This window comes from Benincasa hispida, chromosome 8, assembly GCF_009727055.1.
Source record: "Benincasa hispida cultivar B227 chromosome 8, ASM972705v1, whole genome shotgun sequence".
Classification (NCBI taxonomy): domain Eukaryota; kingdom Viridiplantae; phylum Streptophyta; class Magnoliopsida; order Cucurbitales; family Cucurbitaceae; genus Benincasa; species Benincasa hispida.
Window position 1 is genome coordinate 18,778,421 of NC_052356.1, and position 72,089 is coordinate 18,850,509.

The 72,089-nt window shown below is 31.8% G+C and overlaps 4 protein-coding genes and 2 non-coding genes across 12 annotated transcripts; all 6 read right to left on the bottom strand.

The window, feature by feature from the left end:
* Nucleotides 1-7,878: 7,878 nt before the first annotated feature.
* Nucleotides 7,879-12,416, bottom strand: LOC120083160. Of its 3 annotated transcripts, none has more exons than XM_039038765.1 (7): nt 12,220-12,416; nt 11,924-12,087; nt 11,052-11,139; nt 10,645-10,748; nt 10,428-10,503; nt 10,283-10,349; nt 7,879-8,182 (listed from the first exon to the last, which is right to left on the bottom strand). In XM_039038765.1, the coding sequence occupies exons 2-6, from the start codon at nt 12,044-12,046 to the stop codon at nt 10,333-10,335; spliced, it is 408 nt and encodes a 135-aa protein (XP_038894693.1). In that variant the 5' UTR covers nt 12,047-12,087; nt 12,220-12,416; the 3' UTR covers nt 7,879-8,182; nt 10,283-10,332. The 3 variants fall into 3 exon arrangements, with proteins under 3 accessions (XP_038894693.1, XP_038894691.1, XP_038894692.1); XM_039038763.1 differs by having other exon boundaries at nt 12,178-12,415; XM_039038764.1 differs by having other exon boundaries at nt 11,924-12,415.
* A 3,003-nt stretch (nt 12,417-15,419) lies between these two features.
* Nucleotides 15,420-15,501, bottom strand: TRNAS-AGA. Its single transcript has one exon. It is a non-coding gene; the product is annotated as a tRNA-Ser (tRNA).
* A 25,473-nt stretch (nt 15,502-40,974) lies between these two features.
* On the bottom strand, nt 40,975-41,056 carry TRNAS-AGA. Its single transcript has one exon. It is a non-coding gene; the product is annotated as a tRNA-Ser (tRNA).
* Nucleotides 41,057-45,215: 4,159 nt separating this feature from the next.
* LOC120083792 (protein THYLAKOID ASSEMBLY 8-like, chloroplastic) lies at nt 45,216-48,447 on the bottom strand. Of its 3 annotated transcripts, none has more exons than XM_039039666.1 (3): nt 47,792-48,447; nt 46,669-47,059; nt 45,216-45,510 (listed from the first exon to the last, which is right to left on the bottom strand). In XM_039039666.1, exons 1-2 carry the CDS (start codon nt 48,167-48,169, stop codon nt 46,670-46,672), a joined length of 768 nt encoding a protein of 255 aa, XP_038895594.1. In that variant the 5' UTR covers nt 48,170-48,447; the 3' UTR covers nt 45,216-45,510; nt 46,669. The 3 variants fall into 3 exon arrangements, with proteins under 3 accessions (XP_038895594.1, XP_038895593.1, XP_038895595.1); XM_039039665.1 differs by having other exon boundaries at nt 45,216-45,575; nt 47,792-48,445; XM_039039667.1 differs by lacking the exon at nt 45,216-45,510 and adding an exon at nt 45,716-46,038.
* Nucleotides 48,448-50,849: 2,402 nt separating this feature from the next.
* On the bottom strand, nt 50,850-53,530 carry LOC120083869 (elongin-C). Of its 2 annotated transcripts, none has more exons than XM_039039772.1 (4): nt 53,262-53,530; nt 52,974-53,079; nt 51,499-51,582; nt 50,850-51,378 (listed from the first exon to the last, which is right to left on the bottom strand). In XM_039039772.1, the coding sequence occupies exons 1-3, from the start codon at nt 53,371-53,373 to the stop codon at nt 51,504-51,506; spliced, it is 297 nt and encodes a 98-aa protein (XP_038895700.1). In that variant the 5' UTR covers nt 53,374-53,530; the 3' UTR covers nt 50,850-51,378; nt 51,499-51,503. The 2 variants fall into 2 exon arrangements, with proteins under 2 accessions (XP_038895700.1, XP_038895699.1); XM_039039771.1 differs by having other exon boundaries at nt 51,466-51,582; nt 53,262-53,521.
* Nucleotides 53,531-57,127: 3,597 nt separating this feature from the next.
* LOC120082686 (metal tolerance protein B) lies at nt 57,128-59,088 on the bottom strand. 2 transcript variants are annotated; one of them, XM_039037959.1, is made up of 2 exons: nt 58,868-59,088; nt 57,128-58,477 (listed from the first exon to the last, which is right to left on the bottom strand). In XM_039037959.1, the coding sequence occupies exon 2, from the start codon at nt 58,444-58,446 to the stop codon at nt 57,280-57,282; it is 1,167 nt and encodes a 388-aa protein (XP_038893887.1). In that variant the 5' UTR covers nt 58,447-58,477; nt 58,868-59,088; the 3' UTR covers nt 57,128-57,279. The 2 variants fall into 2 exon arrangements, with proteins under 2 accessions (XP_038893887.1, XP_038893888.1); XM_039037960.1 differs by lacking the exon at nt 58,868-59,088 and adding an exon at nt 58,558-58,860.
* Nucleotides 59,089-72,089: the final 13,001 nt, after the last annotated feature.

The window sequence follows — 72,089 nt, forward strand, 5'->3', positions numbered from 1 at the left end:
TTGTATAGGATGCCTCCGCTTATATGTCTCCACATGAATGATCAGGATCAGATCATTTGTAGCACTTTACAACAATTGTAACATCTACAAAACAGGTCGTATCCGTAACACCTACAAAACAGGTTGTATCCGTAATGTCATCAGGATAAAGTACCCAGCCTTGTATGTTTTACTATGACTAAACCCCTCTCGGGTCAAGAAAGAATGTGGCGCTACATTGTTCAAGACTCGAAATCAGCCCTTAAGGGAGCAATTTATCTATTTACTCTTGCCTCGAGGAAGAATTGAATTCTATCTTGTGTTTCTATGTTCCCAGCTCCCCAATCAAATGAATCCCCAAAATGTAGGCTTGTTAAGTCGGTGATCTGACCACTCTCACCCATACAAATCAAAGGACCACCCTCATAGGTAGGAGTTCACAACTCACTCAGGAATCAGGTCATGTTACCTGTGGTCATCCTGGTGAAATGTAAGTCTCTATTATGAATGGCGTTATATAATGAGACAAACATTTCGTGGTCCGGTCTTATACAAACTCCTTTGTATAAAATATCCCCACTCGCATGTCTATACATGAATGATCAAGATCAAATCATTGTAGCACTTTACAACAATTGTAACACCTATAAAGCGGGCTATACTCGTAGTGTCACCAGGATAAGGTACCCAGCCTTATCCATCTACTACAGACCTTTTAGGTTATCACTTAAACATGATCTACTTGTAAGTCTCTATATACATGTTTAAGTTACAAAGACAACCATGGATGTTAGTTTATTGGTTTGTGGTCAATGCAACTAAAATATCATATATTTTATAGACAATGAATAAAAGACCAAATATTTTATTAAATACATAATAATTTGTTCAACAATGTTTACAAACTATAGGACCTTAAGAGATTTAGGGCATCAACCCCGACATTTACAACAATTGTAACATCTACAAAGCGGGTCATATTCGTAATATCACTAGGATAAGATATCCAGCCATATCCATCTACTACAGACCATTTAGGTTATCACTTAAACATGATTCACCTATATGTCTCTGAAAGAGCTCTTATACAAGAGTACCTATGAGCGGAAGTGGATCTTTCTAATTCATTGTGATAGAATTTCCCATATACATTCGAACATAATGATATGCATTGATAATGCTAAATTACTGGCATGCTTAAAAGATAAAAAGAAAAGACTGAGAGAACAGACTAGTTGAAGACTTTTCTTCACATGAACGAACACCTTTCGCTCTCACTAGTTCAGCAAGTAATCGCCCAACAACACCTCAGTTGTCTACACAAATAGCTTCGCACAAACAACAGGCAATAAGGACGACACCATCACTCGAAGCCCTCAATATTCTCAGAGTGAGAATCCAAAGATAAGACTATCGTATAGTCGGATGCTTGATTGTTTAGTGCGGGGTACACGATCGTGTAGTAAAAGCTAAGTGATCGTCTATATGATCATTTTGTTCAGCTCAAGCGCTAAGCGATCGTTTAGTAAACGTTAAGCGATCATTTAGGAAAGCGCAGGCGATCGTTTAGGAAAGTGTGTGTGCGATCGTTTAGTAAATGGGCGCTATCATATAGGCTCTCAAACACTAAGCGATAGAAGGCTTATCACACCATGAGCGATTATGCGTCTCTCTTTCGAAATGAAAACAATTTTCATTTTATTCTTCAATTACTAAAATTCAATTGAACTTCCAACCAACGCACTAATTCGAAGAAAACGTCGACCAATTATCTCATAATCGTCCAAATAATAAAATAATAAATATAATCATATTATATTCATAACCTATAGCTTGATATCATATATCAACTATAGTGTTTTCTCCTTTACATGATATAAATCATATTTATATCCAATTTCCTCCAAAATAATGTATCTCATACATTTAGTCAATCATATCATATATAATTAATCAGTTCAATTATATCATATATACTCGAACTCCCTCTTGTCAATTTGAACATTTCAAACTGACCCAAAAACTGATTCTCAACTTGTATCCAAGCTACAAAGGGAACCTTATGAACCTATGGCTCGAAGCTCCAACGGTACATGAATAGCTGACTAAACTCTTTAGCCATGAGATCCACCATCCGTTAACTGTCAGACATTCAGCTAAAGACTAAAAGCTGAACTCTTCTTACCACAGATATATTTTTGTGTCCATCGGATATAACCAATCATGAGTACGATAACCCTTCACAAATGCTCTAAGTACAGCTGGGCTAATTTATCGTTTTACTCCTGTAGTTACATCTCACTCCTTAAGTACTACTGATCCCTCTAATGAATAATCCAACATAGTCCAACTATGTGTGAACACCTCTCGGGTCATGAGAAGGTGTGTGGCACCACATCGTTCAAGTCCTGGAATCAGCCCTTAAGAGAGCTATCTATCTACTTACCCATACTTTAGGAAAAGAGTGAATTCCATCTTGTGTAGCTGAGTTCCCAACTCCCAAATCAGACGAATCCCCAAAGTGGTAGGTTTGAATCGGCGGCCTGCCACTCACACCCATACAAATCAAAGAACCACTCTCAATGGCAGGAGTTCCCAACTCACTCAGGATTGAGTTCATGTTACCTATGGTTATCCTAGTGAAATGAAGTCTCTGTGATGAACGGTGTTATATAACGAGACATTAACACTTCATGGTCAGATCTTATACAAACTCTTTGTATAGAATGGCCCCGCTCCCATGTCCCCTACACGAATGATCAGGACAGATCATTTGTGACAATTCATAACACTTATAACTATTCCACAAAGCAGGCCGCATCAGTAGCATTACCAGGATAAGGTTTCCCTCCTATATTCATATACTACAGACCATTTTGGTTATCATTTAAGACAAAATCCACTTGTATGTCACCATATACATGCTTAAATTACATAAAGACAACCAGGGATTTTAGTTTATTGGTTTGTGGTAAAGCAAATAAAACATCCAAATGAGCAAAATCAAGAAGTGAAGTAAATATCATATATTATACATCACAAGCGTTCGTACAAACTATTTACAAACTGCAAGACACGAGACTTTAAAGCATCAACCCCAATAGTCTTTACATACATGTTTAAGCTACAAATGGTACCCTTGGATGGTGGATATCATTTATTAATTTTGTGGGTTAATGCTACTAAATGATGTATAAAACATCTCATATTTAATTTAATAAATAAATTATTTATAAATTACAATTACAAACTTCAGGGCCCATAAGATTTAGGATAGTAACCTCAACAATGGCAAATGCAAGGAGAAGAAGATGCTCGTTTAAATCAACTGATGTAGCAATCAAGAACTTTTCTCGATATTTTCCATACAAGTGGGTACCGTCTATTTGAATCATTGGTTGACATCTATTAGAAGCTTCATACAAAGACCAAATGCCCAAAATACAGAAGGATGACATGTCATTCAGTTGGTGTTTCTTTCACTCTCCACTCTACATATGTTCCGGTATTGGTCCACTTAACCATATACAACCACCTAGGTAACAATTTGTATGACTCGTCACAGTCACCGAACACTTTAGCCAACACCTTTCTTTTGCCCTCCCACACCCTATGGTAAGGAACATAATATCTATTTTTTTTTATGTCGGACTGTAGTTGTGTCACGCTAATGGACGGTTTTTCTATTACGAATCACAAAAATCTAGTGTATTCATTGATGAATCTAACTACACATGACTTTGACTAAGTTTTGAGTAAAAACATGTATGTTGGTCAACATACTTATTGATCTCAAACAAGTCATGCGACTTTTTCTTTGTTGCACAAAATCTCCATTTGCAACCGTCTTCCCACTTCTTATACTGAATTGCCCAAATCGTCAGTGTCGATTCCATTTCATATGGTGTGTGACACTTAATAGTAAAACATTTGACCGCATGTTGTAGCATTTCTTTATGTTGACAAATCATCCCCTTTGGCTATTGTCAACATCCACAGGGGCTACAATTGAGTCGTGTTCTCGAATGTTATCTATTATATTCATGTTCAAATCGTTGAATGTATCTAAAGGTAACTCATGTTCACAACCATCAAAATCCTATTCTTCAAATTCATCATCGGTTTCTGTTCTAAAATCCTTGTATTGATTGTTAGCCACCATATCTTCATAATCACAGGGTGGTGCAATTGATTCAGGATCATGGTCAATACATTGAGTCGGATCTTCAAACTGATTAAAAGGTTGTGCATTCAAGTTTATATCTAATCCTACCCTACTCACATTAACATATAAATGAACTAAATTCGGGAGTGGCATCGCAATTAAGAACATCAAGTTCTTTGCTTGTTTATTAGGAATGGGAAATGACATAAACCTTACTGATCCTGATGGTGTTAGATTAGGATGTCTATATACTATTTCTAACTAATTTGCTCTCATATCTACACCAAGTGTCATCCCTATCATTTCAATGAATTGTTCAAATACAAACAAACTGTTCACATTTATGCTAAAACTCCCACGTGGTGGTTGGTCATAATCAACCTCATCAACATCATCAATCACATTACTATCTATAAACAATATAAATCTTAAATATTTGTTCGTCATTTTCTAAAAAAAAAAAAAAAAAAGAAAGACAAAAAAATACATTACTAATTATTTTACTAATTATCAAATTTAAATACAAACAAAAACAAATAAAAATATTAAAAAATATTTTTAAAAAATTAACTTAGATTTAACATCAAACTATTTAAAAACTAACAGAATCGAATATTATTTTTAAAAAACAAACAAGAATACTAAACTTTTTATAATAAAAAACTTTAAACATCAAATTAATAATTTTGTATTAAATATAAACTAAACTTTTTTATTAAAAAATCGTTAAATACTAAAAAAAATCAAATATCTAATGCCTAAAATCTAATGTCTTCAAAAAAAATACAGAAAACCGTAACACTACTATTATTTAAAATGCAAAAGAAAACATTAACATGGTAGATCTAACATAATATAAATAAAAACATTAAACTATAAAGAAAAATCTACTAACATAAATATATAAATATTATTGAATTCATACTATTAAAAAACTATTATTGAATTGAGACTAACATGGTAGATCTAAAATATTAACATGGTAGATCTAAAATATTATTGAATTCAGACTAATATCAATATATAACTAATATTAAAAAAACTATTAACATCAATATATAAGGAATTAAAATGATATATCTAGCATAAAATAAATATAAAAATTATTAAAAACAAAAAATTAGTAATAAATAAATGTTAAACTCAAAAATTCAATAGTGGTTCTACATTTTTTTTCAAAGTGACAACGATCTCCTTTTTTTTGTTATTTGTTATCCAGCAAAAAAAATTACGAAAAAAATAAAATAATATTATAATCTATAACTTATTTTTTAATTAGAATAATAGGAATTTAGTTAAGTGAACGTGTACCTCTTTTTGAATCTTTGTTTCTCGAACAACAATAAAAAATATATAAAAAAAAAAAAAATAATAATAATATGAGAATAGGAACAAAGTTTATTATTTTTAAAAAAAATAGAAATCTAGTAGAGTGTGAACAAACCTATATAATTTGTGATTCGAGAAGGGTGAAGTATGAGGAGAAAAGATTCACACGAAAGAGAAGAAGAGAGTAAGAGGCAGAGAGTAAGAGTGTTATTTATGAGAGTAAGAGGCTGAGTAAGATTGTGTATTATTTGTGATCTGAAAATGATTTAAAAGATAATAGGTCGAGTATTCAAAACTCGACTCACAGATTAAAAGGAGTAGGTAGGCAGGTGGAGCGGTAGAGGCTTTAAAGTTGAGGTCTGCAGAGGCGAGGTGACGATTTGGCATGCTAGTTCTCGAGATAGCAGACGCATGCAAGCAGCTGAACTCAACTAGCGCAACAGAATGTCGAGGGTTGAAGATTCGATCTATTTAGATCGAGTGTTCAAAACTTGACCCACAGATTAAAAGGAGCAAGTAGGCAAGTGGAGCGGCAGAGTCTTTAAAGTTGAGGTCTGCAGAGGCGAGGTGACGATTTGGCATGTAGGTTCTCGAGATAGTAGGTGCATGCAAGCAGCAGAATTCAACTGGCGCAACAAGATGTCGAGGGTTGGAGATTCGACCTATGTAGGTCAAGTTTTGAACCCTCGACTTTCTTTTTAAATTTTTTTAGGTTGAAATTCCAACCCTCAAATTACTTTAGGTCGAGATTTCAACATTCGACTTAATTTTTTATTTTTTTTAACGCTCGAACTTCTCAAAAAATTGTCACACTACCACAAATCTCTAAATACTTTTAAAACTATCTATTTCACTAATTATTTTTTTCAAACTACAATATTTAAATAAAATGTACAAAATGGTTGTGCTTCTCCAATATTTTTAAGAATGTTATTAAAATATATAATCTTAATCTTAAAAAATAAATAATAAATAAAATCCATTTAATCTTAGATTTCAAAGGTTGCATATTTAGTCTTTAAAAGTGAGATTTGTTTCATTTTAGTATTTGAGTTTTAAAATATTACAATTTTATTCTTGAAATTTGAGTTTTGTTTCAATTTGGTCCTTAAATTTCAAAATTTATATTTTTAACCTCAATTTTTTTTTTATAAATATCCACTTTCGTCTTTAGTGTTAAAATCTATTAAATTTATTTAACAAAATTATAATTAATTAAGTTTCACTATTTTTTATTGAATTTAATTGTAAATTTAACTTCATAGTTATTTTAATGTAATTTATAGAAATTAACGTTAATGATGGAAAGCTAGAGACTGATTTGAATCCGATCTCAAAATTTAAGTACTAAATTTATAATATTTCAAAACTTATGGATAAAAGGTAAACTAAACCTAACACCCAATGACCAAAAAGCACTAAATTTATAATATTTCAAAATTTAGGGATAAAATGTAAACTAAACCTAACACCCAGTGACCAAAAAGCTATTTTCCGTTATTATTATTAGAAGATGTTATAATTACAGCCTAATAAGCAAATTTGTATAATTAGTGTCATATCAACAAAAATATAAGTAGTATGTTAAAAAACTATAGATATAAAAGAGAATATAAGGGAATAATCTTTCCATTTTCATTTTATCTATCATTACAACTACTTGAGTTAAATTGGAGAAATGATGAAGGGATGTATCTTTTTTGTGATGGGTGTGATATAGACTATATAGACGTAAAATTTCACAATCTAATATTGGAGATGTGCTTGAATGGACATTAAAGTCTTTTATTGTGCTACAACATTTCTTGGTGAAGCTAAGTACACAACAAAGTTGTATATCTTTTCGTATATGAGTATGATCTAGACTGTAAATACGAAACATCACAATCTAGGAGTAGAAATATGTTTGAATAAAAAGTCACGTCATTTGCCCCATTATAATTGGGAGTTGAAGTGATTACATGACAAAATGGTGTATTTTTTCGTTTATAGGTGTGATCAAGGCCATAAATTTGAAACATCACAATCCAATCAAATAGACATACTTGAACAATCATGTCCTTTGCATTTTATAATTTCATTAATTTTTCTTTTGTCTCCTTCAAATAGTTACAACTATTCATGTTAAACAATATAAAAGGTTATTGAATTATTTAGGATCTTTTTTAACATTTATTCCACTAAAGTAAAACTAAATTCTCAACCATGCAACAATGGAAAAGAATTCCATCTACATCGCACATTTTGTGAGTTTTTTTAGTACAAATTGAGAATGGGAATATTTGAACTACAAACCTCTTGGTCCCCAGTACATTCAAATGCTCGTTCAACTAGGCTTTTGTTGGCTTAGAAACTAAATTAGTTGCAATAAATATTTTTTTTTCACTACTTGAAACATCAAGGAGTTCTATTCTCAGGCAAAGGACTTAATTTGCATTTATCCTTAAATATCATTATTAGGGAATTCTTTAGAAGGATTATTTATGTGGTATTTTCACCATAGACAGTAAATATAAGAAACAACAAAGCTTTTTATAAAACAGAGCTTTTTATAAAACAGATCAGAGAAATGAAAATACAGAAACTCCAAACCATTTTGAAATGTGAAAATAAAAACCAAACAAGAAATTTGAAATAGTATACACAATATGTAATGTAAAATGTAAATTCAACTTCAAAGCTTCATCTTCTCTGCTGCTTTATGAATTCCTGAACCCAAAAAGAGAGCATTTCAGGGTGAAAAAGCCTTATCCCTCTACCACATAAAAAAATGTGCTGAATTGAAATGTAAGTGATAGGGGACAAAGTAAAACCGACCAAACCGACCAAAACTAAAGTTGGTATCTGATACAAATTGTCCATCTCCCACACCGCCTCCCTTCACCCTCAAACCATCACGTCGCATTAGTAAGATTTTTAACTAGCGACGCTGGCCTACCTCAATCAAACCAATCGACCAAACCGACAAATAGGCTAACCCATGATTTCAAGATTTCAAGATTAATGAAACTATTAACTGCAATATAGCAATTAGGTTCAATGTATTTGCATATATAGCACAATGCAAAAGAATTTGCAAATATAGCAAAATTTAAATCCAATTCTCAAAGTGTATTAGTGATAGATCATATCACCGATAAGAATCTATCAGCGTAGTCTATCACTAATAGGAGTCGTTTAGCGATAGAGTCTATCACTGGTAAACTTTGTTATATTTGCAATTCTTTTACAATGTTGCTATACACTCAATTATTATCCCAAAAAGTGTTATCCATTGCAATTACCCTAAAACTAAAAGAGGAAAGTTTTACCACCATCTAAGCTTTTTTTCTTTTATCTTTTGTACATTTTGAAAGTTCTATGAAATGATATGATATATTTTATGTATCTAAGAATTGAAAAGCAGGAAAAGAATTCTACTTTTGTCCCTGAGATCTATATACAATTGTAGAAACATTTCTTAAAACATAAGAATTGAATCATCTCTTATTCCCTTTTTCTTCTAGCATGAAGAGTTAGGTCTCTCTCATAAATGTTTGGATTATTTCAGAGGGTCACTTCCCTTGGATGGAAATATGGTTCAAATGCTTTGCATCCATCCTTTAAAGTAGAAAGCAAAGATTCTATTGGTCAATGCTATTAAACCAAACACTAAAGAATATTTGGTTGGAAAGAAATGATTGATTTTTTTCCACAAGGCAAGAGATTGGTAGTGGGAGTAGGAGGAATGGGCAAAATTCAATGCTTCTCTTTGATATTGAGACAAATAAAGACCCTTTGTACTTATCTTTTTTTTTCTCTCTCTCTCTTCTCTAAGTTCAACTAGTGAAGACATGAGGGATCGAATCAACCTACAATAGTCATTAATGCCACATCCACTGAGCTATACTCGAATTGAGAAGAGTCTTGTAGTCATACCCTATTCTTTACAAATAAGGGAGGGACTTTTCTTTTTAGGACAATATATGGGACGGGGGATCAAATCTCAAACCTCGAGGTTGGTAGTACAAATCCATGCCAGTTGAGCTATACTCGTGTTGGCATCAAGAGGAACGTTTGAGGTATAGTTTTTGACAAATAGTTTTATATTTTATGTAACTATTCGAAATTTTTAAAATAGAGAGCTTTGTTTCACATTTAAAAGAAAAGGAAAAAAGAAAAACATGAAACATCATTAAATGCAAATATATTTAAAACGTCATAAATAAGAAACAACAACGTTACCAAACAACTTCTATATCTTCGCACTCCAGTGACATTGAAAAGTCATACGGGATTTAATAAATAAAAACAATAGCTTAAATGATAATTTGACTAAATGTTTGAAATTTTCCTATTGATTTGGAATATTAGTGGGTCCACAAGGAATCAGCTTCTAAGCTTCATAATATCGAGTGGGTGAAAACTGAAAAGACAGGCAATGGAAGTTTAACAAACTTGGTTCCAATTGAATTCTCTATGGTTCAAATAATTTTTATGCTCCCAGCTCATGGAATCATTTATTTAATATAAAGAAAATAATTGTGAATCAACTTCTAACTGAGAAAGATAATTTCCGTTCTTGGTCGAACTTATCCTAGTTGAATCAAACTCGGTTAGATATGTCACTTTCAAACAAGCAATGTCACTGATTGTGGATTCTAATATATCAAGGACATTTCAATCACGAGACGTAAGTAAACGTAACATCATCGAATAAACCTCTCAAATTCACTCGGAGTTATCGTAACTAACAAGAAGACTTTGAAATACATGTTCATGCAGGCAAAATGACATCATAAAATAAGTAATCAACGACATTCGACATACCTTAGAAAATAGGTGGGAATTCATGCGCCACCAAGGCAAGGCAGACGGTTCTAATAATAAAGAGAACCTACGAAAGAATTTGAAATCAGAGACAAACGGATGAGTCAACAGATTCCAACAACTTCGTCCATTATAGTATTAGTACCTTGCCACCAATTTCCCCTAGAAGCAGGTTGAGAGTTGTTTCCATTTGGATCATCTTCTCCCCCACTTTTCTTCATCTGGGTCATCAATGAATTGGCAACAAAAAGAACAATCAATTTTACTTTCAGTTTTTGATCGGTCTGATGAAATCATAAAAGTTACAACAGAGTGCACACATCTTTAACAATGATCCAAATTGATCAACAAAGTATACTCACAGTGGGGGGTGAGGGTGGGGATGGTCCAGCTGATGGGGCCTGGGAGTAGCCATCTTGTCCTCCATAGTATAGAGATGAACTCAGATGACACGGCTCCAAACTCCCTGCTTGAAATTATTAGATCTGGTTTTTGTTAGGTATACGTATAATAACTTGATTTCTTGTTTCTTCGGAACAGATTAAAATTGAGAACTATACTCCTGTGGTCTTCGAAGCTCTTTGCTCTTATCTTTTTTATTATTACAAATAGTTAATAAATTACATTCTTGCAGTTTAGGAATTTCATAAATGATAATACTCATTTTTTTTAAATGGTTTCGAAAGATCCATTCCTGTGGTTTGTGAATTTGCATATCATACCCTTCTGTCCATCAGTTTTAACGGGATTGATATTTCAATTCACACACCTGAATTTCCTTGTCTGGTGTGGCGTGGTTGATTTCCATTGGTTTGTTTTAGCCAATCCCCAGAGCTAGAAGAATTCCTGCCTCTCCCCTGAAAATTAGAAAATAATAGTGCTATAAAAGAAATTATGCTTTGATAATGGCTCTATGGCACCTGAACCGTCCAGGTCCATATTATTTTACTCTTTTCAAAATTGTAAAAGTAATTAAAGAAGAGTATGAAATGTAAGGAATAACATGTATAAATCTTTTTTTTTTTTTTGTTCTTATCAAATATATATATATAGTCTTCGCTTGGACCCTCCCTGTAGTTTGAACGTCCTATTTTCTTGTGTAGGTAAAAGTTCATTTTAGTCCTTAACAATAAATTTTCATATTATATTTGAGTAAAAATGTGGACTCAATTTCTGTGTCAGAGAAATCAAGTTTGATACCAAAAATGGAAACGGATGGTCAAAGATCTCTGCTAAATATAATTACGACAATTGATGAAGATTTATAAGTTTGAGGATCAGAACCACATAATTGGAAATATAAGAACTAAAATGAAATATATGTGAAGGTTTGCAATAATAACTTCACACTAGATTTTCTGAAACAAAACTTGCAATACTGGTCGAAGTAGGGAATTCTGGAAAAAAATATATCATTGTCCATAAATGAAAAAATAGGGGGACCTCAAGCAATGAACTTTAGAAAATGCTACATAAGTTTCAAAATTCATCCTTTTAACATTATGCAACAAAACTTTCAAATCCCATAACGCCTCGATGTCTTCCAAGTCATTTGGAATTCTATGACAAAATCTGAACCTATTGGGAAAGGAGGAAGAAAGTTCTACGTAGAAAGGAGCAGTTAAAAAACAGCAGCATTACCTTCTGTGGAGATGAAAAAATTGCTGCAAAGACTCCTGATGTGGATGACAATGGCGGCTCCTTGACATCAAAAAGATCGGCAACGAAAGAGGAGGCTTGATACCCTTTAGACTTTCCCTCCATGTTCTCTCAACCTTTCCTTCTTACCAAACAAAATTACTCTCCTTTTCCACCACACCCGATTGAAAGAAATCAGAAGAGTAAGAAATGAAAGCAAGAAACTATACTTGTAAAGATCTACTAAATCAGCTAACCTGCTAAGAATGAGATATGTCTAAATTGACTCCTCAACTCACTATTTATAAGAAGAATGCAGTGACTGCTGCTTTGTCATCCATGTGCCATCATCACAAGGTGGGAAAAAGAAGAATAGAAAAGAAATAAAGAAAGAGAAGCCGCCTCCTAATTAGTTTAACAAAGATCTTATTTGGGAATTTTCTTTTGGAAATTTCCTCATTCACTTTCTAGCCTCTGCATACAAAATAATAATATCATCCATGCTCTTCCTGTGAGAACATAGGAGGATAAGTGCAAAGTGTGGTCCACATGTGATCCTAATTGGACATATCTTGTTGTGCCACGTGTTCTTTAATGGATAATGCAAATTCACAAGCACAATTATATTCATTATATTATCTGACCCAGGTTCTCTTCTTCCCCACACAACCAATGGCAATCCCTAAGAGTGCTTTTCTTCAAGTCCAAGTTGAATATGACTTATGAGAGACAAGGATAGTAAAATAAAGAGAGAGAAAAACTAAAATGGGTTCAATCCCACATGTATATAGCAGGTGACAAGATAAGATTCATCTCTAAAATATGCCATTTCCCATGCCCAAAACAGAAGAAATCAACTATTTAAACTCCCTAAATCATCAATGTCCCAGTTGATTCCAATGCCATCAAACTATTTGATCTATCTAACTCAAGGAGACAAAAAAATTCCATGGGTTCAAACATATTCCATTACAGAACCCAGAAAAAAAAAAAAAAAGAAAAAGGTGGGCTCTCAAGAACAGGAAGATTCGTTCAAACCCCAATCATAAAAACAAAACAGTTCATTAATGAAGATATGATTAAAAAAAACTCCCAAAAGAAGTAAAATCAAAATACAAAACAGTACGAATTTTTGGATAAGGTAAATGAAATCGAGGGCCAGAGAGGTGGTACAAGTTGAACATCAAAGCAATTTGTTTAGGGGGAAAATGGGGTTGTGGGGATTTATTTGTTTGGTCGTTTCTCCATGATTACATTGAGAAAAGATTTCGATGAAGAATATTAAAAGAAAAAGAGTCATCAATCATAGTTGAGAGAGACGTGAAGCCATTCTACAACCACTCTAGTGCAATCGATGCGAAATAATATCTTGAAAATAAACTTTACAAACAAGAAAAAGAGGAATTGAAAAGGTCAAGTCCATGAATATCAGCCATTGATCGATCAATCAAAGCTAGCAAGCGTGATTTTACCTAAAGATGGTCCCCATTTTCTTCTGGGAAATCAAGGAACTAGGAAGGAATCGTTTCAATTTCATTTCCTTGTTTGTAAGAGGCGAAACCCCGCTGAAATTTTTGCCATGAATGATTGTGGGAGTGATGTTCAAAAATGGCACAAAAAAATTCAAACATACACATAAAATTTCTAGAAAAAAATCTAAAGAAAATAACATCAAAATACCACTAATATAAATATAATATAGAAAATTTGTTTTAAATATCAAAACTATTTTAAAAAAATATCAGCCTATCTACGATCAATCACGATAACTATTTTCTATGTCTATTATAACACAAATAAACACGAATGGTGATCTATCATCGTAAATTGCACATCAACAATAAAATATTATTATATTTATAAATATATTTTGATTTATTTTTTTATATTTGAAAATAGCTAGATATGTTATATTGTTTGAAAATTATAAAATATTTACTTATTAATTTAAATTTATTTTTTGAACTTTTGTTTTTATGATTTTTTCAAAAACATCCCTCGAAACAAGATCTTGCTTATCACAACAAACTTTTTTTAGTTTTCTACCGTTATTTGAATGAATCATCTTGATGCCATCTTGGTTGGATCCATATAAATTTGTAACTTGATCTATTTTTACTTTAGATAAGTGAGTTTGCCTTCAGATTTAAATGCATTTGTTTAGCATATTTTGCTTCTTTCTTTGTTTATTGAAGGAAATAAGGTCTTTTTATATAGTGTACAATTTTGAGGAAAAGTTTCTCCTCAAGATCATTATTGATTCAACATTTTGAAGATATTTGTTTAGTTTCATTTTCTCGAGAATCAAAATGGAGGAGTAAGATAAGTGTTCAATTTATAAAGTTTTGAGAAAAACAATCTAGTACGTTGTAGTTCATGAAGCAACTAAGAGAACTAGGAACAATATTAGTATTTGATATAATTACTTTTCCGTTTTGGGATGAAACGTAGGAGTGTACATCGGTCGATGTCAATTTTGGGAGAAAATCGGCATCGAAAACCGATCCAAAAAAGAGTTTGAAATTTACTCGATCATCAGTCGGTCAGTTTGGTCTTTTTTTTCATCTTTTTTTGTTTTAAAGAATGAAAAGGAAAGATGAATGGATAAAGTGTTATTGTTAGGTTAATAAATTAGCAATTTTTTAATTTTAAATCAATCATTTTTTTATAATAAAATTTAAATAAATCATGTAATGGGTTTGAAAATTAGGCAACATAAAAAGTAATAATAAATCAAAATTAAGGCTTGGGCTTAGATCGGTGGTAATGAGCTTGTTTTATATATATATATATATTATTGGTCGATCGGTCGGTTTCAAATTTTTTCAGAAAAATCGAAAATCAACCGACCCCTATCTCCGACCGACCGGCCTTCATTCGATCGATTTTGATCTACCAGATCGGTTTTTGGTGCTTTTATATACACCCCCATGAAATATTAGCAAAAATGATATCAATTCAACTAAAAAACAATCAGTATATAAACTCACATTTGTTCATTTCTAATTTATCTTGTCAGAATTGTCGTTAAGAAAGTACAAAACTTAAAGTTGAAACATGTGGAAAAGAAAAAGAAAAAAAAAAAAAAAAAAAAAAAAAAAAAAAAAAGAGAGTAAATTTTTTTAATGTAAAGACTTCAATATCGATCCCAACTAAAATTAAAATTTTAATATAAAGACTTCAATATCGATCCCGACTAAAATAACACTTGAACAATCCAACAAAGTAAGAAAAAGGTATTATTTGTGAAAAGCGGAAAATTATTAGAATTGATGGGTGAAAATAAAAGATAAATAAATGAAAAGAAATGAAAGGATGGGACTGATATTTGAAATTTGAGATGTCAATTCCATCAAATCAATATGTCCTATCCAAAGTTTTTCAAAACATTCAATACATGTAAAAATGATTATTGCTTTATGGGTGGAATAATTTAAATTGGTTGTGAATAATATGAATAATAAGCCAAAAATGAAATTTCCAAAATATAGAATGAAAACGTGAGCGGCAGGATTCGAACCTGCGCGGGCAGAGCCCACATGATTTCTAGTCATGCCCGATAACCACTCCGGCACGCCCACGACTCTGAAAATAGTTAGAAACTATTATATAACATATTTAATTTCTGTGGAAAATATTAATTCACATTAATTAGATTCAGAATAGTATTAATTTAAACTATAAACTATCAAAAGTGTTTCAATTTATAAACTCTTTTTACGTTTTCATTATAAATGTGATGTGAGATTTATAGTTTTATCATTTAAATAAACTTTTACAATTGAATTAATTTAGATAATCATTAATCGTCCATTTTATTAATTCTACGTTTGAAGAAGTCTGCACACGTGTAAGTGTTGGGTGTATAAATAATTTTCAAACACAATCTTAATAAGTGCTCTAAATTTATTCACTTCTGAAATTTTAAGAGTTTGATTGATAAAATTCAAACGAAATCTAGAAGAAGAGTGTAAATAAAAACACTTACAAAAGCTTATAATTTGAAGTTGATACAATTATTAGTTCAGTGTTTTGATTTATACAACTCTCGAAGTTTAGGGATATAAATTGATTTTTTTCTCCTAATTTTTCTAGAAATATTTAGGTTTAAATATTAATTTGATGTAGGGGTGTACATGGGTCGGATTGGGTTGGGTTGTCGGCTTAATATTATTTGTTCTTCTTAGTTTAAAATACTTAAATTTATCTACAACACATATCTAATAACTAAAATCTCATAAAACTAAATTCTTACGTACCAAATATCTATAATATCTATTACAAATTTAATGCAAAAACAAACATTCTTAAAAGAAAAACATAAAGAATTAAAAAATTCATCAATTATATATATATAATTCGGGATGGGTTGGATCAACCCAAATTTTTTTTAGGACTGACAAGAAAAATAACAAATTTTAAAGTTTCATTTGAAAAATGGCAAAAATATTTCAAAATTATAAAAATAGCAAAAACGAGTTTAAATAATAGAAAACACTAATTAGTGAATGACAAAACTACCCTAAAACAATAAAATTAAATACAAACGAGAATGCAAGGATAAACTGCTTCAAAAACAACTTGAATACCACAAATACACTCTATTTAAATACTTTAGAGCCACAAATACACAGTATCTAAACATTCCATAAGCAAAAATTAAAAATCACTCAATATAGTCCTTAACGCTTCTGGCTGCAAAGTTGATTGTAGCAGTAAAGTTGTTGGCAAATGAGTATTCGAAGGAATTGCAACTTTAGGACGATGTGATTATTGGAAATATGATTGCATTTGACACCAAACAAGTTGTAGGGACATGTGGCCATTTTGCTTATAGGATCTTGAAAACTAATTTTAAACACTATCAACCCAGAACATCATGGTTGAAAACGATGTTTAAAGTAGAAACAAAAGCAGGAAACATGTGTGCAAGCAAAAAAAGGTCGGCGATGGTGGTCATCAAAAGATAGCCAAGACGATGAAATTCAAGAAAAGATTGTTGAACCAACAATCTCAGACATGAAGAATATGAGATTTTGGGGGAAGGGGCGACTAAGTGAAGAAGATGAAGAATATGAGATTTAAGATTTTTTTTATCTTATTTTGATGACGACGACGATATNATTAAGTACAACAAACCATTTTTAAGTGTTTCTATGTGAAAAATTGAAAACCTAAAAAATATGAACAAAAAAAAATCAAATTAATTTGATAACAATATGTATAAAATAATGAAAAAATATTTAGACGCAATTGAATTTGTAACAAACATTTAAACAAGTCGAAACCTAATAAGATAAAATCAAATTTGATAATAAAAGATAAATTCAAATATAATTTGAGAGAAAAAAATCAGGAATGGAGCTCGTTTATTTACAATTACACTACATTCATAATTTTATTTTTGTTTAAGCTTCAACAATTACACTATATTTATAACTCCATCAACGACAAGGCCTACGAAAGAAACCTAACTTATTGTAGAGACATAGCAAAAACAATAAGATTGAAAAAGTGAATACTTATTTGTTTGTCAAAAAGAAATTAATGGTATAATAATGTAATAAGATGATAATGAATAAAAGGTGCTTAAAAAATACAAAAATGATTAAAAAATAAATTAATAAATGAAATATACAGTTTGTTAGATGATAATATGTATAAAATATAAAGTAAAATCCTAATCAAGATAAAAAAAAAATTAATCTGAATTTAAAATAATAATGAAAACGAATAAAATAATGTAAAATCTAAAGATATATTATAAATAAAAATAAAAATAGCGACAAACAAATTAAAGATTGATTAATTCTGAATATTTTCAAAAACTTGTTAAATCAAATCAAACAGATATGAAATCGTCAATTCAAATTTTAAAATGGGAGAAAAATTTGGCACCTTATCTTTTGAATTTTTTAGGTGAAGACTCATAACTGATGATTCCATTTACACTATATTTCTATTGGGAATTGATACACGGTCTCATAAAGATGATTCCATTTACCTTGTATTTCTATTGAGAATTTATACACGGTATAACAATTATACAATACATGAAAAAACTGGTCATCGACCATACCGGGGATAATTGGGGATTAAAAATATATATGATATGTGCACGGCACGCTTTTGCCAAAAATCTTATTATTTTATTTTTTCGATAAAAATCAAAACACAACCTCCGATTTTGCTATTTCCTCCAATTTCCTTTTTTTTATTCAACCCCATACCCAACTCAACCCAAGAAAAATAGAAAATATTCAACCCAACTCAACCCAAAAACAAAACTAACCCAACTCAACCCATATAGTTTGGGTTGGGTAGTCCAAGTTGTTGGGTCATTTGAACACCCCTAATTTGGTGTATGTACTTCTGACTTTAGTTTATTTTATGCTCATTATACTTTCAAAATGTTCATTTCAGTATTTCTATTTGCAACTTCAATTCATTTATGTTGGCGTTGATATCCTAAATCTCGTAGGTCCTGTAGTTTGTAATTTTATTATACAAATCGTTTATTTATTTAATAAAATCTGAGTAGTAGCATTAACCCACAAAACTAATAAACAAACATCAAAGGTTATCTTCTATAGCTTAAACATGTATGTGAGACAAACAGGTGGATCGTGTTTAAGTGAAACCTAAATGGTCTATAGTAGATGGATAAGGTTGGGTACCTTATCCTTGTGACACTATAAATACGACTCGCTTTATAGATGTTACAATTGTTGTAAAGTTCTACAAATGTCTGATCCTAATTATTCATGTAGAAACATGTGAGCTGGGGTATTCTATACAAAAGGTTTTGTATAAAACCGACCACAAAATGAATAGTCTCACTATCTAACACTGTTAATAGTAGAGACTTGCATTTCACCAGGATGACCATAGGTGATATGACCTGAATCTCGAGTGAGTTGTGAACTCCTACCTATGAAGATGGTCTTTTGATCTGTATGGGTGAGAGTGGCTAGTTCTTCGACTCAATATGTCTACCATTTTGGGGCTTCGTCTGACTGGGGAGCTGGGAACACAGCTACACAAGACGGAATTCACTCCTTCCCTAATGCTGGGGTAAGTAGATAAATTGCTCCCTTAAGGTTTGATTCTGGGTCTTAAACAATATGTCGCTACACCATCTCTTGCCCCAAGAGGGGCTCAGTCATAGTTGGACTATGACTTATTGTTCATTAGATGGATCAGTGGTACTTAAGGAGTTAGATGTAACTATATGGGTAAAACGGTAATTTTGACCCAACTGTACTTACAAGCAATTTGTGAAGGGTCATCGCACTGTTGACTGGTTATATTTAATAGACACAGAAATATAGTCGTAGTGCGAAGAGTGCGGTTTTTAGTAGAGTGACGGACGGTTAATGGATGTTGGATAATTTAATTAAAAGAGTTTAATTAATTAATTATTCAAGTACCATTGGAACTTCAATCTACAGGTCCACAAGATCCCCTCAATAGCTCAACTAGGGTTGTTGAGAATTAAATTATTTTTAGATTAATTTGAATTGTTCAAATTAATTGAAGGAATTAATTGTATGTGATATAATTAATTTAATTTTATTATATATGATATAATTACTATAATGTATATGATATATTATAATATAAAGTTTATTTAAGAGAGAATAAATATTTGAATATGATTCAAATATTAATTATATCAATTGGAGTCATATAATTAAATTTTAATATAAATTTGATTTATATTAAATACCATAGATTAATGAGAGAATTTCAAACTATAAGTATATTATATTTGATATAATATAAACTATAGGTTATATATATATATATTATTAGATATAATATATAGTACAATATATATTATATGATGAGTTGGTTAGATGTAATATATTAAATAATTTTTTTAAAAAAAATTTAAATTCAACTAAGGAATTCTCTCTTAATGGATACGTGGGAGGTAGGGGAGGTTATGCATGATTTATCATCTTCCCAAAAAGTTTGCAGAGAGTTTGTAATCTCAAGCGCTCCTAAGAATGATCTGTAAGAAAAAATTCCTCCTCAACTCTCTCTCCCAAAATCATTACAGAGCCCACAACTCCTATGAATTCTTAATCCCAAAAGAGAATACCTTGGTTTATTTGTGGTGGTGTCCATGTTGATTTGTTGGTTTTTTTGTTCATGATCCAAGGTGAGATCGTGAACTTGAAGAGGATTTGTGAAGATCTTGTCTTCGAGAGTTTAGTACAACTAAAAACCCTAATCCCTCTTCACTGTATTTGTTATAGCATGTTGTAATTTTATGTTAAAATGCATAATGTTGATCTCTGTATTGTTAATATTTTGTGAAATTAAAAATTAGGACCGGTCCCCGCTTCCGTATCGGATCTCACAATCCTTCAATTTGATATATGTATTTTTAAAAAGTGATAATTTTGATCCTTTCATTTTAAGAAGCTAATAAGATTACTTTTAAAAAATAAATGAACCATAGTAGTATCATAACCAAAATGAATCTTTTAAAAATAAGGACCAACGTAATATTTAAATCAAATATTTATATCTGACTTTTTTGTTATTATTTTCCTAAAGTGCATGCACAAACTCAAAAGTGAAATTTGCCTTTTATTTTTCCTTTATATCCACCTAGATCTCTGACTTTTAGACATTGTGTTCCCTTTCATTGTCAAATATGTTTGAGTTAAGTAGTGGACAAATGCGTTCAACTTAGGCTACAATAGGTAATTATTTGATTTTTTTTTTTTTAATTAAGTTTATAGACATTACTTCCACTTTCAAACTTCTTCTTATGTTATCTACTTTTTTATTAATAGTTTAAAAAATCCAAATTAAATAAAGTAGTTTTAAACACTTTTTTTAAAAAATTTAGCTAAGAATTCGACAATTGTTCTTAAGAAAGAATCATTGTAAGAAATAGAGAGAAATTAGACTTAATTTTAAAAAATAAAAAACAAAAAACGAAATCATTACCAGACGAGGTCTAAGTAATTGAATACTATGAAATCTCTCCCAAAATAAAAGAAATATCCACATGGCCTACATGATATTCCATAATTAATTTAACTAGCATAAAGTTTGTATTGTTGACTTTAATATCAGAGGTTCGATTCTACCCTTCCACATGTTATATAAAATCTCATTTTTTTAGAACTTTTAGGTTAAATTACTTTTTTCGTTCTAGATCTGGAATGACATCATCTAATTTTTTTTTTATTGTTATTTATATATCTATATGCTCTATTTCATTTGATATTGTTTATATTATTTGGAGCTCGAGGGGTTGGATTTGCGAAAGAAGAAGGTGGGGAGGAATGATTTTTACTTGTCATGACATTTGATGAAATTATAATATTTTAACCAATTGAGTTAAATTTATTATTCTCATTGCCCTTTTTACATAAAGATTAATAAAACTTGTCCGTTAGATAAATTATTTCTTTATATATATAATCTGAATATAGAGAGTTTAACAAATAAAAAATTTATTACTCTTCAAACTTAATTATCAGGAAGACCTCTAAACTTATGAAAAATGAGAATCAAATATTTAGATAATGAACATTTGGATTATTTATTTTTATTTTAAATTTTGACCCAATGAGCCACTCAATAAATATCTAGAAGGTTTCTCCAATTGAAATAAAAACTATTTAATTTTGTATCACTTAGGATATGAGATTTGAGGAAAAGATGCTTTTGCTTTGTTCCTAACCCCACTTGGTTACTATTCCATATTCTCACTATTATTCTCCATCCTCTATCTCTTGCAATTTACTAATAAAATCTATAATGTACATATATCTACCAATATTGTTTTACAATTTTAATTATTAATTTCATTAGGGTTCACTTTAATTTATTTTTAAAATTTTAATTACCACAATGCTATCTTTATCATCCTAATAAATACCAATTATTTTTCATTAATGCACATGGTATATTATATTAACCAAAAATTTTATAAGAGCGAGTAAATTATTTTTTTAATCTCTGAAGTTTGGACAATAATAGGTCTAACTAGTGTTGTAAAATTATACAATTAAATTCTCTAAATCTAAGAAATTGTTCAATTAAGTCTCTAAATTAACGATCTTCGTTAAAATATGAGTAATACTTTTAGCTTAGACAAAATTTGAGCCAATTTTCCAAGATTAGTGTTATATATATATTTTGTTATCAGGTTGGGTTAAGCAAAGTTTTTATTGTCGATGTTAACAAAAATTTCAATGTCTTTATCAGAATATTGATAAAAGTGTCCATGAATATTATTTATTAAAGTTTTATTAATACATAAAATTCATCTTTTAAAAATTACAATAACAAAATTACGGATACTTTTTCAAAATTAAAAAATGTGACGGAGAGATTTAAACATTTGACTTTTAAAAGATATATAATGTTTAGTCAATTAAGCAATTCGTTTTTCTTTAGTACATAAAAACCAATTAAACTATTATTAAGTTGGTACAACTATTCGCACGAGGTTTCTATGAAAACTTAATTCGTGAAATCTGAACGTTGTATTTGTATTGATTTCAATATAGCAAATACAATCTCTAATATAATAATTCTTTGATGAGTTCAAAATAAATTTTAATATTTAAACTAGTTGATCTTCTTAGATGATCGACTTTTGGGCTTGTCGATCTTCTTGGATGATCGGCCTTTGGGCTTGTCAATCTTCTTGGACGATCGACCTTTGGACTTGTCGATCTTCTTGGAGAATCAACCTTTGGGTTGTTGATCTTTTTGGATGATTAGTGTTCGCACGAGGCTTCCGAAAAAACTTGTTTCGTGGAGTTGAACTTGAGTTGGTGTTGGTATTGATGTCGATGTTGATGTGATGTGTGATTTATTTGAGCTACTTCATCCAAATCTAGCTTAATCTTCTTTTCACGAGTCAACTTCAGAATTAGCTCCTTTAACACGAAGCATTTTTTCACTGGGTGGCTAATGATCCGATGATACTTGTAGTAGTTAGGATCATCTACTTTTCCTACTTGTTCCAGTCGCTTGCATTCCCCTAACTAAATAAATTTCTTCTCTAGCAGTTACTCCAGTAGGTCCGCAACATCAGAATCAAGGAATGGATAAATCTTCTACTGTTTTTCTTTAAGAGTTAGGCGATGCTTCTGGCCACCGTCTGTTGGGATTGGTGTCCTAATTCTCCCAGTGGTCTCGTAGTTTGTATACTTTTTGTACACATTGTTACTAATAAAATAAGAGTTGTTTTATTTACATTTACTCATATCTAATAAACTAAGATCCGTGGTTATTTTATGTAAACTTAAGCATGTATGTGAGACATACAAGTGAATCATACCTTAAGTAATGACCTAAATGGTTTGTAGTATAAGAATAAAGGAGGGATACCTTATCCTGGTGACAATACGGATACGACCCGCTTTGTAGATATTTACAAGTGTTGTAAACTGCTACAAATGGTCTGATCATGACCATTATGTGGAGACATGCAATCAGGGGTGTCCTATACAAAGAGTTTGTATAAGACCGGGCCACGAGATGATTAGTCTCTTTATATAACGCCGTTGTTAATTGAGGCTTACATTTCACTAAAATGACCATAGGTGACATGACCTTAATCCTGAGTGTTTTGGGAACTCCTGCTTATGAGAGCGGTCTTTTGATTAATATGGGTAAGAGTGCCAGATTGCAAACTCAACAAGCCTACCTTTTTGGGGATTCATCTGATTGGGGAGCTAGGAACACAGTTACACAAGACGAAATTCACTCTTTTCCCGAAGCAGGGGTAAGTAGATAAATTACTCCCTTAAGGGCTGATTCCAGGTCTTGAACATAGTGGTCACACCATCTCTTTGGAAGAGAAAACTCAATCATAGTAGAACTATGCATTATTGTTCATTAGAGGAATTAATGGTACTTAAGAAGTTAGATGTAACTACAGGGGCAAAACGGTAAATTGGCCTAGTTGTACTTACAAGCGGTTTGTGAAGGGTTATCGCATTATTGATTGGTTATATGGACACATAAATATATCTGTAGTGCGAAGAGTGCAACTATCGGTCTTTAGTGGAGTGCCCGGCAGTTAACGGATGGTGGATCTCATGACTGAAAAGTTTAGTCAGCTATTCACTTATTGTTAGAACTTCAAGTTACAGGTCCATAAGGTCCCTTTGGTATCTCAATAGGTTCAAGTTGAGAATCAGATTTTGTGTTACTTTGAATTGTTCAAATTAACAAAGAGGAAATTCAATTATATGTGATATAATTGGTGTGATGTATGAGATACATTAAATGGAGAAATTAATATAAATATGATTTGTATTAAGTACCATAAAATAAAAAAAGAACTATGGTTTGAATGTTTCATATGATGAAATATTAAAACTATAGGTTATAAATATATTATGATAAGTTGGTTATCATATTTATTTATAATATATGAATTATATGATAATTAATTCTTTTTCTCTAATAACCGTTTGAGTGGGAGGTTATTGGAAGTTTTATGGTAACCGTGAGATAAAAGAAAAATTGTTTTTTTCCCTCAAAATTAGAGGTTAATCCATTCGAAAAATTCTCACGGAAAAGGGCTATCAAGTGTAAATTGTTTTTGCTAAGCGATAGCCGTTGAGAGTGTAAACGATCATTTAAGAGTTGACTATATGATAGTTACTCAAATGATTGTTGCTACACGATCAATTAGCAAAATCTATATGATATGCTTCATTTACTAAACGATCGAGTACATTGTCTATGCGATAGATAGTGTTCTTATCTCCCATTTACTCGATCGTCTACTCAATCATAGATCTCCTCTCTTCCTCAAGCCAAGATCATACAGAGCCCACAACTCCTAGATTCTCACACCAAGAATACCAAGGTAACACTTGTGGTGGTGTCCTTACTCTGTTTGTGAATCGAGTTGGACTCGATTGGGTTTGAGGAGCATCAAGTTGTTCGTGGTCATGATGTTCTGGTCATTGCGTTCGAGTGCATTGTTGGACGCATTGAAGACTGATCGAGGGATTTTTTAAGAATGGTTCTTCATAGGTACACATACTCTATCCCTTGAATCTTTTATAGCAAGTTGTAATTTATATTGATGCATAATCTGTATGTTTCCTTTAAGACTGTAATTATTTGTGTTCGTCCAAATGGAATTTGGAATGCACTTCTGCTGCTCATGGAAATCTCTGTTTGTGATTTTCTTCAATTGGTATTAGAGCCAGGTTGTTCTGATTCCAAATTCCTGTATTAAACTTCTTTTATAATCATGGTGGATTTTAAGTTTGTTCTGCAATGCGTTTAAGCGTTAAATGTGTTAATGAATGTTTACGGGATGGTTGCCTCTTTTTAAAGCTTTCTTTAAGTTTACAAAGTGTTAGTTTGTAAGGGCCCCTGCGGTTTTGGGCATAATTAACAAGCATTCGAGTTTGTATTCAAAGTGTTTGAAGTTGTTTGAGTCGTTCGTGATAAAGTTTCAAATCATAAAGATGTAGTTCTCATCGAGGAAGAAGACCAAAGGTCGGTCGTATCGTGTAGCCCAGGCTAAACAATTGTATAGAAAAGTTATGTGTGATCGTGTAGTATTTACTGAACGATCGTGGGGCAAAGAGTTTACTCTATCGCGTAGCGTTGATTGCTCGATTGTGTGGACGCTGGAGGTAAATGATCATATAGAGTTTTGACTCTCATCGTTTGATAAAAGACGCGCGCACTAAACGATCATGTAGTTCAACATGCTTCATCACATAGTCACTGACTACACGATCACCTGGTATACGATACCTTACGCTTGCTCGGGGATCGTTTAAACGATTATGTTTCACAGCATCGTTGTCGCATTGCACGATGCGCGATGCACGATCATGTAACCTCATGCTTCATCGCATAATCAAAGGTACACAATTGTTTATGCTCATACACTGTTGCTAAATGATTGAATAAAGTGTCTACTCTATCGTGTAGACGATCACAAGGATTTGGTACATTATCAAGGAGACACGAGCTTCGCCTGGACGGTCCAAAACCTGGTTCGCCTGTTTGAACCAGTTTACTCATTGCTCTTTGTAATAGTTAGCTTAGTTTCTTGAGGATTTTGAGGCTAATTATCCCGGTTCATCAACTTTTATTTAATATATATGAGATGTATGTTGGTTTATATGCCATAGTATATGACATATAGATTTAAAATCCACCTTAGGTTATGCATTATATTTATGCATCATATATTATAAGTGTTATAATATAGTTATTGACATGATGGAATTACAAGAAAGCATGTTCATGCATCAAGAAATATAAGAGTTATATTTATGCATGCATTAAGCATATTCATGCATCATCTTTATATTATAAGATTTATAGTATAAGGGTGTATGAGAGCATGTATGCTTGGTTCATTGCTTTGTTATATAAGTATTATATACTAGTAGTAATGAATGAACAATGCAAGGAACATGACTTAGGCTTATTTATAAGAGTTATGAATGCCTTGTATGTGTTGTTTTGTATTGTGGTTGGTTTTCGTTGTTTCCTGTTATAAGCGTTATAATGGAAATTAGAACTAAAATCAATAAGAAAGAGTTGCATGCGAACTTAGGCGAACTCATGTTTTAAAAGGATTTTAAAATTGGATTAAGATAGACTAAATTCATGGTTTTAATGAGATTAAATACCTAAGTTTAATCTTTTGAATTGGTTTAATAGGATTAAATTGATTGAAACAAAATATTAAAATTGTATTAAATCTATCTATAAAGGACCTTTTGTCTAAGGAGAGTTCTGTCTAGGCTGGGGTATTTAAGCTGACGGAAACGAAATACCCCTACCTGAGAACCTACCTGGAAAGATGAATTAGATAGATTTGCTACAAGCATGTGACAGTTAATCAAATACTTCATTAAAGAGTTTAATGAATGATGATCAAAAGTTGTTCAACTTTCCAAAGTAAGCGTTACTTTTGGGCAAACCTAAAAAGTCACTTAGTTAAAATTGTTAGTCGTGTTTTTCTAAGTAAACCAAACCTTAGGTTATAAAATACTCAGTGGGAGGAAAAGAGATATATAATATGTCAATTTCACTCATGTTTCTCCCTGAATGTTCACGCCGTGAGATTTATGCTTGGTCTCGTGGTGTCCTGGGAGCATCCCCCTTCGGATGGTGTTTGCATGAGCCAATATCAAGGTAGACGGAGAAAGTGTTTATAATAAGTGGGTGAAGGATGTGTGTCAACATGTCCTACGGTCTCATTCATTGGTTTGCACCATGAGATCTTCTTGCACGGCCTCGTGGCGCCCAGGGAGCGTCCCCATTCGGATGGTTTTTGTGCGGTTGGTCAATATCAAGGTGACTCTAGAAATGAATAGGGCCGCTTTAGTTTTTGCACCAATCGGATTTTTTCCTTTCGGATTGGCTGCTTGGGGCGGAACTCTAGGATCTAAAATGAAGGGTCACACTTATGGGAAATTATTAACTAAGTTAATTATTTCTTGACCAAATCAATGATGGTTAATCGTTATAGGAACAAGAGTTGTTCTGGTATTAATAACTGGTTGAGAGTGTCTCAATTCAGAGGAGGGATAAATTGACTATCATTCGGTGGCTTTTGTCCTAAACCACTGAAGCATCATTGCGAAACTAGATGTCACACAGGGTTCATTTAAGTTTTGCTAAACCATATAGGATGTTGTTTTTCAAGAGTATTTGCTAAAATCTAATGTAGATCAATGTGTTTGTTTTTTTCAGCAACATGTATGATTTTCCATTAGTTCCTCTTTTAATTTGACCGATTACATACATTGGAAAGAGTCTCTTAAAACATTTTTTCGTGGTAAACGACCTTGAGTTTGTCATGGTTGAGGAGTATCCTTAAGTCCCAACCCTTGATGCACCGCAAAATATTTGTAATGCATATGAGGTGTGGATAAAGGCTAATTCGATGGCCCGACTTCACATTTTGGCTAGCATACCTGATGCATTGACCAAAAGGGTTGAGAACATGGTCATTGTACGTGAGATCATGGACTCGTTGCAAGAATTATTTAAACGTAAGTTCTCACTTTTTTAGCACAAAAGGATGGATGACATAGAAACCAATAGTGTCAGTTCCTAAGATAACCTCCAGTCTTTCTTGAATGTGAAGAGACTAAAAGAGAAAGCTATTTTTTTTTTTACTCTAATGAAGTTCATCGACGAGAATTGTTCTCTGAAATGGAACTTGGAGCTTATTTAGATTATGATACTGATCCAACTACTCTTCAGAAGAGGAAGAAGTCTAAAGACAGTAAATGTGATTTATTGGTCTTGGAGACATGTTTGGTAGAGAATGATGATTCTGCCTGGATACATGATTCAGGTGCTACTAATCACGTAAGTTCTTCCTACCAAGGATTTAGTTCCTAGAAAGTGTTGGAAGAATGATAGTTGACTCTTCGAGTCGATACTGGTGAGGTTGTTTCAGTTGTTGCTGTAGGCAGGCTGAAGTTATTTTTAGACAAGAAACGTTATCTGTTACTGGATAATATTTTTGTAGTTCCTCATATCAAAAGAAACTTAATCTCGGTTTCTTGTCTGATTAAACATGGTCATACCATCTCTTTTTATGAGAGTAAAGTGTTTATTTTAAAGAATGGTATGGAGATTGGTTTTGGTTCAATGGAAAATAACTTATATATACTAAGTTAGTCATAAAATCCTTGCTTAATATTGAAATATTTAGAATGGCAACAACTGCAAAGAGACCAAGGGTTTCTCCTAAGGAAAACGTCCATCATTAGCATCTATGGTTAGGTCACATCAACCTCAATAGGATTGAGAAGTTGGTGAAATGTGGACGTCTAAAGAGTTTAGAAGAAAACTCCTTGTCGGTATATGAATCATGCCTTGAAGGCAAGATGACCAAATGACCTTTTACTGGAAAAGGTTATAGAGCCAAGGAAACCTTGGAGCTTATACATTCAGACCTCTGTGGTCCGATGAGTGTTAGAGCTTGAGGTGGGTATGAATATTGCATCTCTTTCATAGATGATTATTCAAGATACGGGTATCTATACCTAACGCAACGTAAATTTGAATCCCTTTATAAGTTCAAGGAGTATAAAGCTAAAATTGAAAACTTGTTAGGTAAGAAGATAAAAACACTACAATTTAATCGTGTTACAGAGTATATGGACCTCGAATTCTAGAACTATATGATAAAACATGGAATCACATCACAAATCTCAGCCCCATGTACATTTCAACAAAATGGTGTATCAGAAAGGAGAAACAGAACCCTGTTGGACATGGTTTGGTCTACGATGCGTTATGCTCATCTTCCAGACTTGTTTTGGGGATTTGCAGTGGAGACTGCATGTTACATTTTGAATAGCATTCCCTCGAAAAGTGTTTCTGAAACGTCTTTTGAGCTGTGAAAAGGCTGTAAAGGTAGTTTACGCCACTTCAGGATTTGGGGATATGTGTCCCACGTACTCGTGGCTAACCTTAAAAAGTTGGAACTGCGTTTGAAAGTTTTCCTCTTTATAGGCTACCCCAAAGAAACGATGGATGGATACTTCTATGATTCGAGTGTTGAGACTGCATCGACGTAGCGAGAGGGTTGAGACTATAAACGATAGGGTATCCACCATCTCAAGAGTGTTGAATAATCATCTATGAAAGAGCCTGTAAGTTTGCCTCTTTACAGGCTACCCCAAAGAAACGATGGGTGAAAGTTTGCCTCATTTATTAATGTCGGTACATCTAGTCAACCATCTCAAGAGTTGATACTGCATCGACGTAGCGGGAGGGTTGCGAACCCTCCGAAACGCTACATGGGTTTGACTGAAGTTCAAAACATCCTGTCTGATAATGGAGTTGAGGATCCATTGTCTTATAAGTAAGCAATGAAGGACGTTGACAAAGATGAATGGATTAAAGCCATGAACCAAGAAATTGAGTCTATGTACTTTAATTCTTTCTAGGAACTTGTGGATCAGCCTGATGGGGTAAAACCTACAGGGTGTAAGTGGATCTACAAGAGAAAACAAGGTGTTAATGGAAAGGTGCAAACCTTTAAGGCTAGACTCATGGCAAAGGGTTATACCCAGGTCGAGGGAATGGACTATGAGGAAACTTTCTCACATGTTATCATGTTAAAGTCTATCAGGATACTTCTGTCCATAGCCACATTTTATGATTATGAGATATGGAAAATGGATGTCAAGATCGCCTTTCTGAATAGTAATGTTGAGGAGACCAACTACATGGTTCAACCAGAGGGATACATTGTTCCAGATCAAGAGCAAAGGATTTGCAAGCTTAATAGGTCCATTTATGGGTTGAAACAGGTGTCTCAATCGTGGAACATTAGATTTGATAGTGTAATCAAATCGTTTGGCTTTGTTCAAAATGTTGATGTGCCTTGTGTTTACAAGAAAATCATCAACAACTTAGTAGCTTTCCTGATGCTGTATGTGGATGATATCCTACTCATTGGGAATTATGTAGGCTTTCTGACTGGCATTAAATCGTGGCTTGTCACCCAATTCCAAATGAAAGATTTGGGAGAGGCGTAGTATGTTCTAAGGATCCAGATCATTCGGGATCGTAAGAACAAGAGGTTGGTCGTGTCTCAAGCATTGTACATTAACCAAATATTGATCAGGTACGGGATGCAGAATTTCAAGAGGGGTTTATTATCTTTCAGACATGGAATTATTCTGTCTAAAGACCAGTGTCCTAAGACACCTCAAGAGGTACAGGAGATGAGATGGGTTCCCTATGCTTCAATTATTGGAAGCCTTATGTATGTAATGTTATGTACTAGACCTGACATTTGCTATGCAGTAGGGATTGTCAGTCGTTATCAGCCCAATCCAGGATTAGATCACTGAACAGTGGTCAAAACAATCCTCAAGTTTCTTCGGAGAACGAGGGACTATATGCTCGTCTATGGAAATAAGGATTTGATCCTTTCAGGATACACAAACTCTGACTTTTAGACTGATAGAGATTCTCAAAAATCGACATTAGGGTCAGCGTTCAATCTGAATGGAGGGGTTATACTTTGGCAAAGCACCAAGCAAGGATGCATCGCGGACTCCACTATGGAAGCCGAATACGTAGCCGCTTGTGAAACTGCTAAAGAGGCTATTTGGCTTAGAAAATTCCTTACATATTTGGAAGTTGTTCCAAATATGTCTTTGTCGATCACTCTCTATTGTGATAACAGTAGGGCTATGGCAAATTTAAAGGAACCTCGAGTCACCGAAGAAAAAAGCATATTGAATGGAAGTATCATTTGATCAGGGAAATTGGGCATCGCGATGATGTGATAGTCACGAAGATCGCGTTGGAGCACCAATGTTGCTAATCCATTTACTAAGGCTCTCACGGCTAAAGTGTTTGAGGGTCATCTGGAGAGTCTGGGTCTACAGGACATGCGGCACCTTATTTAGGGCAAATGGGAGATGATACTGGGGTATAGAGTATGCCCTAGTTTATTGTATATTGTACTTTTTTATTTATTGTATATTAGTCTCTCAAGGTATTAGGACAAGTGGGAGATTGTTGTGATTGGTGTCCTAATTCTCCTGGAGTCTCGTAGTATGTAAACAATTTGTACACACATTGTTATTAATAAAATAAGAGTTATTTTATGTGCATTTCCTCATATCCAATAAACTAAGATCTATGGTTATTTCATGTAAACTTAAGCATGTATGTGAGACATACAAGTGGATCATGCATTAAGTAATAACCTAAATGGTCTACAGTATAAGGATAAAGGAGGGATATCATATCCTGGTGACACTATGGATACGACCCACTTTGTAGATATTTACAAGTGTGGTAAAGTGCTACAAATGATCTGATCCTGACCATTCATGTGGAGACATGCGAGTGAAGGTCTCCTGTACAAAGAGTTTGCATAAGACTTGACTATGAGATGATTAGTCTCTTTATATAACGTCGTTGATAGTTGAGACTTACATTTCACTAAAACGACCATAGGTGACATAACCTTAATCCTGAGTGTTTTGGGAACTCCTGCCTATGAGAGTGGTCTTTTGATTAGTATGGGTAAGAGTGGCCAGATTGCGAACTCAACAAACCTACCTTTTTGGGAATTCGTCTAATTTGGGAACTAGGAACTCAGTTACATAAGACGAAATTCAATCTTTTCCCGAAGTAGGGATAAGTAGATAAATTTCTCCCTTAAGGGTTGATTCTGATTCTTGAACATAGTGGCCACACCCTCTCTTTGGAAGAGAGGACTTAGTCATAGTAGGACTATGACTTATTGTTCATTAGAGGAATCAATGGTACTTAAAGAGTTAGATGTAACTACAGGGGCAAAACGGTAAATTGGTTCAACTGTACTTAGAGCACTGTTGATTGGTAATATGGACACAAAAATACATCTGTAGTGCGAAGAGTGCTGCTGTCGATCTTTAGTGGAGTGATCGATAATTAACGGATGGTGGATCTCATGACTAAAGAGTTTAGTCAGCTATTCACGTACCGTTGGAGCTTCAAGCTACAGGTTCATAAGATCCCCTTGGTAGCCCAATGGGTTCAAGTTGAGAATAAGATTTTATGTTAGTTTGAAGTTTTCAAATTAACAAAGAGGAAATTCAATTATATGTGATATAATTGGTGTGATGTATGAGATATGGTAAATGGAGGAATTAATATAACTATGATTTGTATTAAGTACCATAAAATAGAAAAAGAATTATGGTTTGAATGTTTCATATGATGAAATATTAAAACTATAAGTTATAAATATATCATGATAAGTTGGTTATCATATTTAGGGAGGTTATTGGAAGTTTTATGGTAACCGTGAGATAAAAGAAAAATTGTTTTTTCCCAAAATTTAGAGGTTAATCCATTCGGAAAATTCTCACGGAAAAAGGCTATCAAGTGAAAATTGTTTTTGCTAAGTGATAGTCGTTGAAAGTCTAAACATGAAGATAATTAGACATGAGGATTTCTATGAGCAGCGGAATGATCGTTCCAAATTCCATTCATATTTAAACATACACAATTATAATCGTCTAACAGAAACTAATTGCTCATGTACAATACGAAATTACAGCATGCTTTTTAAGATACACAGGGGAAAGATTCAACATACCTTTGAAGACTCATCTTGAATCTCCCTTGATCACGAACGCTCGTTCAATCTCCAAGATTGCAACACACGAATGCTCGAACACAGCGACCGCAACACAACACGATCAATCAACAACCTCCACACGAACTCAACAAATGGCCTCAAAAACCTCGAACTATGTCGAGTTGAGTACGATACCACCACAATTGCTACCTTGGTATTCTCGGTGTGAGAATCCAGAAGTGTGGGCTATGTATGGACTTGGTTAGAGGAAAAGACCAAAAGAATAACAATCGTGTAAATGATTGAGCAAGTGGGAGATGACAAAGGTCTATCGTATAGACGATGCCCAATTATTTAACAAATGCTCTGTGATCGTTTAGCAAAAGCTCCACGATCGTTTAGCTAATGGCCAGCTGAGTGAACTATCGTGTAATGTCACTCCACAATCGTTTAGTCTCTCTTCAGCTATTGTTTAGTGAATCATATTCACTTGACAGCGATTCTGTGAGTTTTCTTTCCGAGAATAGAAAATCTCTTTTAAACAACAACAACTAAATTTAGAAGAAAAAAAATTCTTTTATCTCACGGATACCATGAAACCACCAATAACCTCTCACTCAATTGGCTATTAGAGAAAAGATATAATTATCCAATAATTAATATTATTATAAATATATATGATAACCAACTTACAATATTATATTTATAACCTATAGTTTTAATATTTCATCTCATGAAACATATACACCATAGTTATTTTTCTATTTCATGGTGCTTAATGTAAATTTCATTTATATTAATCATCTATGTATCTCATGCATCACACTGATCATATCATATATAATTGAATTTTCTCTTGTCAATTTGAACATTTCAAATCAACACCAAGAACTGATTTTCAACTTGAATCCATTGAGCTACTAAAGGGACCTTATGGACCTATAGCTCGAAGCTCCAACGGTACGTGAATAACTGATTAAACTCTTTAGTCATGAGATCCACCATCCGTTAATGGCCAGGCACTCCACTAAAGATCGATAGTTGAACTCTCCTTACCATAGATATATTATGTATCCATATCAACCAATCAATAGTGCAATAACTCTTCATAGATCACTCGTAAGTATAGTTGGGCCAATAACCCTTATGCCCCTGTAGTTATATCTAACTTCTTAAGTACCACTGATCCCTCTAATGAACATAAGTCATAGTCCTACTATGCCTAAGTCCTCTCTTCCAAAGAGAGGTTGTGGCCACTATGTTCAAGACCCAGAATCAGCCCTTAAGGGAGCAATCTATCTACTTACCCCTACTTCGGGGAAGGAATGAATTCCATCTTGTGTAATTGAATTCCCAGCTCCCAAATCGGACAAATCCCTAAAAAGGTAGGCATGTTGAGTTGGCAATCTGGACACTCTCACCCATACTAGTCAAATGACCCCCCTCAAAGGCAGGAGTTCCCAAAACACCCAGGATTGAGGTCATGTCACCTATGGTCGTTTAGGTGAGATGTAAGTCTCAAGTATCAACGGCGTTATATACAGAGACTAGTCATCTAATGGTCTAGTATTATACAAACTTTTTGTATAGGATACCCCCGCTCGCATGTCTCTACACGAATGGTCAGGATCTACCATCTGTAATAGTTCACAACAATTGCAAACCTCTACAAAATGGGTCGTATCCGTAGTATCACCAGGATCAGGTATCCCTTCTTAATCCTTATGCTACAAACCTTTTTTGGTTATCGCTTAAGGCATGATCTACTTGTATATCTCATATACATGCTTAAGTTTACATACAATAACCATGGAGCTTTGTTTATTGGATATGAGTAAATATCAAATAAAATAACTCTTATTTTATTCATAACAATGTGTATAGATTACAAACTATGAGATTCTGAAAAAATTAGGACACCAATTCCAACAAAACGATCGTTTAAGAGTTGACTATACGATAGTTACTTAGTTGATCGTTGCTACACAATCGAGTAGCAAAGTCTATGCAATAGGTTTCATTTACTAAATGATCGAGTACATCATTTATGCGATAGATAGTGTTCTTATCTCCCACTTACTTGATCGTCTACTCGATCGTAGACCTCCACTCTTCCTCAAGCCAAGATCATACAGAGCCCTTAACTTCTGGATTCTCACACCGAGAATACTAAGGTAACATTTATGGTGGTGTCCTTACTCTGTTCGTGAATCGAGTCGGGTTCGAGGAGCATCAAGTTGTTCGTGGTCATGTTGTTCTGGTCTTTGTATTCAAGTGCATTGTTGGATGCATTGGAGACTGATCGAGGGATTCTTGAAGAATGGTTCTTCAAAGGTACGTATACTCTATCCCTTGAATCTCTTATAGCATGCTATAATTTCTATTGATGCATAATTTGTATGTTTCTGTTTAAGACTATAATTGTTTATGTTCATTCGAATGGAATTTGGAATGTGATAACTTGTAGAAATGCAAGATATTGTGGCTCAAAAGTTGGAACAATTAAGATCTTTAATGATAAAATCTCATCATTTTTAGAGAAAACGCATGGAATTATTCGAACACTATCAAGCTCATGCAAAAGAATGTTTATTGCTAAAATACTGCGGCACTAACGCATGATATTGTAGGATCTCAACAAAAGGCTAACGCATGATTAGGAAAAGTGTCGCAGGCAAAGGCTAACGCATGGGGCATGCATCGGAGGGATTCAATGCAAGGAAGATTCATTGATTCAGGCTGTTTGTGTCAAATCACCACTTGCAAGCATGGGCATCTGCAGCAGGCGGCGTCTGAAAAGCATCTGAGTGTCAAGTGGCCGACCAGGGTATGGAATTTAATGTTGCTCATCATCAAGTTGGAAAGACCGACGCCTATAAATAAAAGAAATCCCACCAGATGAAACAGCTTAGCTTAGTTTTAGAATCTTAGATCTTTTAACACTACATAATTCTGAGACCGTAAAGCTGTGCTGTGGTGCCGAGAAGAACAAGAGGGAAGAGAACCACCACCATCGCCGATCAAGAAGCAGAGGAAGCTGAGCTCGAGAGAGACATTTCTTCCAATTCTTCTACAAGTGTTTGTACATGAATCAGAATTGAGCCAAAGAGGACGAGAGATTGTACTCTGCAGCTTGACTCCTTTCATTTCATCTTACTTATCGCTTTCATCTTCTCATTTGATTAAGTAATGGTTTTGTAAAGACAATCAGTTTCTTTATAAATTCACATATTTGATCTATCATACTTTGCCATTGTTTATTATTTGTTTATGTTGGATGCATCTATAACTTCATGCAAAAATTCCATTTCGAACGCTTAAGCCAACTAAATCAATTGGTAAAAGCAGCTTTAGCTTAAATTATTCGAGAGAATAAGTAAGCCAGCATCAAGTTAGAGACGCTTAGTACATCTAGAGATAGACGCAATGGTGTTTTATTGCATCCTGTGTTTGAGCATACATCCTAGATATAGGTATTGTATGATATTCGCATTGAGAAGTGATGAATAGAGTCTAACGCATAAACGGAGATAAACAAGTCATCTCATTCGCATCATATTCTTTTTCGTGTACATCTAGCTTAGATCGACGCATATCACTTGCATCAAACTCCATTTTCCACACGGCCTCTTATCCTCTACTTGACCCTTTTGTATCTTCTTGCACACACACACAACAACTTAGTGTAAATAACTCATTTCTACATACACTTAAAATATTTCTACAACAATTACAACACAAAGCCTGCATTATCTTTAATCTGAATCCCTGAGTTCGACCCTGGACTTACCAAGAACTTGAGTTGGATTTATACTTGGATCTGAGTTAGGAAAACTTGAACGTCTATAGAGGAGTGTCACGCATCCTGTTGCACATCACTAATGCATCAATGCATTACTAACGCATCATAAATGCATCGACGCATCATTCACATTTGCACATATTTTTCCAATTATTTTATACAATACACTCCTAAGCTCAAATCACGAAATCAACGAACAAAACGATCCACTTCCGCTACTCATGGAAATCTCTGTTTGTGATTTCCTTCACAAGCTACCGGTCCATGAGGTCCCCTTGGTAGCTCAATGGGTTCAAGTTGAGAATCAGATTTTGGGTTAATTTGAAGTGTTCAAATTAACAAGAGAAAATTCAATTATATGTGATATAATTGACGTGATGTATTAGACACATTAATTGGAAGAATTAATATAAATTTGATTTATATTAAGTACTATAAAATAGAAAAAAAAACTATGGTTTATATGTTTCATATGATCAAATATTAAAACTATAGGTTATAAATATAATATGATAAGTTAGTTATTATATTTATTTATAATATATTAATTATATGATAATTAATTCTTTTTCTCTAATAACCAATTGAGTGGAAGATTATTGGAAGTTTTATGGTAATGGTGAGATAAAGGAAAATTGTTTTAAAAAATTAGTAGTTGATTCACTCGAAAAAAAAAACTCAAAAGCTATTAAGTAAAAGGAGTTTTAATGAACGATAGCGTTGACAGAGTCTACACAATCAGTTAAAAGTTGACTATACATAGTTACTCTTTTGATCGTTGATACACGATCGAATAGCAAAATCTATGCGATAGGCTTATGTTTTCAAAACGATCGAGTACATCATCTATGCAATAGACAGTGTTCATATGTCCCACTTACTCGATCGTCTACTCGATCACATACCTCCTCTCTTCCTCAATTCAAGATCATACAGAGTCCACAACTCCTGGATTCTCACATAGAGAATACCAAGGTAACACTTGTGGTAGTGTTCTAACTCAGTTCGTGGATCGAGTTGGACTCGGTTGGGTTCGAGGAGCATTCAAGTTGTTTGTGTTGTTCGTGGTCCGTTCATTACATTCGAGTGTTGTTCTGGACACATTGGATATCGATTAAGGAATACTTGAAGAATGGTTCTTCAAAGGTACGCATACTCTATCCTTTGAATCTCTTGTAGCATGTTGTCATTTCTGTTTATGCATAATTTGTATGTTTCCGTTTGGACTGTAATCGTTGTGTTCATTCGAATTAGAATTTGGAACGATCCACTTCCACTACTCATGGAGATCTCTGTTTGTGATTCCCTTCACTATGATGCTTTCTTTCAAACTTTGTTTCTTTTCCTTTGGAGAAAAATTTCAGCGGGGTCGTATTTACGACCATAGATTCTGTTATGGCATTATTCATAACCTTTTCAGTGCATTTTATTTCTTTCTTATCCTTTCTCTCTTCAAGGAATAGGAAATATTTAGTTTCTCGATTGGTGATGCTCACCTCCATATCATGAGCGTGTGTTGCTAACTCCTCAAATGTACAAGGCTTTATCCCTTGTAGAATGTAGAAAAGTTCCTAGTACATGCCTTAGGTGCACATTTCCACTACAGATAATTCATCAAGTCTATCTTTGCAATCCAGACTCAAAACTCTCCATCAGTTGATGTAATCGATGACTGACTCTCCCTTCCACTTTTTGGTGTTCGTCGGCTCCATCATGCTAACAGTGCATCTTGTGTTGTAGAAGCGGTTCAAGAACTCCCTTTTTAGTTGTTCCCAACTATCAATCACTTCTGGCTCCAAATCAATGTACCAGTCAAAAGCGTTCCCTTTTAAGGTTCTGACAAATTGCTTGACTAGCAGGCCTCCTTTAGTTCCTATATTTTTGTAAGTTTCAATGAAATGAGCAACATGTTGTTTTGGATTGCCTTTTTTATCGAACTGCTGGAACTTTTGAGGTTGGTACCCAGCTGGCTTTCTCAAGTTATTGATTCTTTTGGTGTACAACTTGGAGTACAAAAAAGAAGTTTGCAACGGTCCTCTGTACTGAGCTCTTATAGAGTTTGTGATCATATCATGCTGCTGTTGAACAACAGGGAGGCGATAGAGGTGGATTGTGGTGGCTGACTTTCTTATAAGACAGTCTTTCCTTTATCATTGGCTTTGATAGCATGAGTTTGACTTGTCTCTGCAATTTCTCGAGCCTGCATTTGATCTCTTAAGGCGGCGATTTCTTGATCTCGCTCCTCAATAACTTTCATTAGGAGATTTATTTTCTTTTCCATCTCTGTCATGGCTGACTCAGCCGTTATGTCGGTCATCATGACAGACACTACATCAAAGTGTGATTCTTTCTCTGATGGATCAAAAGTAGAAGCATAGTTGTCAAACAAGAGATTTTCTTTGATGACGATCCCTCCTTTAGGAGATTCCATCAGCTGTTCCCAAATTTTCTCCGTGATGACAGAGCCTATGTAAGTGTCGCTTACGATGGTAACTTTGGATGCAGCTTTCTTTGAAGCCATTGATTTGTTTGGATGTTGAGAGAGAGATGAGAGGTAGAGAAGTCCGACCGGGTGTGCCAATTTGTTCACACGAGGTTTCTGGGGGCATTTAATTCGTAGAATTTGAACTTTGTATTTTTATTAATTTCAATATAGCGAGTATAATCTCTAATATAATAATTCTTTGATGCGTTCAAAATAAATTTTAATATTTAAACTAGTTGATCTTCTTATATGGTTGACTTCTGGGCTTGTTGATCTTCTTGGATAATCAGTCTTTGGACTTGTTGATCATCTTAGACGATCGACCTTTGGGCTTGTGGATTTTCTTGGACAATCGGCCTTTGGACTTGTTGATATTCTTGGATGATCGGCCTTTGGGCTTGTTGATCTTCTTGGATGATCGGTCTGAAGAAGCGGAGCACGTGATTTTCTTGAAGTTGAAGTCTTGGAAGAGTCCTTGTATTTTCATGAGACTTTAGTTGAAGTCTTGGAAGAATTCTTGTATCTTCATGAGACTTTTCAGGAGTCTAGGAGTCTTTTGATTGTTGGGAGAATTCTCTCTATAGGTCTTTTGGAGTGTAGAATGAGAGAATTCTCTATAGGTCCTTTGGAGTGTAGAATTATTCATCTCTACAAATGGAGAAAGCTCCTCTATTTATAGAGTTTTTTGGCGGGCTTTGTAGACTTAGGCTTTGTTGGTTCATATGTCTGCCCTCGAGCCAGATTAATTAGATTTGGGCCTAATTTAATATTTGGACCAAATGGACTCAGTTGGACTTTAGCCCAAATTATAATATCAAATTAGACCAAATTAATTTTATTTGATCCAACAGTCAAGACGAAAATACGTGACATCATCAAAATTCTCAAATTTATATTTTCAACTTCAAATTGGAACACATGGCGACTTCTAATTAGTCCAAAATTTAATTATGTGGAAGTTCATCATTAAATTAGTAAATGACGTGACAATTTTTTATTAGTCGAAAATTTCTCCTTCAACAACAACATATGAATAGACCTTTTTTTTTAACTTAAAAATTCTTATTACTAAATTTAGGTTGTCATTTTGGTCTTCGTACTTTAGAACTTGTTCAATTTAGGTATATGTACTTTCAAATATTCAATTTTAATTCTGGTGCTTTCAATGAAACTTAAATTTCTAGTTTTTAAGGTTAGTTTGTTGTTTTCTTTTTAAAAAAAATAATATCTATTGACATTATCACTACAAATTTTGAGAAGTATTCAATGTTATAGTATTTTTTTTGCATAAAAATTATCATCACTATTTAACTAATTTCGACAAAAATTAACGACTAATTTTAAGATTCCTTTAAAGTAACTTTTGATTTTTAGAAAATAAAATCATATTAATCATCGTTAAATTAAACTCACTTTGGAAGTACATGTATAAAAATTCAACATTTTAAAAATACATGAACTAAAATTAAACCAACAGAATAAAACAATATTTTAACCTTAAAATTATCTATAGTTTGGTGATATTATACTGATATATTTTTAAGAATTTGATCATTATTATTATTTTGAAAAGAGATTATTAGTATTATTTAAATGAAATAATGAAAATGGGAATATGTAAGGCCGAATCAATTTAATACCATGAGTAAAATGTTATTTCTAAAAATGTAAAATGAAAACGTGAGCGGCAGGATTCGAACCTGCGCGGGCAGAGCCCACATGATTTCTAGTCATGCCCGATAACCACTCCGGCACGCCCACGTTGTTGTTATTTGAAAGCGACAATAATTTCTTAATTTGTTTTCATGTATTTTTTTTTTAAATTATTAAAAGATTTCCAATTTATATAAAAAATAGGAATATTAACTTTTAGGTAGGTACCGATTAAATTTGGAGATTTTCAAAAATAAAAAAATTTTGGGTTTAATGTCTTATAAACTCATAGTTTGTAAATCATTAAATATATTCTATTTCCAATAAAGACATTGTTGAGGTTATTCAGTAAAAGATGTTATTGAATATGTAAGTTGCGAATATCTAATCTAAATCCAATAAACTAAGATCATTGGCTATAACATGAATACTCGAACTATATGTAGAGACATATCATAGGATCAAATTCAAGTATATAGCCAAAACTGTCTATAGTATAAGAATAGGGTTGGGTACCTTATCCTAGGGACACTATGGACGCGACCCACTTTGTATTAAGTACAAACGATGAGATCCTAAATCGTTTGTGTAGAGACATATGAGTGGAGGCGTCCTATGCAATGAGTTTGCATAAGACAAGACCGTGAAATTAGTCACTTTCTCTTTATAACGCCGTTTACTGAAGAAACTGACTATTTCACAAGATGACCTAAGTAACTCAATCTTAATCCTGAGCTAACTATGAACTCCTGTTTATACGAGATTATCCTTTAATCTACATGGGTGAGAGTGGCCAGACATCACCGACCCAACAAGCCTACCATTTTGGTGATAAGATCAGATAGATAGCTAGGAACATAGTCTTGCAAGACGGAATTCGCTCCTACCCATTTCACGAATAGTAGAGAGGTTGTTCCCTTAAGTACTAACTCCAGGACTTGAACAAGGGGCCCCACCCTCTCCTTGGCCCGAGAGGGACTTAGGTTTGATGGTTGGACCATTGTTCATTAGAGAATTAGTGGAACTTAAGGAACAAGAAGTACTATAGGGATAAAACGGACATTTGACCCGACTATAGCTACGAACAACTTGTGAAGGATCGACTTACTGAACATGGTTATATCAAGTGGACGAAAATATATCTACAATGAGGGGAGTGTAGCTACTGGGCTATAGTGGAGTGTCCCGGTAGTTAATGAATGTTGGTTAGCATGGTTAATGAGATTAGTCGGTTAACCTCGAATCGTTGGAGCCCATGATCTATAGGTCCATTAGGTCCCCCTACTAGCTCATATCGGAATAAAGCCTAGAACAATTAGATAGGAAACTTTGAATCGTTCAAAATGGGGAAAGGGTATTATCGTCAATCGTGTTTGACACAATAATTTAATTATGAATTAAATTATTAAATGAGAGATAAAGTATTTAAAAATGTTTTAAATACTATATACATAAATAAGGATTCATATATAATGGATTGCACAAGGTTAGAATGATTAATTGGATTAATCATATGAAATTAATTGGAAAAGTTTCAATTACCAAAAATTAATTTCAATTTAGAATTGAAATTAAAATTAAAATGCAAGCTAAAATAAGATTTTGGATCAAGGATAGTGGATTTTGTTGGAATCCCACTTATGCATGGTGATTCAAAGTGGAAAAACAACTCATCCATGCACTCTTGCATGTAATATTACATGAACACCTAGAATCCACTATTGCTTGCATCTCCACCATATGTCTTGCATCTTGAGGCTTCTTGATGCATGAATTCACTCTATAAGTAGAGGTAGAATTAGATTGAGAGCGGAAGACAACCATTTTCCATACTGTTATACTGTTGGAATTTGGTCTCAAACTCACCTACCTTCATATATCTCTCTAGAACTTGAACCTTCAAGTATTCCCTTCCAATTCCCTATCTCTATAGACTCCCACAAGTCGTTCTTGGCCCGAAAAATAGTAGGGAAGACACTAGAGGTGGTCCACACACTATTCGTGAGCAAGGGAATCAAAGGGAGTTGCTGAATCGGTCTCCAAAAAGGTTGGTACAAATTTTGCTCTCTGTTTACGGTATTTGGACAGCATGCTTTCATTTTCTAAAATTGATGTAGTTAAGTGCCTCTGATCCTAAAATTGCTTCCGCATGTGTTATATGAACACCTTCAAAAAAAAAAATTATTTATACAAACTATTAAAATTAAACATTTTAGACTTCTATCAGCTTCTATTACGGATAGACGTTAATAGAAGTCTATCAGTTTATCAATATTTTTTTTTTATTATTTCTGTAAATAGTTTGACATTCTTTTATGTATAAAAATTTTTCAATTAAATATTGATATCAACTTATATATATATATATATATATATATGTACTTTCAAACTAAGCTATAAACCTTGTTATTAGTATTACATTTTCATATTGGGTTCTATATATAGGTTAAAATCTTAGTTTTTATGATTTTAATTGTCCATTTGTAATATATGTACTTTTAATAAATCTTAAATTTAATCTACAGTATTAATTTACTGTTGATTTCTTTTAAAAAAAAAAATTGTTATCTATAGCATCTTTACTATAAATTTTGAAAACAATTCATATATTTTATTTTCTTACATGAAAATTATTATTAATTAATCAATTTCGATAAAAAAAAAATTGAGGAACTAAATTTAAAATTTATTAAAACTACGAGAACTAGAATTAGAAAATTGAAAATATAGGAACTAAAATTGAACGGACCTTAAAATATAGGAAATATTATATTTTAACCTATATATATATATAAAAGATTACCAAAGTTATATTTGATTATTGGTGAGTATTTTAATCCTTAATTTTCAATCTTGTCATCAACGTTGGTGAAGGTTAAAATTATCTAATGAAACACATACCTAACATAATAATTAATGAATTGACAGATAGTTTCTAATTCCTCTAATTTAACTTTTAATAAATAGGTCTCATTTTTTCTTCTAATTCTCTAAGTTGACTAATATATACCTAAGATGTCAAAATGAATATAATTCTACTGATATACAGCATGTGTTAACGATCAAGAAATCTATAACTCGAACATCTCGTCCCTATTAAATATATATCTAACACTACTTTAGGGGAAAAAAACTCTCATATCACACTTTCTTCCTACCTATATTATTTTCTTTATTTTCTATTCTATTTTTGAAGAGTTCAAGGATTTTTTTTCTTCTTTTTAAGTAAAGTTTGTTTGAAAGCAAAATGTTAAGAGATTTGTTTGACATGTTAAGAAATCTTTTTGAGAGAATTAAAAACTGTCAATTACAACATTTTATAAAGTCAACAATTCAATTTTTCACCATGCAATTATTGAGTTCTAACCAAAATTAAAAAATAAAGGTAAATAAAATCTAAGGAAATTTAGGCTAAATTATAGAAACCGTCAATTGTTTAAAAAATATGCTCATAGTTTTAAAAATTGCAAAATTATCCCTCAAATTTCATAAACATTTCAAAGTTATTTTTGGAGTAGAATTCCTTTAGAATATCAAATAGAAATTAGAAGTTAGAATTGTGTGGACTTAAAACATTATGGCGATCCAAATTTTCATTATAGGTCATTGTCACACCATTTGTCTGGTATCTTTAAAACGTGTATAAAAATTGAATAATTTTTATTCTTTGAAAATATCGAAATATTTTTTAAACAAATGATAAAATTCAAGTATTTTTTTATAGGTTAAGCTAATATTTATTGTGATGAAACATACTATTCATGAAGAGAGGGAAGATATAATTGATTTTATATTTTAATTTTAAGTGAGGATAAAGAAGAATGAGAATATATATATATGAGATATTTATCATGTGGGGGAACAGAGCATCTTCCCACAATCTCATCCCCACCAATTGTGTTTCAATGTTAAGAAGGAAAGTGATAACTCAATTGGTCAAAATATTACTAAAATAATGTTTTGATGAATTTATATGATCCATGAATTAACAAAATGTACCTTTTTCAACAAACATGAAACTTGTATTATTGATATAAGGTCAAAGATTCAATTCTTCAATTCTACACATAAAGTGTGTATGCCATTCAAAATACATCCATTTTAAAGAGAGAAATTCTCTGATGATTGAGGATAAAAAGGTTCAAATCTGATTTTGATTGTCCCTTTTTTCATCGATGATATATACCTAAACCAATTGAATTAAAATCAAATTAATTCCTTCAAACTTTCTAGCTTACTTTAATAATATGTGTTAAATTAATAACCCTTAAAAAGACTAATTAAGATTTTAAAATTTTGAAGGACAAGTTACACATTTGTATTTCTCTGTGGCATTCACATTCCTCAGTAAATAGAATTTTTTTGGACAATGATCCCTCAACAAACTGCACTCTCTTAAAAAGAAACAAACACCTACATTTGATTCAAGCTTTGGTATTTCACCATCTTCTTCCCTTCTCCTTTGAATCCCAAGTCACTGATCCGGAGAAATGCCATTAATATAGACTCCATCCCCTTGCAGATTCATATCATCACGCTTCGCACACTTGTTTTGCTTTCAGCTTGAGCAGGGAGAAGTATAAGGAAATCAGAGTAATGTTCATTGACAAACCGTCGTGTTGATTCGCTGAAATGATGCGTAATACGACATAATTAAAAAGGGAAAGATCAGATGTGTATATATTAGGATGAACTCAGGGTCAATGAAACAAGAACAGGCACCTGACCCTGATGAGGTTGATAGAAAGGAGAAAGTGGTTTCAAAGGTTTTCTAATAACAGTGTGCTTTTAAACACTTTCAACATTCAAGAATATTCTACAATGGTGTACTCTTCCAATGAATCTACTAACCCAGCAAAAGTGTGGACAACCAATGCATTCCACTTTTCATTGAGAATAAATGGACAAACACACCAAACTACAAGAAAGGGCTCCAATTCAGAGAAATCAGATTAAGCAAATAGTTACAAAATAGCCTAAAAACTGAAAATCTAATGAGGGACCAAACATCATCCGTAGAACTATTGTGCCTTCTGAAGATTCTATCATCTCTCTCCCCAAAGCCACCACAAAGTAACGCACACCCCAATCTGCCAGAAAAAACACCTTTTATCACGAAAGGGAGGATGGAGAATAAGCTCTTCACCTATCGAATAGGACACTATGGTTGGTTCGTAACCCCTAAATATTGAAGACATCCAAGGGGTGATCTCGTTGTTTATAGTTTCAACAGAGCAGAGATGACGAGTTTTGGTGCATTTCATTTAAAGGGCCGAGAGAAGATAGCAGTACATCAAGTTGTTTACAAGGACAACACGACTCACTTGATCCTCTTCCCAAAGGATCCAAGACAAGAGAACCCTAAGACTAAGAGAGTTCTCGGCTTCAACTCAACTACTATCCACATTTAGTTCTATATCTGACCAACTCTTTATCCTGCCTTCTTTGTGTTCTTCACATGAATTTTACGGTCTTTCACAGGAACGTTTTGATCGTTTTCCCATTACTTCGAAAAAGTGAGAAATATTTGGTCTTTAAAAACTTGTAGGATATTAAATGTCACAAGTAACTTAAGGATTTTGAATTTATAACCTACAATGGCGAATGACCTACTATGACTACCTACAAACTGCTACCAACCTTCAGAATACAAGCAAAAAAAATCAACTTTAATTGAGAAGAAATATTTAAAGAGGAAGAAAGGGTTGCATAAAACATACCTCAACGTAGGCCGAATATCTCTTCTGGTGGATCATACACATGCTGGTCAGGAAAGAGCTCCTCAAAATCTTGCTTTACTCTGTTTCTCAAAAGGGGGTGTGGCAAAAGGCCTTTCAACAAAATTCTAAATGGCAACTCATCTGGTGGATCTGGAGACTTCTTCATATCCTCATATATGTTCATTGCATCAGAAGGAGATCCATATCTCAAGAAACCTCTGATGACTTCGGTATACGTTTGAGAGTCAGGGAATAAATTCTCCTCTCTCATGCTCTCCCATAACTTCATTGCATCATCCATCTTTTTACTTCTAGCTAATGCAATAATCAAGTCTTTATATATAAAAACATCAGGCTTGTACCAGTCTTGCTTTTGAATCAACCTAAATATCTGGAAATTCCAACAAGCATGTAGGGGACCCAGAAACAATGAAGTAAAAGCAATTTAATCTCGAGTTGAAGATAAAAGAATGTAGAAGAAAATGTTTCCACACGCAACTAAAATGAACTAGGTTTCGCATTTGAGAACTTAATTCATACAAAACGTTTGATGTAGATCTGATAAGCACTTAAAGGGGCAGAACACAGTCGAACAAGAGAGCAACATGGCAGTATTCACAAGGAAGAAAATATTTTGAACACACGAGCAATATTGACATAAATCAAGCTAAAAGTTCAAAAGGAACACCAATACATGAATTTACTTCCTCTATGAACTTCCTTAAGCATGCTTCAACCACTGCAATGCAAAAAGAAGGGAAGAGTTGCAACTTGAAAAAACTGCACAATAGCTCCATGAAAGGAGGCAGCGCAACAGTCAAAGAACGTCATATTCATACTAAGAAACCTAGAAGCTGAGAAACAAAATCTTTGAAATCCAAGAGCAGAATAAAAGCTTGAATGCAGCATCAGCAAAGTTATTCACCTAAAGTAAAAACTCACAGTATCAACTAACAAGATAAAGAAAGACGTTGCAGTGACAACAAACAAGAGCAAGATTACAGAAGCCCATTATCAATTTCTGAAACGACCCATGAAGTAAAACCTAAAATCAATGTGAAGATCCAGAAAGAGCTACAAAAAGGACACGGAACATACTGAAGAAAAGGAAGAGGGAAGTAACCTTGACAGCTAAAGCAACCTCTTCCTGCCGCTCAAGTTCACCAAGCACAGAAATCATATCCAATTTCAAGAGCCTCAAAACATGACTCTTCATGAACTTCTCGAGTTTCTCTTCATCTTCCTTGAATCTCTTTAATCCCTGAATAACAAAAAGCGCTTCTTTCCCAATTGCTTTCCGGCTTCTCCAAAGGGGTCCCCGTGGCCTCCCATCGTGATATAGCCGGAATCCCCATAAGGGTCGGCTCGAATCCGGCTGAAATCCAGTAATCGTCGATTTAACTGGTAATGAGCTATCTCTAATTGGTCTCCTTGTCAGACCTCGTAGAAATACCGAAGCAAAAATGGGCAATTTCGACCTGGAAAACCACCGAATTGCCATCGGATTATTACCGCTCAAGTTCACAGTGGAATGAGAAGAATCTTCACGAACAGGAGTGGAGCACTGTGGGTTTTGTCATTTATGAGAGGCATCAGAACCAGAACATAGGGAGAATAAATTTGATCTCGTTCTAAAGCTACCCCTAATTACGAATTGGTTGAAATTGAAGAAAGAAACTGAACAAAGGAAAGAGAAAAGGATGCAAGCCAGAATTTAGAGAAAGAAAACCCATAGGTGCGGCGGTGGAGAAGAGTTCAGAAACAGAAAGTATATGTCTTAGGTTAAAAACAGATTTTAGTTTCTCAACTTTCATATTTCTTACAGTAACAATTTAATCAACCTTAATTTGTAACGATGGATAGAAATTAATGGTAAAGTTTAATGACATTTTATACATAATAAACTGTTAAGCAAATAATACTCAATAATATTACCCAATACAATATTTACATGATAAAATATTAAAAGTTCACATCTAATTTTGATTTTTTTTTTCCACGTTAGAGACTAAATTTTTATAATTTTCAAAGTATAAAAACTAAACTATTACGTAATAAAATTCAAGACTAAATTATTATCAAATTGAAAGCACATAAACTAAATTATTACAAATTAATGTTTAAGGACTAAATTTTACTTCTTTGAAAGTTCAGGATCAAAGGTATTTTGTAAGCTATAAAATATATATATATACCATAATTATAAAGGGTTAAAGGGTGGTGAAGTATTTATTTATATTTCATCCAGATTTAAAGGAAAACATACACAAAAAAGATGGATAAGGAATGTGATTGTAAAACATATATATATATTGATTATTATTATTTATGTTTCGCAATATTATTTGATTTCAATTTTTTTTTAATAATTCAAATAATCACCTGCAAGATCCATAAGGGCATACTAGTAAAATGATTTACTTGACATGATGATTTCAAATCACATTGATTCCAAACGCAAATATGAATTTGAAATCATTTTTATGTTTTAAAATTCGAGGACTTGAAATTTATTCTATCCAAATTCATGTGCCAAACATAGCAGAAAAGGCTGAAAATTGCCTAACCCAAAATAAAATAACTTGTATCTATCCCTTTTTAAGAACATGTTTTTGTTTTGCTCATTTAAATGTGAAATACTGGTTTACCTTCACTTTTCAAATGTTTACCTTTTCTCTTTTCAAATGTTTACCTTTTCTCTTTTGTAAGAAGATTTTTCGTAGCGCATTCACTTACATTCGTTCATCTGTCCGTTTCACGTTTTCTCTTAATTTTTCTGACAATTTGCAATCTTCTTAAACGTTTATCTGATAGTTTCCATTGTTCATCTAAGCATTTTGACCGTTCCTCCGATCATTTCCACCCTTGTTCATTTCTCTAAAAGGTATGTTTATCGTTTCTCTAAGCATTATACATGGTAGTGATTTCAATTTCCTCTTCAAGCAGGAAAATTATTTTTATACGACGTTATGATTTGATTTTCGTTGTTTTTTTAAAGAATATGTTCATGATTTAGCTTTCTCTAGTATTTTGTATTTGTGTATATTTTGTTTATGATCGCTTGGAATAGATTTCGATTGATCTAGTCCATTCCCCACCATAAAACACAAATATGCAAAGTAGCGTCATTGATCTTTAACCAGTGGTAAACAATCATTATGATATATGACAAATATTGTTGATTTTGAGTTATAGTAAACTTACCATTCTGATCATCCTTGTGTAAAATGAATGATCGTCTTCTTCGAATATACATATTTTGTTTGTTCTAAACCTACGAAAGTGCAAAAAGCTGAAAGCGATCGATCAAGCTGTTGTAAAGAATCTAAAAGTGAGAGTGGAATACACAGACAATGAAAGTTATTGTAAAGAAACTGATAGTAATCATTCATTACTTGTCTCCATGCTTGATATCAATAATATTGAATGTTGATGGAGAAGGTTAGTGGAGAATAAATGTTAGCAGAGAATTAGAATGGAATATTAGAGAATTAGAATGGAATATTGGTGTTGCATTGAAGGAAGTATTGTAGTTATTGAACAAGAACAACAAAATAGACTGAGGAAATACAGAGAAGTGAAGCATTTTAAAAGTGAGGGTAATCTTGGTATTTCATATGTAAAAAGTTAAAAAGAAAAAAAAACGAGTTTTCAAAAAAACGTCAATTACATAAAAGTTTTTTTTGGGGTTAGTTTGAACAAATTTCTCAAAAAGAAAACATGTTTGTGAAGGAGGGAGGTCTTTCATTTTCTTTATATATATATATACAATTCTTATTAATTACAATACCTTTGAAAAAAAAAATCCATATTTCCACCAACATCTAAAATTGGGATCTCCTCTTCAAATGAATACTCTCTTTCCTACTATCATTATTTTTTAATTTTTTTAAATTTAAAAAACACCAGTTCAAGTACCTTTCTATAAACCATTATTCTTCTTATATGAACCAAGACACTGCATAAAGAGAACCTCAAACACTACAATAAAAGTCACCCAAGAAACAAAATTTGACTGATTGACTCTCATCTATTTACTCTTTTTTTTTAATAAAAAAAAAAATTACTCATACATTTGAGTGTAGTACTCACTTGTTAAAGGAAGAACATACTCCCTTGGCACAGAGAAGATGAAGAAGGCATTCCCAAAAGACAAAAAGTACAAACAAGAATGTTTTCAATTGTACTAAAAAAAACAAAAAATGTTCAATGGCCAATGTCCTTGGGAATGTAGATATTAGTTTACATTTGCCATGAAGAGGGGAAGAGAAAAGTAGTTCTAATTTTGAAATATAATGGAGCTTCCAAGATGATAAAATAGTACAATGGATGAAATTGGAGATTCTAACTCATTCTAGGTAATCAATCAAGTAGAATCTATCAAAATGGACCCAAGAGTGATTCTTCGACTCGAACGTTTATTAGTTGATTTAATGCTTTAAGCCAAAATCTAAAGTCCTACAACAACACATGACTTTACCAAAATGTAATTTCTGAAGATCCATCAACCAATATCTCCTTAAAACAAAAGATTATGGAAACAAAGATGGCTTAGGTGTAATACTATTTCTCATCTGAGTGAGGCTAGGTAAGTACTCAACATCCAGATTCTTTAATCCACAGCTTTAAATGATCATCCAGTGCTCAGTAGTTGACATGGAGTTCCAATGAGTGAAATGAAACAACAATATCATCCACAAGTATGTATTCCTAAAAAAAACAAGGGAAGTATTATAGTGAACTTTACTGACAATCTATTAGTCAAGGATATCTATTTCTATCACATAAAATTGCCACCTGATTACGGGTGGAAGAATGCAGAGAGGTTACATATTTCATGTATGGAGATAGTTGGCAGCCATCATCAACTCAAGAGTCAATTCTGGTTCAATAGGGAACTCGGTCTCTTTCCCACTGACAAAAAGAAAGAAATCAATGTCCGTGACAACAGAGTTAAAGAATGAAACAAGAACCAAAGAGAATGCAGAGGTGCACACATGACATGAGTATTAACAACATAGTCTTTAATCAGTTGATTCCCCCATAAGTTTGCCAGAAAATGAGAACTACATAACTACATATGTTTATATGGGAAGTGTAATTTCATCTGTTGTCCACCAATGAGCAAATGACCAAAACATTTACACACTCGTCTATCCAAACCTTTGTACAAAATTTACCTAAATCCATAAGCATGCACTCTCCCACATGCCATTGAAACACTCTGGCAAGTTGCATTTATGAGAAGGGCTTACTCTAGCCCAATTCTGCTAAAATATTTATGAATAATGTTTTAAATAGGCGTGAGACCCAATCTAGGAGGCTTGTCATTCAAAACTTTGTACAAATTTATCTAAATTCATAAGCATGCACTCTCCCACATGCAACAAAAATCACTTTAGCAAGTAACAAGTTGCAATACTGAGAAGAGCATACTCTCTCAATTCTGTTCACATGTTTATGAATAATGTTTCAAATGGGTGTGAGATGTAGTATAGGAGGCTTGTCATTATCAGCTGTCTAGCCTTACTTCATTACACTCATGTAATGTCATATTGTGGAGCAAAACATTTGACTCCTAAATCCAATTGTAAGAACTCTATAGGCAGTTCTAAGTTACAAGTATGCTTACAACACCTCTCTTACACAAAAACAACAAAAAGTATACATCTATAGAAACATGGATGGTGATAGGACAAGTTAATCAGGATCAAACATCGCTGAAATTTTCTATCCGTTTTATTTTGTTTCTCAGAAGATTCTCTTCTTTTTTCACTAAACAAACCTAAAATTTCAGACTAAGAAGATCAATCTGCACAGTCAAAATGGCAGAATTAGATGCCCTGCACTCAAATTTTCTATTTTCAATAAATTGAAGTGGACGCAATCCTACATTAACAAGGCATTTCAAAAATAAATTAAGAAGAACAAGATCATGGACAAGAATGGTAACAAGAACTACAATAACATCCATAACTCATATCTTTTTCAAACACTAATTTGTAAGGTAGTACTGACTGGGGTTGAGAAACTAAACACTTGTTTGAATTGAATTGACTTTCTAAGTGCTTAAAACATTATTTTAGTACTCAAAAACACTTTTTTCCGCACTAAGAAAGTAAATCCAAACAGGCTCTAAGCATCAAAAGATCCATCCCCACGTGATTCAGAGAAAACAATACCCATTTCAAATAGTAACCATCAGTACAGAACCAGTTCAAGCAAAATTACCAGAAAGTCAGGCAATTCATCTCAGATTAATCAGAATTAGAGAAAAGTTGACATCAAAAAGAAGAAATGAAAACCTGGCGAATTGAAGATTCCAGTAAAAATATTGGCAAATCTTCTCGAGAATGGTGGTGCTAATCTCAGGAAAAGTCACTTCTCTGTGCTGCGATTCAGCAAAATTGCCTATCCATGAAAACTAAAAAAAGTAAAACAAAGCCCTAAATATGAAAATTCTCAAAATAAAACAACCATTCCAAGATTTCACCTAATACATCCTTCTCAATACATAAGCAAGAAATAAAAATGAGATCATAAGCCTCAGAAAGTGGATTAATGAAGAAAGATTGAGAATGAAAGAAGGAGACCTGGGGAAGTAAGCATATTTCGAATCGTCTGAGAAACCATGGCAGCATCCTTGTGAATCACGAACTCAAAACCCTCGGCGCTGATCAATTTTACAGTCTCTTCCTTCTTCATTTCGCTCGAACTTGAGAGAGATTCTTGTTCTCTCTCCCTCTGAAGAAAAAAAGCTTTCGATTCTTCTTCGTTTTGGTCTTCCTTTTGACATCACATTCACAACAAACTTTTGGCTAAATTATAGTCTAAGTTATCAAAAAGGCCAAATTACCTCTTTCGTCCCTCAATTTTCAAGTTCGCGTTTATTTGGCACTTAAAACAACTTCAATAATCACAAACTTAGTCCTTTTTAAGTTCTTGAATTCTTTAAAATTCACTCTTTTCCGAAACCAGAGATCACATTGATCAATCTATAATGAATATTGGTCTAATTATAATGAATTTCTATTGACAAATCAATCGTAAACGTAAATAGATTGTTTTTTATCATATTTATTTACAATGATAAATCTATCACATTCATCGTTACCGTTATAGTTTAGGGACAAACAGTAATGACAACAGTAAATGTGACAAATTCATAATTCTCGTATTGTAAATTACAATAACAATAACACTAATAGTAATGATATTAGTGTAATTTCCAAACACAATTGGATTGTGTCTCCTCCACTTGTTAATCAGTTTATGCTTTTTTATTATAGAGTTGGAAGTGGGCCCAAATGTTAGTACAAATTTAAAATACAAGTACACAACATCAAATCTAATCAAATGAAGTCTACTTTTCAGATTATCATTGTTTTATAACGTTTTTCTTAAAATAAATATTATATGTAAGAATTTAATAAAACTTAGACTTAGAGAACAACAAAGTGACATTAAATTCTCTCACGTTCATAGTGATAGTGCTACAAGACTCAAGAAATAAAGTAGATTCTAGACGTAAAGTAGATTACAAATATGAATATAATCTATTAGTTAAAATACCATTTTGTTCATGTATTTTAGGTTTTTTTACATTTTGACCTATATATTTTTAAATGACTAATTTTAATTTATGTACTTTTCATAAATAATAAAATTAATCCCTAGAGTTAGTTTTGTTCTCGTGTTATTTTTTTAAAAAAATTATCCCTATTAACATTTCATTTATAAATTGTGAAAATATATTCACATGGTACCATTAGTTATATAAAAATTATTACTATCATTAACCAATTTTGATAAAAATTAACTTTAAAAATTTTATTTAAAATTTATTGAAATTACATCGACTAAAATAGAAAATGATATTTTAACATAATTTAAGATTTTTAGTATCTTTGTCTCATAAAAATCTAGAACGAATTTTTATATGGAAGGGAATGAGATTTGTATTGAAAGGGCAAAGAGTATCACACATTTTCTTTTTGGTTCTATATTCCTTTTTTCTTATTTTTTTCATATAATTTTTATTCTTTTACGTCTTTTCTTCTACACTTTTGCCATGCATAAAAGTAAATAATATCAGCACCTATAGATTTTATTCCATTTTTTGTTCCTAAACGATAGTAGTAAACGAAATATCAAAAGCAAAATATTCTTCCTCGTGTGTGAAAAAAGAAAAAAAAAAAATCCATCGGATTAATCCTGATTGATAACTATTTGGTTCTTTTATTTTTTTTCACTTCATCTCTAAATTTTTTGTTTTGTTATCTATTTTTTACCCGTGTTTTAAATAATCAAGTCAAATTAAAAAAAAAAAAGTTTTTCTAAAAAATAATTATTATTTCTTTTTGGATTTTGATTAAGAATTCAAATTTTGTACTTGAGAAAGATTGCATATCATTATAATAAATTATGAGGAAATATACTTAATTTTCAAAAACCAAAAATAAAAAACGAAATAGATACCAAACGGGGCACATTTTTTGGTGTGACAAAATCTCGTTTGTTAACTATTTCGTTTTTTGTATTTTTGTGTTTGAAAATTAAGTATATAAACACCCATCTATTGGTTTCGTTGTTTTGCTATCTATTTTCTATTCGTGTTTTAAAAAACCAAGTCAGGTTTTAAATCTAAAGAAAATTAGTTCTTAAAAAACTATTTTTCTTTTTAAAATTTAAAAAAAAAAAAAAAAAAAAAAAAAAACAACTATTTTACTTAGGCAAAATGAAAACAATCGTAAGAAATTGAGAAAAAATAAACACAATTTTAAACAATAATTATCAAACGAGACCAAAAAAATTACAATTTGATATTTCAATTTCTTATACCTTCATTAATCACAATAGTAATTATTGACTTATCTACTTAGACAACTACATTACAACTTGAAAAATATAATAAAAATAATTTTTTTAACATAGCACAATCCAGCCTTAAATCATAGAAGTCCTTATTACTAAATACCAAAATTTAAAATCTAAAAGTTATGTGCGCGAACATAATTTAGTGATGATCACTATAAGAAATTCCAGTTATATCGATATTATTTTTTTTAAGCGTCTATTTTATCAGCATATAATTGATTAAAAAGAAAATATAAAATAACAGAGATAATGAAATAAAATTGACATCCATGTATAAGTTTTTTTTGTGACCATAAAATATTTGTACAATTTGAAAATCTATTGGAATGTAACATTTGAGTAAGATTGGAAAATAATAGATTAGTAATAACTATATAGTAGTGGTATATAATTAGTTAAACAATTAATTACCTTAAATGGTTCATGTCTATTGGGAAACAAATAAATTAAAATAATATTATCAATGAATAGTGAGTAGTTTGATAGGAGGGTAAATTAGTAAGAAAAAAATAGCTTAAAAATTCCACAAAAAAAATCTCACAATGGATGGACATTTGTAAAATATTGATTTGAAAATGGTCCATTCAACATAATTTATGTTGCTTTTCTCCTCTCTTTTCACTCCAATTTTGTAGACTATAGTTTCAAATTGATACACAAGTCATGTGTTTTGATTCTCAAAATTTAAATTTCATTTCTAGTTGGTCTCTAAAGTTTGCAATTAGTTTCTAATCGGTTTTAGAGTATAAAAAATATAAAAAACAATTCCTAACTCATTAAAAATTATATGTGATCACAGTTTAAAAAACATGTTACCATATCATCATTCTGCTAACTCAACTGAGGTCAGCTCTACTAGAGACCATTTCAAAATCAATTTTAAGCTTAAGTCAACATTCCATTAAGTTGACTTATGTCAACCCTATTAGAGACCACTTCAAAGACAATTACAAACTTTAAGCCTACGTCAACATTCCGTTAAGTCTACCGACGTCAACTCTACTAGAGACCATTTCAAAATCAATTTCAAACTTTAAGCCTACGCCAACATTCGGTTAAGTTGACTAACGTCAACTCTACTAGAGATCATTTCAAAATCAATTTTAAACTTTAAGGTCTAGTTAGAAACTAAATACAAATCGGAGACCCAATATGTAACTTTCAAAACTAAAATCAAATAGAACTTAAATTAAAATTCCAATGACCAAAAGTGTTAGTTTTTCAAAACTCGAAACTAAGTCTAAACCCAAAAAAATGTATTTTACTCTTTTTAATCTATTAGCCATTGGTTTCAAACTAAGACTTCGACACACATTTATAACCCAATAGCGAAATTCTATCTACCTTCATAAAATTGTGGGAATGTGAGATCAGAGAGTTCATTCATAGAACAATTACTGGTGTTCAGAGATTCAAGAACAAATAACAAATAAATGAATGTACATTGTGGATAAAAGTCTTGTTACAAACCTAAGAACTTGTTAAATTTTCTAATATTTTAAGAAAATGATAGAGAAAGTAGATGTTGTTAACATGAACATAGCTTAACCAATATTAAAAAAAAAATGTACTCTCGTCTAAAAGATCAAAGATTCGAGTTTTCCATCTCATATATTGTTGAACTCAAAGAAGAGTAGATGTATGCCATGTGAATGATAATTCAATAATACTAACTGAAGGCAACAAGTACAATTTATCACATTCCCTTTCCATTGCTTTCACTTCCCCATTCTCCTACTCAACTTGTATGGTGGTATGAACTATATTGTATCTCTTTTCGCAAAGGTTTCTAATCTTCAAAATTAGCTCCCTAGTACAAACTCCGGGTTCGGCAACAACATGGCACGACAAAACGACTTTTCCGACCGTTATGGACCAAATGTGTAAGTCATGCAAATCATGGACCCCTTTTATGTTCTTGAGGTCATTTTCTAGGATCTCAATATTGACCTCCTTAGGTGTTCCTTCCATCAATATACCAGCTGTATGTCTAAGCATAGAGAAAGTAGTAGCTAAAGAAAGAACAGAAAATACAAGAGTGCAGATTAAATCAACAACGATCCAGTCGGGTTTAAACCATAGAATAACTCCAGCAATCATCACACCGATAGATTGAATCATATCAGTAATGACATGAAGATAAGCACCTTGGATATTTATGTCCAAGGTTGAACTATTGCCCTGTGAAGCCAAAGAACCACCTTCTTGTTTGGTTAATGTGTAAATCTCCTCATTCTCATGATCAGATTCATGATCCAAGTGATGTTGATGAGAGTGAGAATGATGATCATGATGACAACAATGAGATGAATGAGAGTCGTGGCTATGGCCAAGCCATATAACCATAAACAAGTTAAGAATGAATCCAAAAGCTGCAATGGCAAACATGAGAAAACCATCCACCTTGGTCTTTTGGCCAAGAATCCGGTTGATTGCCTGGTAGATTAAGACCCCCGAAATCAGCCATATAAGCTGTACAGACACAAGGGCACCTAAAACTTCAAGACGGTTATACCCGAACGAGTGTTGCGGTGTTGCCTCCCAACCCGAAACCCAAACTGCAAAGAGGGAAGCAGCGAAACCAGCAACATCACTGAGCAAGTGAACTGCATCGGTCATTACAGCAAGACTATTAGCTCTCAAACCACCAATAATCTCTACTACTATAGCTATGGTATAAAACAATATCAAACCACCAAGCTTCATAGCTGATTTAGAACGTTTTAATGACTCCAAATTACAATGTTCCAATCTGGAAAAAGCACAACCAGAACTGCAACATTTTACTTCTGGGGAATTGGGAATAATGGGAATAGAAACATTCCTCTTCTTAGGAACTATTGGCATCATAACTTCATCCCAATTTTCTGTTTTCAAAATAAGCACTTCCTCCTCCCCCATTTCCTCAATCTATCTAATATATATAGAAAACCTGCAAAAAGATGAATCAGAAATAAGATTCATTAACCAACATAAGAATATCTCAAGAAGGAAAAGTAAACATGAACTAACAATTCGTGTATAATTCCTCTTCCCCCTTTCTTTGGTTACAATTTCTCCTCTTCTTCACCATCCAAAAATTTTCAAAGATTCAAAAACAAAACCCCCTCAAAAAAATATGCAACAATCGCTATTCTGGGTCGGTCATCCCCAAAATGAACAAGGAATCGATACAATACACAATTTAATCGTATAATCTACAATAAAAAAGAGATCCAGGAGATCAATTTCTAAAGAATACCCGCAGCCCCATTTCAAAAACGAAACAGATGAATTCATAAAAGTAAAGTTACAGAACAATACAGCTAAAATAATTCATTACCTAACGAATCAAATTCCTAGGAAGAAATCTAGGGTTTTAATGCGATCGAAATGGGAAAAAAAATTCTGGGTTTGATCCAAAAGGTATAAAATCTCAAAGGATTTACAGATTTGGTAAGAAAGGGCAACTTTTTGTTGCCCTGAACGATTCGTCGTTGATTTGAATAGGAAAAAAAGAAGAATTTATAATAATAAGAAAAAAATTGAATCGTTTTGATCGTTGCGTTTGGTTGCCGCCCAACTACTGAAAAAGAAAATCGTTTCTCACCCGCCTTCAAGCGATTGTGAATCCTTCGCTCGAATTATTGGTGCGTGACTGTGACGACCTGTCATTTAGTTTTTTTATTCTCCCTTTTCATATATATTGGTTATGAAAACGACATATCGTTCAAATTTCGTCAACGCCAAAACGACAAAAAATATTAGGAGTTGACGACCACAAACGCACGTCGTTTTGGATCTATAAAGAATAAGAATAATTTTAATGCCATGGTGCGGTTAGTGGAATGAGTTTCATTGAAAATGATATTAGTAAAGATACACGATAAATTACAAGTTTAATCTTTAAACTTTTAAAATTGAGTGAAATAGGTCAATTTTAAAAAGTTAACTAAATTTTACACTTTAGATTATAATATTCTATATAGTCTTTAGGTTTTAAAATATTACACTTTTATTACCTGAATCTTAAATTTGATTTTCGTTTGGTAAGTAAGTTTTAGAATATTATATTTTAATCCTTCTATAAGTAATTTCAAACACATTGTAAGCATACTTCCAAATTTAACTAAATTATTGAATATAGTATTACAGGTGATTTTGGACCAAATGACATAATCAACATTTGGTGAAGTACATAGGCAATGGGATCAGGAAAGAGACGAGACTCGAGTCAAACTTCACCCTACACTCAAAATTCTACACTCGGTCTTGACAAAGGTTGAGGCCCTAGCTAGCCTCACAAAACGTGGGACATGCCCAACGTATAGGTTAATAGTTTTTCACTCTCTAACTTGAGTATATTTAAGTATATGTGGCAAACATTATATTTGTATATAGATTTTTCTTTCTTTTATAGGTCATATTCTTTTCCTTTAATTAAATATATTATTATTGTGATGTAAATGGTTTTTTCAAAGTATCATGTCCTACGAACATAAATATGTATAAGTAAAAGCTATGAAAAAGAAGTGTTTGAGAAAGTGGTTTCTTTGTTGGCAAGGGCCATTTTTGAGGATGCAACTGTTGGGAATCACTATCAATGGTTGCCTTCATAGAAGGAAAAGGCAGGGAAGACAGGAATTTTGTGTGGTGCTCAAGCTTGAAATGGTCAAGTAGATGACAAAGTTAAGTGGGACTATACCTCATAAGCATGCTGACTCAAATGGGTTTTGATGGAAAGTTTATATAAATCTAACTGTTAGATTCTTTGATGAAAGTGTCATCTTTCGTTTTTTATGTATAAAGTTATATTGTTTTATCGAGAGGAGAGGCTTAAATAAATATACGTATCATTTGTTCTTATTTCTCTTTTAAAATAAGTTGGATAAAGATGTCGGAAAAACATTTCTACTTCAATTTTGTGATAAAATGAGGATAATCGAGAAATTAGAATGGAATAACAAATATAAAAAAATATATAAGAACTTATGTGACAAAATTTCACAATCGAAAAAGAAAATGATGACCTACCATGATTAAACTCTGTATCGTGTAAAAAAATTGTAATCACGTAAAAATCTTTTTCTTGCTCCAACTACAAAATATTCTTACATACTTGTGTACCAATTACACGGTGTATTCTCTTTTCTTAATACCTCCCGAACATTTGATAGTTATTGCAAAGAAAAAAAAGGGAAGTGTTATTCTTAAATTGAAAAAAGTAAGTTATGATAAAAATGTCTAAGTAATGTTGCAAGGTTTTGATGAGATTGTTTAAAACTTGGACATAAAATTCTCTTGTCAAGTGGAAAAAGTTTGGTAGGGAACCTTAAAGGGCTTGGGTTTCAAAGACTTATATTATCAATAAGGTTGTGTTAGCTAGACAAGGTTGGAAATCTGTTCACAAATCTCACTCTCTTTCTTGGGTGTTTGATGTGTTAATTTTAGGCTTAGCAAAGTAGGTGGCATTTTTTTTTTTTTTTTGGTTTATTTGAGCAATTTATTGCCTAATTCTATTGTTTTATTGTTTTTTTTAATGGTAGGAATCAAACGGAAGAAAATATAAGTTTTGTAACAAATTAGTTCCAGAGTCGATATTGAAAAAAAAAATGGTGTGCCAAGGCACTAACTTGGGGCACCTAGGACACTGCAACAAGAAGGTGAAAAATAAAATGACAATATGAAATATGGTATTGAATTTGTACCCACATGTGGACATTTTCATTGATATTCTATTGTATTAAAAGTAATTATTAAGCATAGAAAATATGTAATAAAATGTCATTAATATAAATATAACATAAATAATAGATGTGAATTAATATTTTTGTTTGACTTTTTTAAGAGGAAGATTTTCGAAAAGGAAGGTAGAAAAACTATGAAGGTATTTTCTTGGGATCTCTCGAGCATTGAAACTCGTGAAAAAAATTAGTTAATATTTGATATTTAGTATTTGGTTTTGAAAAATACTTGATTCCGAATTGAATCTCTCGAGAATTCTTTAGTTAATATTTGATTAGTATTTGATTTTGAAAATTGTTATGGTCAACTTTTTTTATATTTAAATTTGGTATGTATTGATTCCATGCCATAATTCAAGATTGAAAAATAAGAATTATCATTGGTTTTGGATAGTTTCTTCCCTAACTTATAAGTTCTACATTCTTCATCATTTGACCTAGTAATTAGAATTGTCATAAAGATATAGACAAATATTATTCAATGAATTTTGTTATTACCCGAGTGAGAATATTGAGTCTATAGGGTAGAATTTGAAACAACCAAGAAAATAATATACAAAAATATATAACATAGAGAAATCATTGCTCTAGAGTTTCAAGTAGGAATAATTATCAATCAATCAACGATGATTTTGGACTCGAGCAAATATTGACCACTAACATGTCGATTTTGCTCAATTGGAGGTGATTATAGAACCGATCAATTAATCAAATACATAAATTGGTCGACGTTGGATCTCTCTAGTGAAAGATACTTTTTTAAAAGAAAAATAGGAAAAAAAAAACATAATACCATGAGAGAAAGAGAGTAGGGAGAGAGAGAGTGAGTGAGTGAGTGAGTGCACAAAGGTAAGACCAATACCATATACTCTTTTGTTGGGTTGGGCTCAAAGTGGAGGGCCCACCAAACCCAAAGCCCATTAAGATTTTTAAGCTAAAAGGGGCACTTATGACATATTTGAGTCATCTAATTAATAATACAAATAAAGTTTCAATAAAGTAGTATTCTACTTTCCAACTTTATTTCATTTTTATCTCTATATTATTAAATGTCCATTTTAGTATATGCACTTAAAAAAATGATATGGTCTCTTCATTTTCATTCTTAAGGAAAAATTAATCCTTTCTGAAAATATATAAATCAAAATAAAACAAAGTTAAGAGTACTATTAACATATATTATCTATTTTCTAGTAATATTTTTATATTTTTATATTTATTTTTTTAATTTAACTAACAACACAATTGTTTCGGTGAGAAAAGTGAAAATTATCATATACAAATCGAAAAGAAGCAAACATAATTTTTTAATACAGTTCAAAATGAAATGGTTTCTAAATGGAATACACAACCCAAATCGTGGAATCATTTAGAAAGTTCACACTGAATTCAGGGACTAGCATTTTCTTGATAAAAATGCAAAATAAAATGTTGTGGTTTTTTTAATTTAAAAAGAAATGTTATTTTGAAATTAGAAAAAAAAAATAGAATCTTTGCAATTTTGAAAAAGACACTAGAGCAACCAGCTGGTGCCTTGTCAGCATGAAGAGACACAAATAGTGGATAAGACTTTTAATAAATAATGCAATCTAGATTTTTAAAAATATATATAAAAAATGTAAATAAAATTAACATCATTTTTTTAAACAAAAGAAAAGAAAAACAATTTTTCTTTAAGCAAATAAGGCATCCACCCAAACTACAACACTAATTCTCCATTAATCATGGAGATGATACAAATCAGAAAAAGTCTCCTTCCACACAAAAGAATCTCTAAGAGATGAAGTCAAAGTTGCAATAGAGTGCATAGCTCTGTATTCTTCTTTAGGAGAGAAACAAAAACGCCTAACATTTACAAAGCATACATCAAAATAGATTTCATTGACAAAAATACCTAATTTAGTAAGATCAAACTCCTTAGAATTATGCAAATTTAGAAGGTCTAAAGCGTTAGACTCCACAATAAGCAGTGGATTTCGATTGTCTTAGGTGCGACGAACTTCGCTCGAACCTTCTAAAATTGCTTCAACTTCAAGAAAAAAAAATGAGACAATTCTTTTTTGTCAACTTACAACTACCAAAGATCGGGTTGCCTAAGAAGTCTGAATAAGTCAACCCACCCCTACCACACTCAACAAACCACAAAGCATCAAAATGTAACTTCCACCTACTACTTTCTGGTCGAGGCCACAATTTAAAGGTAGATTAAAATCTATTTTATTATAAATATCATAAAAATAGATGTTAATACTTAGTGTCCTAAAAGCCATGTGTCATTTTTCATATTGTCCATGTGCCTTATAATAATTCATGTTTGGTGTACATGTAAATCGACATCTCAGTTGCCACTTTGCCTATAAATAGTGACATTTGGTGGATCTTAAAATTATGCACATTAGCGGGAATAAAAAGAAATTTTCATATATTTCCCATTTCCATAAAATAATATTTTATATTTCTATTATTCCTATTTCTATAAAATTATAACTTTAGTTATTTTTAATTTAGTTATTTATAAGTTTAGTTATATTTTATTCTTTTATTATTATTATGATTATTATATTTATATTTTCTCAACATACGTTGTGCTCCATTATACTTCTCAATTTCACAACATATTTATAATTTTCATACTTATTTCATTACTTTTCTCGCCTTCAAAACTTTTTATTTCAAGTCTTTAATTTTGATTCTATTTTTGTCACTAAATTTTAATTTTTTTTAAACATAAAGTAGACTTGCCTTTTGAACCACTTGAATTATAGTATTTTTTTTATTTATAAACAACTAACCTACAATTTTTGTTAAATATATAATGTATGTTGACGCTCAAATCTCGTATGTATTGGGTTCTGATGTGGGCCTCTTATAGGTTTAGCCTCCAGTCCACTTCTTCTTAGTTTGGTCTCGAGATAACCTGAGCATATCTGCATAAGAGATCTTCGTACCAATATGTTGTGTAGCCTACTACACTCCGATACTTAAGTCAATATGAGGAATGTCTAATTCAACTAAACACAAAAGAAGTATGGTCATGTCTCTCATTTGGAGATGACTTACCTCTCGTTTGGGGTGGTCGAATGGAGTTATTTGTAGTTCTTCCTCTAACACATGCCTTTGATTAGGTGTAACGCTAAAGGTATTAGGGACGTTTTTGACACTCAAGATTACGAGTTGTCAGTCTAGGTTCAGCTCAATTATTTTTCAATTGATATATATTCGTCGACTCGGCTAGTCGGGCCAAATTTAAAGATGTTAACATTTTTCCTTTTAGGACGTGTTCTCCCTTATCTTATAGGCATAAGGATATAAATTTTAATAATGAATACCAAAATCAATATACTTATGAAATTTTTTATAAAAAAAACCCCTTTGAAAGTAAAGAGGCAAGATAGGGAAAGAAAAGGTAGTTTTCTTGATGAAAATTAAATAGTTGGACACAAAAGAAGAATCTATAGCCTAATTTCCACATTGCTTTTGTTTTCATTTCATACATATTTAGAAAGGGAAACAAAAAAAAAAAAAAAAAACTATGTTTTCATGGACTTGTGTATTTTATTTGAAAAGGTATGTATACCAAACTCACATTCAAATGCCACGTGGACAAGGAATAATTGAATATGACAACCATTTAATATTTGCCAATTATTTCTAACCACATACTAAATCAATATAATATATATATATATATATATATATATATATATTAAATTGGATGAACATGAGTCTAAACCTTAGTAAAAAGAAATAATTAAAATAATAATATTCTATATTACAGTGATGACTCACCTTACAAATTTCTATTAATTTGAAGTATCTGTTATGTATAAGAGAGTTTTAATAGTTTAAAGAATAATAAAAATTAAAACACTACCAACCAATTATATAATTGAATAACCTTTTTTAAGAGAAATTTGGTTATTTTCCATCTTGCCTTTGTTCTAATGTATATCCTATCATTAATGCAACATTTAACTAAAAAATGATTAGTTAAATCTATGTATTTTTAGTCACGGTCAACTTTGGGATTTCTTCAATTCTAGTCCAATATTCCTACAATCCAATAGATCTTAAATTTAGTCCATATTACTAAATTCTTATTGATTTTTTTCAATAACTTTTTATAATCTATTAGCATTTCACTATAAAATATGAAACATGTTAAAATATTATATTTTCTTAAATGATGATAATAATACTTATTTAACCAAATTCGATAAAAATTAACATTGAGAGACTAAATTTAAGATTCATTGAAATTGCATATTCTAATAGGACATTTGAAATTATATACTCCTAAATTTTGGGAGTTGTATCAATAAAATATCTGAACTAATAATTGTACCAATAAAATCTTAAATTTTCATAAATGTATCAACTTTCACCCTCTAAAGAATGTTAGTTGTGGAAACTTATAAATATAATTCTATAAAATAAAAGTCTTAACATGTCATAAAATAATAAATTTACACTCTCAATTTGAAAAACATTCTTACATCAATTCTCACACATGTGTAGATTTTTTTTAAAAAAAATCTAGACCCTCCATTTTAAAGGCGTCCATTATTTAGAATAGATTGTCTAAATTGATTCACTTGTAAAAAGTGATATATTTTGATTTTTTTAATAAAATTTAACTCAAGGTAAAAATTGATATACTTATGAAAGTTTATAATTTTAATTATTATAATTATTAGTTTAACTTTTATATGAATATCATTTCAAAGTTTAGGAGTATAAATTGATTTTGTTCCATAGCTATAATTTGATTAAAAATCTTTGAATTTGACAGAAACATCATTAATTATTTTTGAAACATTAAAAATTGGATCATTTGTAACACAATAAAGAGAACAAGGGAAAAGGAACAAAAAAAACAAAAAAAAACAGAGAACAAGGGAAAAAGAACAAAAAACAAACAAACAACTTCTAAAAGATATGTTATATATTTGAATACATCTATACTCCATTATCTTAAATTTATTGAAAAACCATAGCTAAACAAGGCATCTAGTGATTTTTTTTTTTTTAATTTTTATATGATCTAAGTTGAAAATGTTGGAGTTGATGCCTTAAATCACGTAAATACTGTAATTTGTAATTATAATGTAAAAACGATTTATTTATTTAATAAAATTTGAGGCATTTTATTCGACATTTAGTAGCATTAACCCACAAAACCAATAAACTAACCTCCAAAGTTATCTTCTGTAGCTTAAACATGTATGTAGAGATATACAAATGGATCATGTTTAAGTGATACCCTAAATGGTCTGTAGTAGATGGATAAAGCTGGATATCTTATCTTGGTGAAACTACGAATACAACCCGCTTTGTAGATGTTACAATTATTGTAAAGTGCTACAAATGATCTAATCTTGATCATTCATGTGGAGACATGTGAGCGGAGGTGTTCTATACAAAAGGATTTGTATAAGACCGGGCCACAAAATGAATAGTTTCATTATATAACGCCGTTAATAATAGAGACTTACATTTCACCAGGATGACCATAGGTGACATGACCTGAATCCTGAGTGAGTTGTGAACTCCTACCTATGAAGGCGGTCCTTTGATTTGTATGGGTGAGAGTGACCAGATCACTGACTCAATAAGCCTACCATTTTGGGATTCGTCTGACTAGGGAACTGGGAACACAACTACACAAGACGAAATCTACTCATTCCCTAATGTTGGGGTAAGTAGATAAATTGCTTCCTTAAAGGCTGATTCTAGGGCTTGAACAATGTGCCACCACACCCTCTCTTGGCCCGATAGAGGTTTGATCATAGTTGAACTATGACTTATTGTTCATTAGAGGGATCAGTGGTACTTAAGAAGTTAGATGTAACTACAAGGGCAAAATGGTAATTTTTGCCCAGCTCTACTATGAGCAATTTGTGAAGGGTCGTTATACTATAGATTGGTTATATTCAATGGACACAAAAATATATCTGTAGTGCGAATAATGCAACTGTCAGTCTTTAGTAGGGTGACCAACAGTTAATGGATGTTGAATGATTTAATTAAAGAAGTTTAATTAATTATTCAAGTATCATTGGAGCTTCATTCTACAGGTACTCTCTATAGCTCAACTGAGATTATTAAGAATTAATTTTGGATTAATTTTAATTGTTCAAATTAATTGAGAAAATTAATTATATATGATATAATTAATTTTGAATTAATTATGTATATGATATAATTAATTTAATATATTTGTTACATTATAATATAAAGTTTATTTGAGAGGAATTAAATATTTGAATATGATTCAAATATAATTATGCGAATTGGATTGATATAATTACATTTAATATAAACTTGATTTATATTAAATACCACGATTTATTAAGAGAAAATACAAACTATAGATTATATTGTATTTGATATAATATTTGAACTAAAATTTAGTTTTCATTTAGAATTAAAGTGTGGGAGTTATTAAATAACTTACCTCCCATATTTTCTATCTAAAAATAACGTGTGAGTGGGAGTGGTTTTTTGGATGTGATTATTCATCTTCTTCTTCACAAAAATGCACAGAGAAAAAGTCTGTATTTTTCCCCAAAAAGGATTCTCCCAAGAAAAAAAAGTTTTTTTCTCCTCTCGAATCCTCTCCCTCTCCCAAAACCCAGATCCCACACACTCTTGAGAGTTCTCTTCCCCCATAGAGAATATGAAGGTTGTTTTTGTGGTGGTGTTATCGTCAACAGGCTTTTGATTTGTGATTGATCGTGACCTGCAAAGAGGCCTTCGTGAAGACATATTGTTTCTTCAAGGGTAAGTTGAATTCTAACCCTCCTTCCTTTCCTCTTATTCTAAAACATGCTATAAATTATATATAATTTATTGTTATGTAAATTTTATTATGTGAAAATTGGGAATTGGGAACGATCTCGCTTCTGCAGTGAATTCCTTCAAAAAATACAAAGCTAACAAATCTATTGGTAATTAAATTATATATCATAAAACAAAAATCACAAATTTTTAATAAATCACCCACTTAAAAATAATTGGAAAAGTATCTTTTTGACCTCTAGTTTTTTAGTTTAAATTCTATTCGATCCTATCATAATATTATATATTATTGTCCTTAAGTTTTTGAGTTTGGTTTCAATTTAGTCCTTAGGTTTCAAAATTATAATTTAACCCTTGACATTTGAGTTTTGTTTCAATTTGGTCTCTATGTTTCAAGATTTACACTTTTAGCTTCGATTTTCACTCAATACTCATTTTTCGTCTTTATTATTAATGTATCTTAATAAATTCAAAATAATTAAAAGAATTAATTAATTAAGTTTCATTATTTTTCATCACTTTTAAAGTTAAATTCAAATTTTTGCTTCAAAATTTAATTTTAATTAATTAAAAGACATTGACGTCAATGATTGAAAATGAGTATTTAATGAAAAATTATAGTTAAAAATGTAAAATCTCGAAACTTAGGGATTAAATTGAAACAAAACTCAAATCTCAAGGGTGAAATTCTAACATTTTGAAATCTAAAGATTAAATTGAAATCAAACTCAAAACTTAAAACTAGATGTATAACATTTTAAAAATTAGGGACCAAATAAAAACTAGATCCAAAGTCTATAGACCAAAAAGATACTTTTTTCAAAATAATTTTTACTTCGTATAACAACGATAGATGAAAGATTGAACTTTCGACTTTTAAAGAGAAAAATTAGGTCAATTATCATGAAGCTAAGCTCGATTTTGCATCTAAAAAGATAGCTTTGACTATTGAGTGGATATGCTACATAAAATGTGGCAAGAGTGCTCCATATCAATGGGAGTTTGGACAGATTCTTATCATATTATTATATCATGTGATAAATTGTGTCAGCATTTCATTGGATGGATAAGAAAATAATTAGTGCTTCAATCATTTCATTAGAAAAATAAATGTCGGCTTGGCTCTTCGTTACCATAACTTCTTTTCAAATATTTAATTTTGTTTTTAGTTGTTGGTTATTAGTATTTTTTTCTATATTTAATAATATGTTTTTATAAAAATGGAAGTTCCAGTCAAATTTGGGTTGTTATTTTAAATGGTGAAATTGCATAAAAAATTTACAAATATAGTAAAATGTCATTACTTATCAGTGATAGACCGCAATAAGTATTTATTGCTGACACTGATTGATGTCGATAGACTGCGATACCCATCGTGATAGATAATAACATTCTGCTATATGTATAAATAAGTTGACTCATTTTCCTTTATTTGAAAACAACTTATCAAATATTTCTATTATTCTAGTTAATGAAATTTCATATTTATTTAATTATGGTTCAAACTTTTTCTCAAAATATTCCATTAAAAAATCAATTTAGTTCGTTAATAGGTACAATAATAAAAGAATTTACTAGTTTACTTTAACTTAGGTTATATTATAAGTTTAGTGTAAGGTCTATTTAGTTCATAATTTTTTTAAAAATATCTAATACTTTCATAAACTTTTAAATTTGGATCTATTTGTATTTCAGAAAGTCTTAAAAAATTTAATTTTATTTCAATAGGTTTTTGGACTTATTCAACATATTAAAAAAATTAGTCCTACTGGACACCAAATTTAAAATTTAAAATTCTAATAGCCATAAAACTAAATTTCGTATTGATATATCATTTAATTTTAAAATTTATGAAATATTAGGGATTTATTAAATACGAAATGAGAATTTTTAAGAATTTATTAGAAAATTTTAAAACTTCAAGACACAAATTTAAGAATTCAATGATTAAATTTTCATTCCAACTTAAAATTTCTAGCAAAAAGATCGTGTAAATATTTTCAAAATAAATAAATAAATACTAAAAATAAGAAATAAAACAATGATACATATTCACATATGCGAAACTAGCTTGCATGTGGGAAATCATTATATTTTCAGATTTCAGATTTACCATGCAAATATATCTTTGGCCTCACCATCTAAGGGTCCATTTGAATTGAAATGATTTTTTTTTTTTTTTAAAAAAGTCATTTTTATTTAAGAAAAATTTTAAAAATAAAAAAAATAGAAATTAGTTATAAAAAATAACAAAATTTAATATTTTTTGATAGAGGCTGATTGAAGCTGATCAGTGTCTATCAATGATAAAAATCGATAGAAGACTATCATTGATACTATGTGATAAACACAGATAGAAGTCTACTAGTGTTTTTTTTTTATGTTTATATAAATAGTTTGACATTTTTTCTATTTGTGAAAATTTCTTTTATTTAAACTCTTTTGATAAAAATGATTTAAAGTACACTTTAAAAGTGTTTCAAAAGTTATTTCAGATGGTTGTCAAATACTTCAATTTTTTATAAAATGACTTATTTTAAAATTTAAGTACTAAGAAAATTAAATCAAACATACCCTAGATATCATTTCTGAAAATTTGTTTCTAAACTTATAATGGTCTTTGTGGGTTGAGTTGGGTTGGGTTGAAACACATTTTAAACCCAATTCAATTATTTGGGCGGTAAGTTTCTTTAACCCAAATAACCTTATTAAAGAATGAACCCTACCCAACTCAAACCAACCATGAAACATTTGTATTGAGTTGGTTCTAACTCAATCCAAATGTTTAATGGTTGGGTTGAGTTAGTTCCGATTACTCGGATCATTTATTAAAATTTTTGTTATAAAAATAAGTAAAATGTTCATGGTAAAAATTTTATTTCATTATTTTCATAATTGAATTAAAATTAATAATTTCAATATATATTATGAAAAAGTTCTTTCCAAAGTGCAATATATATATATATATATATATATATTTAGAAGTTGTTGGAGAATAAATGGTCTAGAAAATCATGAAATTAAATAAAACTAAAATAAATATAATGTATGATATAATTGTATCATAAGTAAAATACATACTTATTAAAATTAATAATAAGTTTGAGTTGGTTTGAATTATTTTAAGTGAACTCATGAACCAATCCAACCCATAGATTTTTTTGCCAACAAAATACACTTTTGATCCTCTAGGTGCAGAGTTGATGTCTATTTGATCTTGAGGTTTCAAAACATACACTTTAGTCTCTTAGGTTTGTAAAAGATTCTAAAGGTGTGTTTGAGACAAGAATTATCCTAAGACTATAATAACCATCTCTTGTTACCGTAAATACTATTTTGTATTTCACAATTAGCTACAGTCAATATTATTTTTGCTACAGTATTCACTATTTGCTACAGCTTTTACTGTTTTACATTCTTGCTACAGTGTTTACGATTTTCTTCTCAAACTAAAATAGTTTACACCTCAAACACATACTATTATAACTCAAACTAAAATAATATACACCCCAAATACAAACTATTATAACCCAGCTATAATAACCTACTACTATAATAACTAACTCCTTGCCCTAAACGTCCCCTAAACGGTCTATAATTTAACTTTAAACTAACGAAATGATGACTAGACCATTAACTACTGACGTGGATAGGATGACAAAGCTACTTCATCTAATTACATAGAAAAAACTATTTGATTGGTTAGAAAATAAAGTGAAAACTAAAATTGTTAATATATTACAAGAATCTAAACCAACCCTAAATTAGGTTTGATTTTCTATTTCTGTTTGCCAAAATACGAATCATTACGTCGACTCCACCAATTACCATCCACTAGGATGTTTACGGTTCGATTCGATTCGGTTTGGGGCTCAAATCAAATTGAACCGCAAATTTTAAAAAGTATATTTTATGAAACCGAATCGAACTACATGTTCGGTTCGGTTTCACGGTTTTTTTTAATGTTTTTTTAAAAAGTTTTTATGCTTTTTCATATTTTCTAAATTATAAGCGGATTAG

Bases quoted from the DNA above. Each gene is read 5' to 3' on its own strand.
- LOC120082686 (XM_039037959.1), bottom strand. From the start codon at position 58,446: ATGGGGGAGGAGGAAGTGCTTATTTTGAAAACAGAAAATTGGGATGAA.
- LOC120083869 (XM_039039772.1), bottom strand. From the start codon at position 53,373: ATGAAGAAGGAAGAGACTGTAAAATTGATCAGCGCCGAGGGTTTTGAG. The intron at 53,080-53,261 runs GTCTCCTTCTTT...TTTCATGGATAG, and splicing joins AAATATGCTTACTTCCCCAG to GCAATTTTGCTGAATCGCAG. The intron at 51,583-52,973 runs GTTTTCATTTCT...TCTTTTTGTCAG, and splicing joins TGGAATCTTCAATTCGCCAG to TGGGAAAGAGACCGAGTTCC.
- LOC120083160 (XM_039038765.1), bottom strand. From the start codon at position 12,046: ATGGAGGGAAAGTCTAAAGGGTATCAAGCCTCCTCTTTCGTTGCCGAT. The intron at 11,140-11,923 runs GTAATGCTGCTG...TCTAATTTTCAG, and splicing joins TTTTTTCATCTCCACAGAAG to GGGAGAGGCAGGAATTCTTC. The intron at 10,749-11,051 runs GTGTGTGAATTG...AATTTCAAGCAG, and splicing joins CACCAGACAAGGAAATTCAG to GGAGTTTGGAGCCGTGTCAT.
- LOC120083792 (XM_039039666.1), bottom strand. From the start codon at position 48,169: ATGGCAATTCGGTGGTTTTCCAGGTCGAAATTGCCCATTTTTGCTTCG. The intron at 47,060-47,791 runs GTTACTTCCCTC...TGGAATTTCCAG, and splicing joins AGGTTGCTTTAGCTGTCAAG to ATATTTAGGTTGATTCAAAA.